Source organism: Podarcis liolepis, assembly GCF_965112155.1.
Source record: "Podarcis liolepis genome assembly, chromosome: 15".
Taxonomy (NCBI): Eukaryota; Metazoa; Chordata; class Lepidosauria; order Squamata; family Lacertidae; genus Podarcis; species Podarcis liolepis.
In genome coordinates this window covers 32,748,047-32,819,183 of record NC_139566.1, presented here as the reverse complement: position 1 = coordinate 32,819,183, position 71,137 = coordinate 32,748,047, and the positions used below count along the sequence as shown (strand labels likewise).

The window sequence follows — 71,137 nt, the reverse complement described above, 5'->3', positions numbered from 1 at the left end:
CTGCTCCAGTTGTTGGGCCTGAAATTGATCCTCTTTTCTTTGCCTGTTGTTGCTGCAGCTGTTGTTGTTGCTGATGGTGCTTGGTCTTAGCTCTTGTGACTATCTCTTCTTGTGGGCCACTCATGTCAAGGTCACTTCCCACGGGAATTTTCTCCCTTGGAAAGTTCCACTGTCAAGCTGTGGCAAACTTTACTTTATCCTCTAGAGGGAGCAAATCAAAATGGCCATAGAACAATGTTCCAAGTACAAAAAACAGGGGAGATTGTCCAGAATACAAAACAAGAGCTTAACACAGTCCAAATCAATATTGCTAGAAAGCTTGTAGCTTTAAGCTGCCACAGTTATCCAGTTTGTATTATTTCTTCTTATACTACAGAGTAGCCAGACACTGTGGGAACTTTGTATCAAGATGTCACTTTACAGGGAAAAGTCAGTTCAGTGTGCTAAAAAAAAAAAAAAAAAAAAGGCAGACCGTTTCATGCTTTCAGATGGGTGAGACGGCAGAGATTTTTAACTTCCAATAGATCATGCAATTATTAGTCCAATTCACCTCCCCTCTGCCCTGCTAGCTAGAGGGGAGATCAAAGGTCCAAATGTCCGGTTTAGCTGATTAAAGAGCTGGTTTAAACGGATGCAAGTTTAGAGCTCCGTTGCTTTCACTTTCATGCAGTCGGGGGGAGGCAGACTTCCTTTGTTTAGATCTCCCCCGTTTTTAGTCCAAATTTTAAAGTTTAGAGGGTCCCAGTTATTTTTCAAGTCTTACTCACGGGGATTCAGTCCGAATTTTCTTTTCAGGAAGGAATCGGCGCTCTCCGCTAATGGCGACGCGGCTTCACTTCGCAGGCTGGGTAGCGACTCTCAGCACCGCGCTCGCTCCCGGTGTCGCTTTCACGGTACCGGGGGGCGCAAAGGTGCCCACCGAGTCTCCTTGTTCTCAGGCTTCAGCGCCTGGGATTTTAGGGGTCCCCCGCTTGCCGTAGCAGGTAAGACCCGAACTTGCGAAGCAGTCCTTCCCCGGAGCTCGGGGCTAGGACCGCCATTAAGCGCTGGCACCGACCGGAAGTCCCCCAGGAAAACAAGTTTGAGAGCCAATGGGTTAAAGAGTCAGACTAGGACCTGGGTGACAATGACCAAATCCCCACTTAGCCATGAAACTCACTGAGTGACCTTGGGGGTCAAGTCACATACAATCTCACTGCCTAACCCAGAGTTGTTGTGAGGACAAAGTAAGGAAAGGGAGAATTGTGTACACGGCCGTGACCTCTTTGGAGGAAAGGTGGGATATATAAGTGCTATAGCAAACAAACAACAATAATAAACAACAAGCAACTGTGACCACCATGATCTTTTAAGGAAGCGTTTCCCAAACTTACAATCATCATGTACCCCTTTCTGAGTTTTCTCCCATTCTCAGATGAAGATAGTTTGGAGACTAGTTTCAATAACGCTGTTTTATCTAGACCAGAGCAAATTATGCCATGAACCTTTCGAAACGCCTTTGCACACACTGCCTTAAGGGATCCCCACCTTGGAAATGATCCCCATCTCGATCCACCAAAGAGCTTCATTCTTTGAATTTAGTATTTTACAAAGCACTTTCCCCTTTTGTAAGGCGATTTCTGCTTATAATGTGAAAATCCTGAACTTGAGATTCATGTGTGACTGAAACATCAGGTTTGTGGACTCTCTTCCTTTTCTCCTTCCTTCCTTCCTTCCTTCCTTCCTTCCTTCCTTCCTTCCTTCCTTCCTTCCCTCCCTCTCTCTTTCTCTCTCTTTCTTTCATACCTAATGGAAATAAATGTGAACAATGTATTGTAATTACTTTGATATAGGCTGTTCTCAATACTTTTCTCTTCACAGAAATCTGGAAACACATTTAATTCCCCATATGGAAAGGGGGAAAGCCCACATTTATCTTAATTTAGCCATAGACGGGTCAGCCAAATCTGTTGTCCGTATATGCAAAACAGATGTGACATATACAAACTGTTTGAGTGTCATAGGCTATGAAAGGGAATATAATAGGTATATTACACCAACATGTGTGCCTCGTTTGCAAACCTATCGTGGGCGGAATTTGAGCACCGAATGAGGCAAAACCAAAACGTTAGCCAGAATCGAAACAGATCATTGGGAGAATTGTGGCATCTGCGTTTGTGCTGGGCCGCTCCATTCCAGGCTGCAGGTGGGGAACGGCACGTTTAAATGTTTCCTCAAATTGAAAAGAAAAGATTGACGATAAATCCTCTTTCTTTGGTGACAGTATTTTTCTGTGTGTGTGTGTGTGTGTGTGTGTGCGCGCGTGCGTGCGTGCATGTGTGTCTGCATGACAGTATTTTTATGAAAGCGTCTGAATGCGGCCCCCGACAGGTTTCCATAGGGGCAATGTGGCCCTCGTCCTGGAAAAAAGAAATTCCACGCCTCTGCACAGCAGCTTGAACCAAAGAATCTTCCAGCCCCTTTTGTCTCCCTTCTCAGCAGCTTTCCAGAGACGCTGTGGCAACTGGACCCTCTTACTTCCTGCGATACAAGCGTTGTTCTCTAGAGGGCACTTGCTATTAAGCTGCTGGCTGAATTCTCAATGGCTGACAGTGCAATCCTATACATTTAGAAGTCAACACTCCTTCAGTCCTGTGGAACTTACAGGTAGGGATGGGGTAGGCAAACTAAGGCCCGGGGGCCGGATGCGGCCCAATCGCCTTCTAAATCCAGCCTGCAGACGGTCCGGGAATCAGTGTGTTTTTACATGAGTAGAATGTGTCCTTTTATTTCAAATGCATCTCTGGGTTATTTGTGGGGCCTGCCTGGTGTTTTTCCATGAGTAGAATATGTGCTTTTATTTAAAATACATCTCTGGGTTATTTGTGGGGCATAGGAATTCAATCATATATATTTTTTCAAAATATAGTCTGGCCCCCCATAAGGTCTGAGGGACAGTGGACTGGCCCATGGCTGAAAAAGTTTGCTGACCCCTGGGCAAATATATCAAATTCAGTTCCTCGCTTTTCCAACCTTATGTTCAGTTTTCTGCACTTATAGAACAGTTGGAAAATTCACCAGTATTTTTGGTGTGAAATTCTCATTACGCACACATTTCTGTATGCAATTGTCCCCGTTATGCACCTTTTCACAAAGCAAGTTCCCTAATATAATGCATTTTTGGTGATATTCTCACTACCAAATGCATCTCTTTGTCCACTTCACCTTAGCATTTGCAGTTTTGCACAGCTGCGCCACAAAATCCAGAGAAGTGTGAATTCCAAAAGATCACCGTGTTTCAGCTTGCACCTTATTTTCCAAAGTGTGGCTTAGGTAGATTTGCCTTTAAATGTTGTGTTTCATCCCCCATCCCGATATAAGTGTGTATAAAACAAGAGGCTTGTTCCTTTTCCTTGGTGGCATGTAAAATCACACTGCTTTAATGCAGCAAATGTAACACAGGCTGCCACAGCAGGTTTTGCCACCTCACCTGTAAACCAAAAGGAAGCACAAGACAGCATTGCTGATTTCTTCCCATGTTGCATTCCAGTGAGAGGCAAATGCTCCCAAACCATATATTTGCCCAATGGTCCTAGGATTGTAGGCTTTTGTGAGCAGAGCTGACAACTGGTACATAAGAACATAGGGCGTGGATGGCGCTGTTGTCTAAACCACTGAGCCTCTTGGGTTTGCTGATCGGAAGGTTGGTGGTTCGAATCCCCATGACGGAGTGAGCTCCCGTTGCTCTGTCCCAGCTCCTGCCAACCTAGCAGTTTGAAAGCACACCAGCGCAAGTAGATAAATAGGTACCGCTGTGGCGGGAAGGTAAACGGCATTTCCGTGCACTCTGGCTTCCATCACAGTGTCCCGTTGTGCCAAAAGCAGTTTAGTCCTGCTGGACACAAGACCTGGAAAGCTGTCTGTGGACAAATGCTGGCTCCCTTGGCCTGAAAGCAAGATGAGCACCGCAACCCCTTAGTCACCTTTGACTGGACTTAATCGGTCCAGGGGTCCTTGACCTTTTTTACCTACATAAGAACATAAGAGGAGTCCTGCAGGATCAGGCCAAAAGGCCAAGCGGATGCCCCACTGGGAAGCTCAGAAGGAGGATGTAAGTGCAACATCAGCTCTCCTCACTTGGAATTCCCACAACTGGTTCTCAGGAACATGGTGTCTCTTTTGCCATCGAGATAGAACACAACTGTAATGAATAGTAGCAACTGATAGTCTTGGGCTTGCAGAATTTGTCTAATCTTCTTCTACAGCCATCCTAGCTGGTGGCCATTGTGATTTCTTGGAAGAGCAAATGCCATCGATTGCTTTCATTTGTCCCAAACCTTCCAGCACTCATCTCTGTTGGGTAGCCCTGAGTTCTAGAGTTGTGAAAGAGGGAGAAACACTGAGCTAGTGTGGTGTGGTGGTTAAGAGCGGTAGACTCGTAATCTAGTGAACCGAGTTTGCGTCTCCGCTCCTCCACCTGCAGCTGCTGGGTGACCTTGGGCTAGTCCAGGGGTCTGCAACCCGCGGCTCCGGAGCCGCATGTGGCTCTTTTACACCTTTGAAGTGGCTCCGGGGCGGATACTAGCGAGGGGAGGAGGCGCATTGTGCGCCCCATCACTCCCCACTGTGGCGGGCGCTGTACTGGCTGTGACATCGCATGGGGACGGTGCGTGCGTTAGTCATGCACCGTCCCGACGTCACCTTCCCGCCCGCCCGCCCGCTACATTGTAAGGGGCATGTACGCTGGTCACTGCATTGAAAGGGGGCATGTACGCTAGTCACTGTTTTGAAGGGGAGTGAAGAACACACACACACACAAAAAGGTAACTTGTTAATTTAGCGTTTATTTCTATGAGGAGGAGTAATTCTGAGGGGTCAAACAAAGAAATAATAAAAAAGTGACAAAAAAGTTATTTTTATAATGACGAGTTTTGCGGCTCCCAGGTTTTTTTTCCTTTGGAAACGGGTCCAAGTGGCTCTTTTTGTCTTAAAGGTTACAGACCCCTGGGCTAGTCACACTTCTCTGAAGTCTCTCAGCCCCACTCACCTCACAGAGTGTTTGTTGTGGGGGAGGAAGGGAAGGGAGAATGTTAGCCGCTTTGAGACTCCTTAGGGTAGTGATAAAGCGGGATATCAAATCCAAACTCTTCCTTTGTCTATCCACCAGGCAGAATTCTATACACCTCATCATGTCCCCTCTAACTTGCATCTTCAGAGTTTGTCTGAAACCCTGGTGTGATTCAGGTGTAGCATGAACCTGGGGAAACCGAGCCACACAATTGGTGTCATGACGTGGTACAGCTCTTTCTGAATGGTTCCACTTCAAGCTGCTTGCTGGAGCATGGTGTGCCTAAATTCTCTCCCTTATAATTAAAAAGACAGCAGCAACCTTCCACCTAGAACACTAGGAAGATGGAAAGATCACTTGCAGAGGGATTGGACAGTCATGAAAAGGCCCTCGTCCATTTAAACTGTGCAGAAAATCTCATAATGATCCAATGAATACTTGCCCCCATCTTCCAGTCCCACTCAGGAATTATCATCAGAGTCTGCCTTGCTCTTGGTTTCAATTTTGGAAGGTTTGGTCTGTGAACACAAGACCTGGGAGCTTTTCTGTGACAGCACCACAGCCCTGGGTTTCTTTGCTGTTCAAATGCCACACGTTTCTTCTGGCTGAAATTAATTACACTTTTAAATTTCAGTGGGCTTTTAGTGGGTTAGCACCCCATTTTATTGCCTCTCACATACCGTGGTATCCCTGGGTACACACACCCCTGGTTGCGTATCCTTCAGGATGCGAACACGGCAAACCTGGAAGTATTTTTCTGGGTTTCGCTATGCACACATGCACAGAAGAGCTCTACCACGCCATGCGCATGTGAAGAAGAGACACCTCCGGTTGCGAATTCCCCAGGATCCGACCGGAGCTCCTGAACGGATCCCATGTGCAACAGAGGTACCACTGTATAACATCTTTGAAACTCATTAACATGAGGTTTTTGTTTTTGTTTAAAGTGCTGCTTGCTTTATTTGGGCGCCTGGTCATTTTGGGTAGTTTGCGGTGAAGCCAAACAGGACAATTTTGATGCACGTTGCCTCCATTTTTTGCTATTATAAATAGGGAGAGTCATAGAATTGCTTCTCCCATGACTCACTCCTTCTTGTGGTTGGACTATATAGAGTCATATTACAATCTCGGCTATATGTAACTGCATCCCTATGATTAGGGTTTTTTTCCCCTCCTGGATATGCCTCGAATATGGTTCTGTTATTGTTTGCGTGGTTATTTGTTATTTTGTCCATGGGTTCATGATAAATCAATTTTTTAAAAAGTTGCTTGTGTTATATTCTTCGTTCATTGGTTCTTGCATTTGTACAACTGTGCTCCAGTTAGGGTTATTTCAGCTATATAAATGGTTGTGAGATTATTGGAAGTTGTAGCTGCAACAAAAAGTTGCAGTGGTGAGCGCTTTGGATCAGGGTTCCACCCGCTTCGTTCTGTTCCTGACTTCTCTGCTCCCAAAAGCCTGTCTTTATTCTGAGCCCATTGAGTGTACCCAATCCCTGTTGGACTGCCTGGGAGCTCCTTCCTCCAACATTTTCCTCGAACATCTGGAGGGCCAAAGGTTCCCTGCACCTTCTCCACTAGAACAGGATCAGACCCAGGAGACCCAGGATTCCCTTCCCTGTGAAGAGGCTTTTTTCATTCATAAAAGTTGAAGTTCACCAGTCACAACTGAGAATATCAGGGAAATCTAGGAAGAGCCCTTTGGAGGTAAAAAAAAAAAGTGGGGTAGGAATTTTCTTAAATAAACTAACCAATGTCCTGGGCAGAATTACCGTATTTTTCACTCCGTAAGATGCACCTGACCATAAGACGCACCTAGTTTTTAGAGGAGGAAAACAAGAAAAAAAATATTCTGAATGAAACAGTGGGTGTATGATTTTTGTGGCTCATGCTGCAGTCATGGAAATGATATGTGATCTGATGGTGAATTTAGGGAGACCCAATGCAAAAATCCTGAGGATCCATGTGGATTGGTGCTTTGTAACCACGTTTTTGCGCCATTGCGGCCCCACGAAACAGTGGATGCATGAGGGGGTTTTTGGTGCAGGCTGTAGCCATGGACATGCTATGTGATCTGATGGTGAATTTGGGATGACCCAATGCAAAAATCCTGAGGATCCATGTGCTTTTACCTCCCCCCCTCCCAGGCAGCCTCCTTTATTGCTTGAGTCCCTTATCTCCCACCTGATCGCTTGCCGATCAGCTGCTCAGCGGCTTCGTTTCAACACCCCCTTCCCTCTTTCTAAAAAAAAAGAAAGCATGATCTGATTTTCGCCCCTGGGCAATTCGGCTCCAGGGACCACACATTCGCTCCATAAGATGCACAGAAATTTCCGCTTACTTTTTAGGAGGAAAAAGGTGCGTCTTATGGAGCGAAAAATACGGTAGTTGGTCTGAAGGAAGGATGGGGAACGTTTTTTCAAACCAAGGACCAGATCACCATCTTGGCAGTCCTCTGGGGGCCACATGCCAGTGGGTGGGGGGAGACCAAGGCCAAATGGGGTGAGGCGCAACAGTGGAGGAATGGCAGATAAAGATGATAGATTTTTTTGGAGCTAGCCGACATGACTGGAAGAGTCCGCGACCAGAAGGAGGAGGAGTACCAAGAGGAATGGAAGAAATTCAAAGACTACTTAGTTAAATATGTTAAGATAACTTAAATAGAATTACTTGCGAGTATCAGATTGGCCTAGGATTTAAATATGTGATGTTGTAGAATACTAGGGATAAAAGTCCAAATGAAAAGAAAGAGAGATGTTAATGGACCAAGTAAATTTTATGTGAAAATAGTTTTGGAAAACTGCTATAATGACTTATATGGAAACTCAGCCGGGGGGATTCGAAGAAGTCACCCAACAATGACAACAAAAGTGGAAATATTATAGTTAGGATACATGTTTGTTTGTTTTTTGATGGTTTTTTTGTTTGTTTATGTTTGTGGATATGTTTGTTATAAATTTGGAAAAATAAATATATTTTTTTTGAAAAAAACAAATGGATGTGAGGCAACAAATATAAATGTTAACCTTCCTTCCCCAATTAGCAACTGTCCTCCACCCAGACAAGTGAGAGACATGAGTGTGAAGCAAGGCAGGCAAGTAGCCTGGGGAAAGTTCTGCATACCTGATTGACAGCCCTGGAGGGCCGGACCCTAGACCTGAGGCTCCCCACCTCCTGAGGTTTGTGCTACAAACTGGGCTTTTAGTATTGCAGCTCCAGCCGTCTGGAATCAGGATGTGTGAAGAGCTCTGTTTTGCTTTTGTAACGTGAAATGAACACCGCTGCCGCCCCCACAAGCATGTGATTTCGAAGGGGAGGGGGAAAAAAGACAGGAGATTGAGAAAGAAGGAAGACGAAAACCTTTTATAAATGTTACTGTCTGTCATCTCTCCCCCTCCCACCCCCAGTGTAACTGCGGTATGTTTATCTACAGTTATCTACAAATATCTACAAATTATCTACACTCTTTGCAGATATGACTCTTTGGTTGAGTTGAATATTCCGGCCCCCCCTACCCCACCCCACCCTTCACTTTACACTGCAACTATCAAGAAGAGAAGAGAAAAATAACACACACACACACACCACAAATTGCATAATTGCTGAAAGGAAGAAAATAATATTAATAATAACAATAAATATACCAATGTCATGAAAGACTTGACCCAAAGCTTTGGCACTAATCCACGTAATTGGGGAGGAAACCCTTCCAATAATTTGGAAATAAGAGTGACAAAAGCAAAAGCTCTCATAGAGGGGGAAGGGGGGCTCTTTGGTGATGGGCGGGTGATACACAGAATTGTAGAATGCTAGGGTCATAAGGGACACCCCTCCCCAAGGGCTATCTAGTCCAAACTCCCTACAACGCAGGAATCACACAACATAAACCTGCAGCCTTGGCCAGCCTGACTCCCTCCATCTGTTTCAGACTACAACTCCCATCAGCAGAACTGTGCTATCTGGGGCTGATGGGAGTTGTAGTCTGAAGCCGATAGAGGCGGTCAGGGGGCAATGATTGCAATAGTCCAGGCTTCCTCAAACTCGGCCCTCCAGATGATTTGAGACTACAATTCCCATCATCCCTGACCACTGGTCCTGCTAGCTAGGGATCATTGGAGTTGTAGGCCAAAAACATCTGGAGGGCAGAGGTTGAAGAAGTCTGCAATAGTCCATCAGCCATCTTCTTAAGGGCAGTGCTTGACAACATGGTTTAGTCCAGCCCTTGAAAGAATGCACAATTACCACTACACTTTCTTTAAAGGATCCCTTTTTGCTCAACACATTGCAATTGAACCAGACTTTCTTGCAGCAGGAAAATAATAATATATAATTAACTAGAACACATCTGCTTTCGTCCGTGACTCTTCCAAAAGCTGCTAAAGCCTTCCAAAAGCAGAGTTCTCACTGCAGTAGTAACACTGTATATCCGGGGAAAGAGGGAGGAGGCAGGAGAAGCTCCCTGGAAGGAGATCAAGGAGCAACTTGCAGGATCTGGGTTGCAGAGGCACAAAGTCGCACTCAGAGCTTGGGTATGTTTAGGCTAGAGGTGGGTCATGATTGCTGTTGTGCATATGAGATAGATTTGCCAAGTTGAAGATAGATAAGCCTGTATCAGGGATGATCAGAGCACCAGGGAGAACAGTGTTAGAAAAATCTGCTTGACATGCAGAAGGTCCCAGGTTCAGTCCCCGGCATGTCCGGGTAGGGCTGGGAGAGAACCCTGCCTGATACCCTGGATAGACACTGCCAGCTGGGAGTAGACAATATTGAACTCTGAACTCCAGAGAACTGTTGCCTGAGTCCCTTCCAGGAAGCCCACACTTAAGGCATTAATTGTCCCCATCCTGTTGCCCCTGTCCCCCCCCCCAACCACTGGTAAACTAAGTGATAGACATCCACTGATAATAGGTGATTTATTTAGCTGTGCTAGCAAAGCATTTCCGGGGAAGGCATAGCTCAGTGGTAGAGCCTGGGGTACAGAAACCTCCATTCCCTTCATCTCCAGGCAGAGAAGCCCTGGAAAGCTGCTGCCAGCCTGTGCAGGCAATACTGAGTCCAATAGACTAAGGGTCCAACTTGGAATATAGTGGTGTCTTATGTTGCCAAGAGCTGTGAATGGATCTTCTTGCAATGACCCCCCCCCAAACCCCTTTAAAGCCCATCTATGTCAGATGAACCACCTCCGCTTCTTACATCAAGTTTAAAGAGTACACCTAAGAAAGTAGGTGGTGCTGTGGGGACACGGGTGGCGCTGTGGTCTAAACCACAGAGCCTAGGACTCGCCGATCAGAAGGCTGGCGGTTCAAATCCCCGTGACGGGGTGAGCTCCCGTTGCTCGGTCCCTGCTCCTGCCAACCTAGCAGTTCAAAAGCACGTCAAAGTGCAAGTAGATAAATAGGTACCGCTCCGGTGGGAAGGTAAACAGCATTTCCATGCGCTGCTCTGGTTCGCCAGAAGCGGCTTAGTCATGCTGGCCACATGACCCGGAAGCTGTCTGTGGACAAACACTGGCTCCCTCGGCCTATAGAGCGAGATGAGCGTGCAACGCCAGAGTCGTCTGCGACTGGACCTAACAGTCAGGGGTCCCTTTACCTTTACCTTTAAGAAAGTAATAAGCAAAGGCTGGTGTCCATTGGGGCTGATAGGGGAAAGGGCAGGGAGGCCAACAGTAGGTGGCGCCAGAGCCGGCAGTGGGAGGAGCCAACTCATTCTGGTTTTGTCCTTACCGAGCTAGGGGACTTGATGCAAGGCAGCTTCTAGGAAGGTCAGAGAGTCCGACTGTTCCTTCAAAGAAGAGCAGGTGCATGGGACAACAGACCACTGCTAAAATTTGAAAGCCAAAACTCCGCACACTTTGATTAAAGCCAGTGGCGTAGCGTGGGGGCCGGCCGCACCGGGTGCAACATCTGGGGGGCGCGCGCTCGCACTCGCAGCTCTCTGCCCCTACCTGGCTCACTCACTCTCTCTCACTGCAGTGCTGGCTGTGCGAATCCGATCCGAGCCGCTGGGTCGCCGCCCACTGTGGAGGGGGTGGGTGCCAGGCGTGCGGTGCGGAGAGAGAGCGAGGGACTATCTGGGGGAGGGACAGTGCAGCGGCCGCCCAGCGCAGCGCTGAGCGCGGGAGAGAACCACACCAGACCAGACCAGGCAGCAGCAAGAAGAAGCTGGCAGCGGCGGCAGGTTAGGGGTTAGGGGGCGCAAATTACTTGCCTTGCCCCGGGTGCTGACAACCCACGCTACGCCGCTGATTAAAGCACACTTTGTCAGATAAAGTGGAATGGAAGCAGTGATCTCCAGCCCACCGAAGCAATAAATGTATTCGCCTTTAAGGCATTGCAAGTCTTGGTTCCGTTTGTGCTGCAATGAATCCTGTCCTCCTCCGGAAGGGTCAGTAACGCCGTGGCAGAGGGAGGGGGGCATGCGGGGCGGACAGGTTCAACTCCTGGCAACTCCAGGTAGGACCAAGGGAGACTTCTTCTGCCTGATGCTCCAGAGAGCCACTGCCAGTCAGTGTAGGACCAATAGCCTGACTCGGTAGAAAGGCAATTTCGTATAACTGGGGCGAGAGCTGAACCAGAGATGCAGTGGTGCAAGGCATGCTATTCCTGCAAAGGGTTGCAGGATCAATCTCCAGCATCTCTAGGTTAGAGCTGGGAATGGTTCCTCTCTGAATCCCTGGGGGGCAGCTGCCAGTCAGCGCAGACAGCACTAAGCGTGATGAGCCAGTAAGGCAGCAAGGGAGAGAATCTCCTGTGCATGCAGAAAGTCCCAGGTTGAATGCCAGGTTCTCCCCAGGTAGGGCTGGGACAGAGCCCTGGCTGAATCCCTGGAGAGCCTCTGCCAGCCAGTGCAGACAATATTGAGCTGGATAGACTAATGGCCTGGCTCCTTATAAGGCATCTTCTTGTTAGGGTTAGGGACCTAATTCAGTGGTTGAGTATCCGCCTTGCATGCAGAGCATCTCAGGCCCAATCCGAATTGGTGGAGAGCTGCTGCCAGCCAGTGTGGACCACCAACCTGGTTCCTTCCAGGCGTTTTGCACCACACTACCTGCCAGCATGCCAGACAAGAAATAAATAAAATAAATATAACGGCCAGCGTGCAAGGACCTCCTGTTAGGGTCCAGAAATGGTTCCAACCATCATTTTTGGCCGGGGGCGTTTGGAACAGGACAGGACAGCTGCTTCAGAACAGGCTGGTACCATCAAGGTCTACTAGTCAGGGTGGCTATGATCTGCCTCTGCTGTTGGAGACTCGAAAGTGGGGAGAGCCCTGTTGCACCCAGGTCCTTCTCTGGGGCTTCCAAGGGGGTTCTGGTTGGCCTCACAAAGAGGATGATGACTTGGTTGGCCACTGGCCTGATCCCATCAGAGCTCTTTGTACCTGAACCCACTAGAGGGACCTTCTCGGTCATTCTTAAGGTCAGACACAGCTCCGGTCAAGTTGGCGGAGGTTCCTTTGTTGTTGCAGCTGCGTGGGGAGACGGAAACTTCCTTTCCCTGCTCTCTGCTATGTGATGGGGGGGATGGGACCCGACAGCAGCCCATGAACCCAAGTGTTATGTTTTGATTCTGCTCAAAGTCTTCACTACAGCTTCCTTGTCTAAAAATTGCCTTTGGGGAAAGAAGCACAACCTGGGCTATTCAGTCGTGAGTACCACTTTAGGGGTGCGGGGGTCAGTTATTTACGTTTATAGCCTGCCTTTCCTCCCAAACTAGCCCACACGCTGCAAGAAGATCAGACGTGTGCATGTGCCCACACACACACACTTGTGTAACTTCTCTGGTTCGTCTGACAAGTGTGTCAAAATAAAATATCTAGACAACCCAGCGATAGCCTCTGGTGTTGAGCAGTAGGGGGTTAGCCCCATACCTCAGGACAAGCCTGACCACCACTGCACACAAATGGTAACAAAGTAGATGTTGGCATTTGTGTGATTTAGTCCAACTCCCTCTCTCTCTCTCTCTCTCTCTCTCTCTCTCTCTGTCCCCCAGCAAAAATGGAGGTGTTGTCTATAAAGCTTACACCCATTTGCATGAGTGCAATACCCAGCTTACACGATCCATGATGCAGCCGGCACATGTACCTGCTCTCTGCCATTGAAAGAAAGCTCTTGAGCTAGGTCCATCTATGCCACTTATCTTCAGCTAATGGGTGGGGACCCACTATTGGGTGCCAGCCTGATCCCATGTGGGTCACAACAGGAGCACAACCACCAAATGCACATTTGGGTTAAAAGTGGGTCCTGGATCAGAAAAGGTTGGTGATACCTGATCTAGGCAATTAGTATTGCCTAGGACTCGGACAGATGTATGGAAGTGGGAGCTGGACCATAAAGAAGGCTGATTGCCGAAGAATTGATGCTTTTGAATTATGGTGCTGGAGGAGACTCTTGGGAGTCCCATGGACTGCAAGAAGATCAAACCTATCCATTCTGAAGGAAATCAGCCCTGAGTGCTAGAAGAAGAAGAAGAAGAAGAAGAAGAAGAAGAAGAAGAAGAAGAAGAAGAAGAAGAAGAAGAAGAAGAAGAAGAATAGTAGTAGTAGTAGTAGTAGTAGTAGTAGTAGAAGTTTGGATTTGATATCCCGCCTTTCACTCCCTTTAAGGAGTCTCAAAACGGCTAACATTCTCCTTTCCCTTCCTCCCCCACAACAAACACTCTGTGAGGTGAGTGGGGCTGAGAGACTTCAAAGAAGTGTGACTGGCCCAAGGTCAGCCAGCAGCTGCATGTGGAGGAGCGGAGACACGAACCCGGTTCCCCAGATTACAAGACTACCGCTTTTAACCACTACACCACACTGGAAGGACAGATCGTGAAGCTGAGGCTCCAGTACTTTGGCCACCTCATGAGAAGAGAAGACTCCCTGGAAAAGACCCTGATGTTGGGAAAGATGGAGGGCACAAGGAGAAGGGGACCGCAGAGGACGAGATGGTGGGACAGTGTTATTGAAGCTACCAGCATGAGTTTGACCAAACTGCGGGAGGCAGTGGAAGACAGGAGTGCCTGGCGTGCTCTGGTCCATGGGGTCACAAAGAGTCTGACATGACTAAACAACTAAACAAACAAAACAAGCTTCCTTATACTGAGTCATCAGGTCCATCTAGCTTAGTATTGTCTACACTGACTGGCAGGGGCTCTCTGAGGTTTCAAGCAGAGGACGTACCCAGCTTTACTTGGAGATGCCGAGGACCTTTTCTATGCAAAGACAGATGCTCTGCCACTGAGCCAAAAACCTTAAACTGCAGACAACTTCTAAGGATACTCCCACGCGGACAAAATCAGAACCAGTATCTACTGCAATTTCACACCACCTTGATGCATAATCATCAGTCTCAGCAGTGCCCTAAGCCTGGCAAAAACACTGTGTACATAATTCAAAAATAGCTGCAGTTCTGAAAGTCTTTCTCAACATAGCACCCCTTTTGCGTAGGCATCACAATTCAAGAAGGACACTGACAAACTGGAACGTGTCCAGAGGAGGGCAACCAAAATGGTCAAAGGCCTGGAAACGATGCCTTATGAGGAACGGCTAAGGGAGCTGGGCATGTTTAGCCTGGAGAAGAGGAGGTTAAGGGGTGATATGATAGCCATGCTCAAATATATAAAAGGATGTCACATAGAGGAGGGAGAAAGGTTGTTTTCTGCTGCTCCAGAGAAGCGGACACGGAGCAATGGATCCAAACTACAAGAAAGAAGATTCCACCTAAACATTAGGAAGAACTTCCTGACAGTAAGAGCTGTTTGACAGTGGAATTTGCTGCCAAGGAGTGTGGTGGAGTCTCCTGCTTTGGAGGTCTTTAAGCAGAGGCTTGACAACCATATGTCAGGAGTGCTCTGGTGGTGTTTCCTGCTTGGCAGGGGGTTGGACTCGATGGCCCTTGTGGTCTCTTCCAACTCTATGATTCTATGATTCTATGATTCTATGTAATGATTCTGATGGACCTTACAGAAGAAACCCACCTTTGCATACACTGGAAACCCTGTGAGTACATATCACAGAAGTGCTTCTGGTGGTCTCAGCTGTGCCACTCCAAGGGCTCCCTGGGCTGTATCCAATGCCGGTCCAAATCAGAGAAGGCCCACTGGAATCAATGGGCCCAAGCTAGCCATGCCCATTGATTTCAGCGAGTTTAGTCTCACAAGGACTAGCGCTGGATACAAACCTATGTATGGTTTGGGACTATGGTTGAATGGGTTGAGATGCATTCTGTTCTCACAGTGTCCGACCAGATGCCCATGGGAAACTCCCAAGCAGGATCCGAGCAGAAGAGAGCTCTCCCCTCCTGAGGTCTCCAACAAATGGTACCATGAGCATTCAGGGCCCGTGCAACAGATGACAAATAGAGGCCACTCTTGGTGTTGAAACCAGACACATGCCAGAAGAGCAAGCACTTTAAAACTGCCATGCCAGCTGCAAGGGCCCTGATCCAGCTACATTTTTGCCCTAGTGGTAGCCAGCACAATGAGTCCCACTAGTGCAGCGGTTCTCAACCTGTGGGTCCCCAGATGTTGTTGGACTACAAATCCCATCATCCCTGGCCACGCTGGCTAGGCATGATGGGAGTTGTAGTCCAACAACATCTGGGGACCCACTAGTGAAATGGGACTTTCCCCATCCTTTCCTGCCCTTGTACGCCCGCCCCGCCCCCCAATCAAATCTGCTCGGGAGGATTGGGAGAATACCCCAGAGCACGATGTGAAGGGACGAGAGGGGAGGTTGCTCCATCCAGCAAAAGTCATTGTACTGACGGAACGGTCATCTTAGTGTGACACTGAATTCCACCCAAGGTCCACAGATGCTCAACTCACCTGTAGGACATGCAGGCCTGCTGCACACCAGTACTCTGCCTGCAACAGAAAGGTCCTGGGCCATGACCAACTATTTGCCCATGTATCCCAGCATTGTCTACACCAGGCATGGCCAAACTCGGCCCTCCAGCTGTTTTGGGACTACAGCTCCCATCATCCCTAGCTAACAGGACCAGTGGTCAGGGATGATGGGAATTGTAGTCCCAAAACAGCTGGAGGGCCAGGTTTGGCCATGCCTGGTCTAGACTGACCAGCAGCAGCTCACCAGGGTCTCGGAGGTAGAGGCTTTCCCCATAATCTGCCCTCTGGTCTGAGATGCAACCTGGGTGCCTTCTGCACTGAATCATGGTCCTTCCCCACTGTTACACTGACTAATGGATTTGCACCTGCCTTCCCCAGTGCCCTCCAGATGTCCTGGACTAATTCTCCTGTCCGTGCCAAGGCTGATGGGAGTTGTAGTCCAAATCACTTAGAGCACACCAGGTTGGGGAAGTCTGCCATCTACCTAGATCAGCTGACAGATAAAGCTTGTCACCTACCTTAGAGCGGTAAGGTAGGCAAGCTAAAATTCAGGCAAAAATAAAAACTGAGCTGTTCTGATGCTCACGCTTTAGGTCCACAGCCGTGTCAGCACGATCACCTGACCTACCTGCACAGTGGCAGTGCTGTAAGTAGTACTCAGCAAGCACTCTGAGCAGGTAAACAACTGCATAAACACTAAAAGGTTATGATGATGACAGCAGCGAGGGCAACAGAACAACATATGGCTTCATTTATAAAGCAAAGGAAGGAAAGTGCAGCTGCCAATCACTGTGTCGGGGGGGGGGCGGGACGGGACGAGAATGGTGGTGCCCTCCAAGCAGGGCGGCAGGGGGTGCAAAATGCTCCGAGTAAAGTCCCAACCTCCATCCATCCATCCATCCATCCATCACGCATGTCAAGAGACTGATCATTTCCTCCTCTGGGACGAGGAAGGAAACCAAGTCATGAAGGACGATTCCAACGTTGAAAGAAGGGATGAGTAGAAAGCGTGTGCAAGAGACAAAGGACCCCCTCATGGAAACAGGAAGGGTTGTTTTTTTTTTGCGGGGAGGCGAGACAAGGGGATGTTCTTTCGACAAGATAGTGCTCTCTGAAAACTGAGCTGTTCAAACCCATGCAGATAGCCAGTCATATAAGCTAGAGGACCTTGTGTCTCAAAGGTTATCTTGGTCCATAGTCATAGCTGGTGGGAGCTCCCGCGGTGGAATACATGTTGGCTGCAGCGGCAGCTGCTGCAGCGGCAGCCGCCGAATTCATGTGGTGGTGATGGTGGTGGTAGCTGTGTCCCCGGATGCTGGGCAAAGGGTAAGGGGCTGGCCTGCTCTTTGCCCCCAGGTAATGGTCGTAGGCAGAGACCGGGTGCTTGTAGGGGTGGTGGTGGAGGGGCTCCGAAGTGGACGGCTCCAGCCGCAGTTCGTGGTGTGGGGGGCTGGGCCGGCTCCCTGCCGGGCTGGTGAGGGGGACCAGACCCCCTCCACCGGGCACAGGGAGCGCCGGGCTCAACACTCGGGACATGAGCTGCTGGTGGGCAGGATCTGCGTGGAGTGGCGTCCCGCCGGCTGCGTCCCTCTCGTATTCCCGACGACTCTCCGCCACATCTGCAGGGGGCGCCAAAGAGGAAGGGGGGGGAGAAAAGCACAAGAGTCAGTTGGCTGGCAGGGGGCTTGGAAACTCCAGGTGCCCATCTAACCTCTAGAGAGGGGACCCGTCACTCCAGAGTGAAGCCAGGTAACTCAAACCGATACAGTTTTAGCCTTTGTAGTGCAAACATGCGCCACTGCAGATAAGAACATAACCTACTGGATCAGGCCAGCAGCCCATCCAGTCTGGCGTCCTGTTCTCACAGTGGCCAACCAGATGGGAAACCAGCAAGCAGGATTCAAGCACAAGATGCCTGTGGTTACCAGCAAGTGGTAGAGAAAGGGTGGACAATATGGCGGAGGCACCCAATTCTGACCTTTTGTCAAGCAACGTCATTAGAAAATAAGGTATATGGCTGCCCCAGGTGCTTTGGCTTCTAGGCCGTTTTGACACCAGAAGAAGAGTCCTGCCAGATCAAGCTGAACATAGAACAAGCTGACCACATGTAGAACATAGCCATCCTGGTGAGCAGCCATTGATTTGTTTAATATCCTTAAGAATGTAAGAGCAGTTCTGGTGGATCAGGCCAGTGTGGCCCATCTAGTCCAGAATCCTGTTCTCGCAGTGGCCAACCAGATGTTCACCGGAAACCCACAAGCGAGACTTTCCCCAGCCTCCTGTGGTTTCTAGCAACTGGTATTTGGAAGTACATTGCCTCCAGCTGCGAAGGTGGAGCATAACCTCCATCACCCCTGACTTGGAAGGAAGAGACATTACATGCGAAGGAGTCTCCTACATATTCCCACTTTGATCTCTCCTCGCTTGCTTAGAGGGGACACATAAACAGGCCATGTCAGCCAGGGAGAGACTACATCGAATGGCAGCAGCCCCCTCACTGGGCAGTAGGACCTCTGCAAGCACCTAACAATGCCAACCTATGGTCCCACTCCTTTTCTTGGAGCTGTGGGCCCAGACACTCAAAGCACTCCAAGTCACCCCAGAGACATGCCCTGTCCCCAGTGCAAAATGGGGTGCGGTGGAGAGATTGAGAATAAGATGCGCTTTTACAAACAGAAGCGGTTTGCTACTGGTCATGGTTTGTTGGAGGAAAACAAACCACTATTGAAGGAAGGTGGGAAGCTACTTCACACTGAGCAGCACCAATTGGTTCATCTAGCCCAGTACTGTCTACACTGACTGACAGCAGCTTTCCAGGGTTTCAGGCAGGGGAATTCCCAATTCTACCTGGAGCCTTCTGCCTGTAACGCAGGTGGGCTCCCACTGGGAGCCGTGGGACCTTCCTGGTTCGGACACAGTGCTAAACCAGAGATTGTGACCACCTGTTTTGTAGAGGCTTGGGGGAGAGGAGGGTTCTGAACCAAGGAGTGCAGTTATTATTTCTGGATGATTAAAGGAGAAGATTGAGATTTTGATTGATTGCTTTGCATGTTCTACTAAGCTCTTCGTGAAGTTTTAGAAATAGCTTCTGCACACCTACACCTACTGAGACGCTGCTCTGTTCCGTGCGACCACGTTTCTTAAACAAAAGGACAGCCCTTTTTTTGTGTGTGTGCGTACGTTGTTGTTTTTTCTTAGCTCAATGATCTTAAGTTAACAGAAGGGAGAGGAGGAATGCCAGGGATAGCAGCTCCCACCCCCCACCCCGCTCAAATGAAGTGTTTAACATTGTGTTCAGCAGAAATCTGTGCTCCTGGGACAAGGCATTCTGACTGTGATAAATAGAGCTGAGTTGAGTGACAAGTTTGCACACGCTTGAAATTTTTGCAATTGTATAACACTAAACAAATAGAGACTTCTCTTTATTTTAATAGGCCTGGAGTGTGCTGGGGGGAGGGAGGAAAGGCCCCCACCCCCAAGATTCTCTGCGCAACTGTTTACTCTGGGTAATGGAAAAGGAATCAAATAGAGGTGCCTAATGGGTTTGCTAGGGGGGTCCTGCAAGAGGCTAAATACACCTACTGGCGGTTGTGTTTTCTTGCTCCTTCTCTTTTGGTTTAAAGAACAAGAAGAGGAGCATGGAAAATGCTCTGCTCAGGTGATTGTTGAGGAGAGTGAAAGCCTCAGAGGTTAAAGAGAAGCCAAACAAAACAAATCGCTAACTAATTTTAAGTTTCATCATCATAGGCAGGCAATCTGGAAGTAAAACAAATAATCTATCCTCTGGTTTATGTTGTTTCCCTGGGATTTATGTTTATCGTTATAATTATTTTTGAACATTTCAAAACTGAAGTGTGTGTGCATGCTAATAGACTATACAATTTTATATAATGCATCTAAGGACAGGTAAAGGTAAGTCGTGGCCAACTCTGGGGTTGCGGCGCTCATCTCGCTTTATTGGCCGAGGGTGCCGGCATACAGCTTCCGGGTCATGGGGCCAGCATGACTAAGCCGTTTCTGGCGAACCAGAGCAGCACACGGAAACGCTGTTTACCTTCCCGCTGGAGCGGTACCTATTTATCTACTTGCACTTTGACGTGCTTTCGAACTGCTAGGTTGGCAGGAGCAGGGACCGAGCAACGGGAGCTCACCCCATCGCAGGGATTCGAACCGCTGACCTTCTGATCAGCAAGTCCTAGGCTCTGTGGTCTAACCCACAGCGCCACCCGCGTCCCTATATCTAAGGACAGAGGCAGCCGCAAAGAAGCTTTTACCCTAATTAAAGAAATGGGGCAAAAGAGTCTGGGGTGCAGCGGTAAATGGAAAAACTGGTGCAGCTTTTGAAAAGTAATGGCAAAACAGAAAAGGGAAAAAAATCCTTAAGGCTGCAATCCTGTGCACTCTTACTGGGGAGTAAGCCCCACTAAGTGTAAAGGTAAAGTTACCTCTGACCGTTAGGTCCAGTCGTGGACGACTCTGGGGTTGCGGCGCTCATCTCGCTCTATAGGCCAAGGGAGCCAACGTTTGTCCACAGGCAGTTTTACCGGGTCATGTGGCCAGCATGACTAAGCCGCTTCTGGCGAACCAGAGCAGCGCATGGAAACGCCGTTTACCTTCCCGCCGGAGCGGTACCTATTTATCTACTTGCACTTGATGTGCTTTCGAACTGCTAGGTTGGCAGGAGCAGGGACCGGGCAACGGGAGCTCACCCCATTGCAGGGCCACAGCACCATCCGCGTCCCTTCCATCAAGTATAATGGGACTTAATTCTGAGTAAAATATGCATAGAATCAGGTTGCACAGCTGCAAGCTGTAGATACTTACTTGGAAGTAGGTCCCATTGAACACAGAAGGACTTACTTGTGGGTACACACACATAGGATTGGTCTGCAAATTTAAGACATAAAATTGGAGGGGCCAAAATTCAATAGATGCCAATAAATGTTCTTATCTTTATATATCAGATGCAGGACAGTATGTGTTTATGTATACGGACAGACAGACATATGTTTTCACCTGCCTCCAATGAAGTGGACTCTAGCCCATGAAAGTGAATGCCATAACGACTTTAACATGCCATGAGTCTCCTTGCCATTAATCTGAGTAGCTTATGCACTTCTATGCATACTTATCTGATAACATTCCATTGAATTCAATGGGCTTTATTTGGAGTATACATGTATAGTCTGCACTGGAACAGAGTCTGCCTTTGGGCAACATCCTTCAATTTCACAATTAAATATGTGTTTATACTTTACCGTTAAATATCTATATTGTTAGATGTTAAATTTTGTTTAGGTTTGGTTTCGCTGTGTTTGTCATTTGATGACATAATATTAACTTTTTTGCTTTGTATTCGAGAATATATATGACACGTTGTTAAAATATGTGATTTGGTTCAATCAAACTTCAGATTCTAGTTTTTGAATTAACAATTGTTTCTTCGGGCATCATTGTGGGTTTATGAAAATAATGATGGCATTGCACTAATCCTTTACATAAAACTGTTGACATTATTTTGTTTGTCAACTACACAGGGAACATTTATCAATGGGTGGTTACATGCATCTAATAAATAATAATATCAAACCAACAAATTTGTTCTATGCACATTTTTTTAAAAAAATACTAATTAGTAGCCAAAATCAAATCCACCCAAATTCAGATAGTTGCACTGTATCCTGTACATGCCTACTCAGAAGTAAGCTTTATCAGGTTCAATGGGATTTGCCCCCAGGTAAATGAAAATCCCAGACTTCTGAACTGCCGTTCCTTGGATTGCCCTGTTAAGGCCTTACACGGTGCAAATAACACAGTCGCAATTGGCTCCAGATTAAAGTATTCATCATTCCTGATATAAATATTTAAAAAACCACAATACCCCACCCTCTGGACTCTGTCTGAAATTGATAGGATCGTTGACATTATTTATTATATCATAAGAAAACCTCAAAGCAGTTTACGATGATATCTATGTATAATGAAAATGCACAACAAATTTAAAATTAGAGACCAACTATCATCCAGCTAACTATCATGGAATTAAGATGTGCTCTTAATTGTCTGCATAAGTCTAAGGTGGAATAGCAAAAAAGTTATTTGCAGGCATTTGAAGGTGCCTGCAGAGTCTCTGTTTGCAGGGCATTCCATAGTTCTGTACTTAAAGGGAACTCTGAAATGTTTTGCTCAGGCACACAGGGACAATATATCAACCACTAGAATCTCGGGGCAGTATGGGTTATGTGTTCGGGTGCCTTCCCAGACCTCCCTCTTTAAATTGCAATTCAGCAGGTCTTTGAGTCATTCTCCCCAAAGGCTCGAACTAAATGCACGAAGCCCTCCATGCAATTGGCAACTCTGTGGCTGGCTTTTAAAGTGTAAATCGCAGAGGCTGGAGTGAGGGAGGACGATTTGGAATGGGACTCGAGAAGGCAGGTGGAGGGAGGGTGTGATCCAGATTCATTCACCTCCTGCTCGAGAGCCTGGTTCCCCTTTCCAGCATTTTTTGATAGTGGTCTCTCATCCCTGCAGAGCAGAAGAATTCTGTGCACCTAATACAGAAAGTTTTGCTTGTGGAAACCTGTTTTTCTCAGGCGCATTGAGGCCACTGGATAGAAACTACTGGATGGAGGAAGAGGCAGTGAGCCCCACTTGCTTAAATAGGATAAACAGCCTATTGTGAAGTTTGCCACCTGAGCAAGTAAGTGCTTGGGGTGGTTTCTGCAGCCGTGGGCATTAGCAGCAAAACCCCAGAAGAATAACCAGATCAGCCAGCAGAAGGGAAATAAAGAAGTAGAAGCTTCCTCCTGCTGAAGCTCTGCTAGTAACTCAGACGCTTTCTCTTTTGTGAGCAAGATGTTTTTCTTGTAAGACTATAAACCAGACTGGCAAATCTCCAGGCACTGTGCCTCGACTAGTCAGCGGATCTGGCTGTTAATCACATTTAATTTAAGGCTCCTTTGCATCACACCACTTAAAGCCAAGCGCACACTTAGAGCTTCGTGTGGAGGGTGGAATCCCTAACTCTTACTACGGCCGTCCCTTGTTCCAACGAAGTGACTTGCGGCGCTTGAACGACTCTTCCCACATTTACCCATTATTGGCCCTACCATTAGGAAGAGTGAGATATCCTCTTTTTCCATGGGGAGAAGGGTCACAGCTCAGAGGAAGAGCATATGCTTTGCCTGCAGAAGGTCCCAGGTTTAATCCCCAACCTCTCCAGGTACATTTGCCTCTGCTGTGGGCAGTTGGGAATATGGGGAAGGGCCAAAGCTCAGTGATGGAGCCAGTGGCGTCGCAATGGGAGTGGGGGGTAGGGCGGTGTGCTCCGGGTGCCATGTCTGCAGGGGTCAGCAATGTCTAGGCAACACAATGACCATGTGCATACGCTATAGACAATCTTTATAGAATTCCTTCAAACCATAACAAGTACAAAATGAAATCTTTAGTCTCAAAGTCTCTTAAAAACTTTAAATGAAGCGAGGTACCAGGCTTTGTACGATGAAAGACAAGCTGTGAATTCTACGAAACAGTAGTCAATATCCAGAATCTCTCATCGTACAAAGTCTGGTACCTCGCTTCATTGAAAGATTTTCAGAGACTTTGAGACTAAAGATTTCATTTTGTACTTCTTGTGGTTTGAAGGAATTCTATAAAGATTGTCTACTGCGTATGTACATGGTCATCGTGTTGCCTAGACATTGCTGACGTTCTCTTTGAAACACAGATGTCTGCGGGGGTGACAAGAAGGCACCCCTTGGCTGCGCGAGCATCCATCGCGCCACCGCCCATGTGGAGAATCCTCCGTTTGCAGCTGCAGCTGTGAGCAGAGGATCCCGGCACCATCCATATGGCGCTGGAGTGGTGCCACCGGCAAACCGCTAAGTACAGCACATGTGCTACGGCACTACATACACCGCATGCGTCATATGTAGCAACGCCGCACATATGCCCTATGTAGTGATGCCCTGCCCCGGGTGTCACGATGCCTTAGTTCGCCCCTGGATGGAGCAGGCACTTTGCTTGCAGAAGGTCCCAGTTAAAAAAGGATCTCAGGTAGCAAATGATGGGAAAGATCTCTATGCCTGAAACCTCAAAGAGCCACTGCCAGTGAGAGCAGACAGTCTAGGGCTAGATGAACAAATAGTCTGACCTGTCCCAGACTCAATCCATGGCATCTCCAGGTAGGGCTGGGAGAGACCCACTGCCAGGCAGTGTAGTAATTCTGAGCTCGATGGACCAATGGTTTGGCTCATTATAAGGCAGCTTCCTGTGAGGTGGATGCTTCAGGGAGCAGATGCCAGGGGTCAGGGAGCAGTGAGGAGGTGTTGGAGGACACTGTTGTGTGTGCCAAGCATGGCAAGTCCTGCATCTGCTAAGTTAATGTGCTGCCTTCTGTTGCGGTAGACCAGTGTTTCCCAACCGGTGTTCCGCGGCACACTACTGTGCCGTGAGACATTGGCTGGTGTGCCGTGGGAGGGAGGCGGGCGAGTCGGGCGGTGAGAGGCGGCGGCGGCGAGGATCCGCATCGAGCCGGGGGCGGCTCCGTGGTGGTGGTGCCGAGCGGCGGGGCAGCGCGCGCAAAAGGGAGGAGCGCGAGACAGCGGAGGAGGAGGAGGCCGGCATGTCCGGGGAGCAGCAGCAACAACAGCAGCAGCAACTCCCGGCGACGGCTCCTCAAGCCCCGCCGCCCCCTCCTCCGCCCGCTATCGCCGCCACCACCACAACAGCCGCCGCCGCCTCAGTTGCCGCCGTCCCTCAGTCCCTCGCTCTGCTGCCTCCTCCCACCCCCAAAGCTTGGAGGTTCCCCGGCAAGGGGGAGGGAATAAACTTTCACTTTTGTGCGTCCCTCCCGGCGTGACGCTGCGCGCTGACGTCACGGGGCGGGGCTTTAATGGTGGTGTGCCGCGAGATTTTTTTTCAGTAAACAGGTGTGCCGTTGCCCAAAAAAGTTTGGGAAACACTGCGGTAGACAATGTCCTGTTGCCTGCATTGAAGATTCAGCTTTCAGTCTATAAAGTGGAATTGGGGAGGTGGGTTTGATATTGTCCTTCACATCAGGCAACAAATTTCCTTGGCCTAACCTTGCATGGTGCTGGAGAGAGAACCTGATAGAGAATCATAGAACTGTAGAGTTGACCGGGACCCTGAGGTTCATCTCATCCAACCTTCTGCAAGGCAGGAATCTGAGCTAAAGCATCCAGGACAGATGACCATCCAACCTCTGTGGCTCCTGGGATGTTCTCCCAGATGTCCTGGGATTGCATCTTATCATGACCACTCCACTGGAATTTGTCCAAAGCCTTGCTGCATTCAGACTAAAGGTCTGTCTAGTCCAGTCTTTTTTTTCTTTCTCAGTGAGCCAGCCAGATTCACCCAAGAACCCCACAATCAGAACATGAGGGCATTCACCCTCTCCTGCAGTTGTTCCCCAGTGGCTAGTATACTTGGAGGCAGTGATGTGTATATCCGCCATGGCTAGTAGCAATTGATAATCTCGGCCTCTTCTATGAATACCGGTTGCTGGGAATCATTCAAAAGCAAGGAGAAGGCTACTGTACTCATTTCCCGCTTGCTGGCTTCCCATGGTGCATCTGTTTAGCCACTGCAATAACTAAATGGGGGGCTAATCCAAGCAGGGGCTGCTCTTACATTAGGAGGAACATGGGAAACTGTTTGCTATCAGAACATTGGTCCACCTAGCTCAGTACTGTCTACATGAACCTGCAGTGGGCCATTGGGATTTCAGGCCAGGGATATTCCCAGATCTACCTGGTTGGATCTTCTGCATGCAAAGCTGTCAGCCTACTACTGAGCTATGGACCTTCTCTGTTCTTAGGTTGAGTTTTTAAAATCTACCATAACAAGCCACAGCTGCCCTGAATGCAGGAGGTTTTCTACCATTGTGACGAAGACTCACCTTTCTCGGTCCCATTCTGGTGCACAGGGGAAGATACTGGATTTCTAGATCTGGCAAAAGCACTCATGAGAGGCAGGGCTCCGGGCCGGTGATTCCTGGGCCTAATGTGGGAAAAGAGTGGACAGAGTTTAGACTTTTCAAAGGAATAATGGGCTCTGAATAATGAATACACACAGCAAGATGTTATGTGGATAATCCAGCCAGCCAGCCAGCCAAGCAACCAACCAACCCAATTCTCCAAGACACAATCTAAATAAGGCTTCCCAAATCTCAGCACCCCCAACTTGAAGTTGAAGTTGAGGTAGCGCTCCAAATGGACTCCAGCTCCATCTTCCCTTGCTCTCTTACCAGGGACATGTTTGAATCCAAACCTAGGATGAACCAGGACCTTAGCAGAGGAAGGGAAGAAAAACATCCTTACCAGTCTTCTGGATCACAGTCCCGGAATCCTTTTGCAAAAGGGTTGCTGGCAATCTTTAGCTGGGTTATCTGAAGAGAGAGGTTCAAGGAAAGGAAAGACGTCAAGAGCCATTAAGGAACAACAATGTCACACTAACCAAGAGGGTGGAATCCCCAGGCCCTCAAGAGGACATGTTGCTCTGTTTTATCCTATATCAATTGTTCCAAAGCATGCCACACCATAAAGTCAGAGATGAGGAACATGTTGGACTCCAGTCTCCATCAGCCCAATCTAGCATGGTCAATGATGGAAGTTGTAGTCCATACCAGCATCCTCAGTAGGACCATAGGCTCCCCACTTCTGTTTTACATTGAATATGCAAGGAATTGACCCGGGGAACCTTCTGTATTGTCAGGGGTTCAGGAGCAGAGGCAAGGGCAAGGGAGGAAACAGAGAGCAAGGGGGAGGAGGCAGAAGAAAAGATGAGTGATGACGACGACCCGAGATCTCCGAGTCTTTCCAGTGAATCAGAAGATTCACAGAAAGGAGCACCAGTGGCCAGGGCAAGGGGGGAGCCTAGGGGGACACCCCAGGAAGATAGAGCCAGAGGGGACTCAGAGGGGAGCAGTTGGAAATCGGGACCAGCGTCACCGCCAGAGAGCAGGGAAGAGGAAGGGCGCCAGGGATCAAGCGCTGGCAGCTCACAACAGGAGGGAGGGCACGAGTCAGGAGTGGCCACACCTCCATCGGGGAGCGAAGAAACGGTCAGACGGAAAGTGGAAGGTTGGGCGCGCGCGCCAAGTTCAAATGCACAGGAAAGTGACGCAGTAGGCAGCCCGGAGAGGGAGCCAGGTCCTAAAGCCCGGCGCAAGGAGACAGGAGGGTCCGGGGGGTTGGCGTCAGAGGAATCCCGGAGGGAAGAGACCCCGGGGGGCAGAGGGACCCAGAGGAGAACAGTCAGGCGGAAAAGGTGGAGCAGGGCTAGGATATTAAGTTGGTGCACACGGGGCGGAGACTCAGACGGAGCTTCGCCGATCTAACCATAAGACGTAGAGTTGCACGCAGCAGCTTGAGAATGGAAACTGTAACTCAATAAAGACTTTTACTTAATGATCGCTGGCTAGCGTGATCCTCTGTGAGCTAGGATCGGGGAGCAACTCTGACATGTATGCAAAGCTATTTATGAACCACTGTCAGCTCCCTCAGTGAAACTGGCTGAATGTTGGGTGCAAAACCCAGTCAAAGAACTAACTCTCAGAAAGTACATAGGGTTTGTTTATTTGCAGCTCCCTTTATTCTGAGCACATTTTGATCATAGCATGGTTTTCCTTCTTCACTCCTAAATAAAAGATTTTTGTACCTTTTAAGAGAGAGCACTGAATAGGATCCACCCCAGTCTGGTATGCACAGGGCACATTAAGCACTTGAAATCCACATTGGGTTTCATGCCAGAGAGTTGAGCACATATGCATCTTGCTCCAACTAATGGGATTTAAACACTTTTAGTTATGGCTGTGTTGTTGCAGCCTAGAGATGTACAGCACACCAAGTACAGCATGTCTGTGGTGTGTGTGTGTGTGTGTGTGTGTGTGTGTGTGTGTCTGTCTGTCTGTCTGTCTGTCTGTCCTGGATTGGGACATGAATGTACAGTGCTGGATTACCCAATAAGCAGTCTATGCATGTGATATGGGCACCAGCAAAGCAGGAACACAGGAAAAAATGAGTTGGGTTTTTTAAAAAAAAGAATTTGACATGAGGTAGAAGAAGGAAGGAAGGAAGGAAGGAAGGAAGGAAGGAAGGAAGGAAGGAAGGAAGAACAACCGCAGCAGAAATATGGAGTATCACACAAACACAGATCAAAATAATGCAAGGGAATCAGATTCTGTCATGTGTTGCAATAAATCCTTGTTTTCTTATTGTAATATATTATTCTGAGCTACACGTACTTGATTCATTTTTCTTTCGTGTGTGTGTCATAATTAAGTTCGCTTTTGAATGTGAACCGAATCACATTTCTCCCCCATGCCTAATATTGGGTCCCCTTTTTGGTCCTGGCACCAGGGATGTTTCAAAAATGGTTACAGGCAAATCCTCTCTCTCCCTCTATGCCTTGGAAGTTCAACCACATGGCTGCTCCCAAATGCAAAATTGTATTCTGTGCTAACGCTAATTTGGGGCACCAGGGAAAGGCAGACCCACCCCCACCCCCCAACATACATTGATCTGTCTGAAGAAATGCAAATAAACTCGAAAGAAGACGTCACTTCATGTGCCCTCCCACCACCTCCCTCCTCTGCCAAACCATCCCATCACCACAAGAGCAATCATGTATTTGTTTCATTCACCAGGGAGAAAGACAGGGCATTCTCTCCCCCCCCTTCCACCCACCCCCATATTTAAGCGAATCCAAGGATAAAGTATGTGATTGTGAGTTTCCGGAATGGGTTGAAAAACAAACTTTAAGCCCCTCAGTGACAGTTCCAGCCTTAGAGGTCAAACTGATAGAAAGCAGAAGAGAAGGAGCAGCTGTCCCAAGCCATCAGATAAATGCCAGTCGGGAGGTGGGGGGCAGAGAAGTCTCTTAAAGGCACCGCACTTGGCTCCCATGAAGGTTATTTTCAGATGTTGTCAGAACAGCAATTGTGGAACCTCTGCCCCTCTGCCCCCCCCCCGCCTGCTTCACTTCTGATCTTATTCTTTTTCGGGGGGAAATGAAAATTTACAGGCCCAGAGTTCCATATTCTTTAGCAGTATGAGTAATACTACTCTTGTTTCTGAGAATCGAGTCATAAACAAAAAGACTATCAGCAGCAATACAGGTTTACACACACACAGGCAAATTGTTGCATTTGCAGATCAGATTGGACCCACGGATTCAGAGGGACTTCCAGCTGTGTGGTCCTGTACACGCCTGCTCAGAAGTAAGATTCTCCAAGTTCTGTGAGGCTTGCCCCCAAGGTTCATACGTATGGGATTGCAGCACAACAGAGCAATCCTCTGCATGTTTGCTCAGAAGTAAGCCCCACTGTGTTCAGTAGGGCTTGCTCCCAGGCAAGCATGCTTTAGGATTGTCAGCAAAGTGTTGATGTGCCGGATTCATGGTGACACTGTGTGTCATCAGTTGTAACCTTGTGTGATGCTGCAGTGACAAAAAGTAGATATTCAGCCCAATTGTCTTGATACTGTTTTGCAGATCCTGATTTCTCTACAGAGAAACACTTCCATCTAGGAAAATGGATGAAGCTTGAGTTTCTCCTCCTAACTAAGCAACACAGGCAGCTAATCCATTAATGGTTGGAATGGGATGACCATTTAAAATGGATTCTCAGATTCAAGGTACCTTTGGGGTGGTTAATGTGTTCATTGGCTGATTATCAGTTAAACCAACGGCTTATGGACCACATCAATATTTATTTTGGCAAGGAAGTGGGTATTTATATAAAAAACAAATCTGTCACACAAGAAACCCCAGAATCGATATTCTAGTCTGTACTTCAGAAAGGCAACTCATGTTTTACGCCATATTGAGTTCTATGGTCCAGCAGAGCAAGTCCAGATAAAACAGAGACCTCCCCCAAGAGGAGTTTTTCGGCTTAGCAATTTTTATGTACTGTATTTGTACCACCTTGGTGGTGAGTTTCCTGCAATACCTCAGACAGTGCTTGAGGCTTAGGTTTATACAAGCCGTGATGTCTCACTGATGTTCAGGACATTTTTGTGGGAGGTTTTCTTTAAGGCAAAACATGGAACCCTTGCCAGCTTCTTGGGGGGGGGGAGATAATACTTCAAGGCCTCCCAGGGTGATCAAATTCCTTCAGAAACCAAGGGACGGGCTTAGCAGATGAACTGCTGCAGCAGAAAGAGGAGGAGGGCAACTCCCTAGGCAGTCTACGCAACTTGCTTTGAGACTCAAAAAGCTGAATGCAGATTATTCAGCCAGAGGACTCTGTCAGGCCTGTAGAAAGAGTTTAGTAGAACAAAAAGCAATGGGCTGGCTCTGACAGTCCATTACTGATCCTTCTCTCAGTAGCTCTGGTGATGGGCTTGTCTGCACTACAAACACAATCCAGTTTCGAACCTGTTCTCATCTATCATGGTTCCCCTCACTGCAAGGGGACGCTGTGAATTAGGGCATTATGAAGCTGCTGCAAATTCTCTACAAGTGCTCCTCATCTTTCTGTACACAGTCTCATAGGTAGTCAAGGTAAAGGGACCCCTGACCATTAGGTCCAGTCGTGACCGACTCTGGGGTTGTGGCGCTCATCTTGCTTTATTGGCCAAGGGAGCCAGCGTACAGCTTTCGGGTCATGTGGCCAACAATACTAAGCCACCTCTGGCGAACCAGAGCAGCGCACGGAAACACCGTTTACCTTCCCGCCAGAGCGGTACCTATTTATCTACTTGCACTTTGACGTGCTTTCGAACTGCTAGGTTGGCAGGAGCAGGGACCGAGCAACGGGAGCTCACCCCGTCACGGGGATTCGAACTGCCGACCTTCTGATCGGCAAGTCCTAGGCTTTGTGGTTTAACCTACAGCGCCACCCGCGTCCCATAGTCTCATAGGTAGAAAGACTCAATAGTAGTACTTTGATAAACCCAAATTCAAGTTTCTTTCCAGCCTAGTTACACAGTGGTGTAAGCTGTTTCCTGTTGTTGTGATTTTAAGATTATGAACTCAGGAGCTGTAATGTCAAGAAAGAGACTTGGGGTCTTACCTAGTGTTAATCCTACTCAGAGTTGACCCATTGCAAATAATAGGCATGGCTATGGCCAACTTATATCCATTGATTTTCATGAGTCTAATCTGAGAACAGTTGGGTACAACTCACAGTCTGTGCAATTAGCTTGGAGTTGGTGGTGGGGCTATAAAGTATTGCCATTTTGGAAGGCACCCCAAGGGGCATCTAGTCCACCCCCTGCAACACAGGAATCACAGCTAAAGAATCCCTGGCAGATAGCCATCCAACCTCTGTTTAAAAACCGATAGTGAAGGATAGTCCACAACCGTTCAAGGCCATCAGTTCCGCTGCCAAACAGCTCTTATCAGAAAGTTATTCCTAATGTTTAGACACAATCTCTTGCCATTTGAATACATTGGTTCAGGTCCTACCCTCCGGAACAGCAGACAACAAGCTTGCTTGCTTTGTGTTTAAGAAAGGTTATCAGTGATCCTAACAATATTTACAGTTCCTTCCAGTAGCACCTTAGAGACCAACTAAGTTTGTAATTGGTATGAGCATGCACACCAATAACAAACTTAGTTGGTCTCTAAGGTGCTACTGGAAGGAATTTTGGTATTTTGCTTTGACTCCGGCAGACCAACACGGCTACCTACCTGTAACTAGAAATATTTACAGTGTGTGCAACAGAAACAACATCTAAGCGAGCACGCTGGGGAGATGTCTGAACTGGTTGGGTCCAAGCGCTATGTTGTTACTGGTTTGTGGATGGAAGTTATTAACAGCTGTTCTTACTAAATCACTGCTAAGTTGGACTAGTGTGCTTCTAAGTTGAAATCCAGCAATTCACAGTTGCCATATTTCCCAAAGACCCCCATTCAAAGCCATGGGATTATCTAGGGAGCATGACACATACGTGAAACATGTAAGACAAATATGCATCCATAGCTATATTAGCAGTGACTAAAAAAACAGAGATATCAAAGTCTTAAAGCCATCGGAGCAGCAGAAGAAGCTGGAACGTTTTGCTTTAGGACTTTAATCTGTTTTGTTAACAAATTATGGTTTTAGGGATTTAGCTGCATCTTTCCATGATACAGAGCAAACAAGTGCTGTTTTACGCTTTACGAATTGTAGTTTTACCACTGCAATATTTTGGATTTGGACTTTCTCGTCTTAATTTGCTTTAGGATCAAGCCAAGGGAGGTAAGTGTTCCAGGTGTGCTAGACGGGTCACTTTTGCTTCACAAATCTATTTAGGGCCATATTTTCATAGCTACTGCTTACTGAGTCACTTCAACAAGATCTATGTCAAAAACACAACTGCCTTTGAAGTGGGGGTAGGAATATACATTTTGCTTTTAATCCACATTGCTAATCTGCAAATCGCCTCTTTTCCTTGGCCTTTGACACCTGAGATGCCTTTTTGTTTTTTAAAGGGTCCACCCTATTTTTGTGAATGTGTTGAATAGAATTTTTTTTAATTGTTGCATTTTAAATTGTTGTAACCAGCCCTGGGACCCGAGTGCAGGGCAGATGACAAACAAAATATATATAGCAACAACAACAATTTCCAATTGGTTTATAGACTGTGGGTTGGATCCAGACAACATATGAGGAAATTCCATTCACGGAACCCTGCTGCTGGATAGAAAGGTGGGGGCTCTTTTTCTGATTCATCCCAAATCTTCCTCCTGCAACACCCTAGTTCTTACAAAATAAAAGGGGGGGAGAGGGAAACCAACCCCTTTTAACTCCTGTCATAGGGCTTATTTGTAGCATAGCTGCCCCTGTTCCTCCTTCTGAATACAGTGGTACCTCGGGTTAAGTACTTAATTTGTTCCGGAGGTCCGTACTTAGCTAATGGGGCCTCCTGCTGCTGCCGCGCCGCCGGAACATGATTTCTGTTCTCATCCTGAAGCAAAGTTCTTAACCTGAGGTACTATTACTGGGTTAGCAGAGTCTGTAAACTTGAAGCGTCTGTAACCTGAAGCGTATGTAACCCGAGGTACCACTGTATGTCTTTCTCAAGCAATACTTATGCTGTGGTTTGAAAGTCATTTCCTCTCTCTAGGGATCCCTTGGAATTTTAGTTTTTTGGGGGAGGGGGCACAGATTTCTTACAAAATACATAGCCCTTCCACTAAACCAATTGTTGAAGTCTTTAGGGGGGGTCGCTGTTAGTGCTCCCCCATGGCTCAGATGCCGAGTTTGGATCAAGGGTCAGCAAACTTTTTCAGCAGGGGGCCGGTCCACTATCCCTCAGACCTTGCGGGGGGCCAGACTATATGGGGGGGGGGAATAAACGAATCCCTACGCCCCACAAATAACCCAGAGATGCATTTTAAAGAAAAGCACACATTCTACTAATATAAAAACACTCTGATTCCCAGACCATCTGCGGGCCGGATTTAGGAGGCAATTGGGCTGGATCCGGCCCCCGGGCCTTAGTTTGCCTACCCATGGTTTGGATCTACGAGGAGCCGTGCATTCAGCACCGAGCGGCCAATTTTATGCAACTCCCGTCTCGATGAGGTCAGACAGGACCCCCTCTGTGTTGAGTTTCCAGTGCCTCCTGAAGATTTTTTTTCATTCTAGCACCCATTTGTGATCGTATGGTTGTAACCGCTGTCCATTTTCATTGTGTTTCATCCCTTGTATGCTGCTTAGAGATTACTGTAGCTAAACAATATAAAAACCTTCTAAACAAATCAATAAGAAACTGCCATCCAACTAAGTTATAACTCAGAGCAGACCCACTGAAATGGATAAACTTGAGTTAGTCATGTGCATTAATTTCAATGCATCCACTTTGAGCAGGATACAACTCAATAATAATAGGAAGCCTAGTAAATATTAATAGGAAGCTGGTAAAAATTGGTTGTGTAGACATTTTTTCCCCTTCTGTCTTGCATTTTCCTTCTCTAGAGGCAATTCACACTCGACAGAAACCACAAACAAAGCTCCCTTGAAGTTTGGCAGACTATATGGGACTGGCAGAGATGACCGGCAGAATCCGAGACCAGGGAAGAGAGACAGCGGAAGAAGACTGGAAGAAATTTAAGGACTATCTTAGGAAACATTGTAAAATTATTGAATGTTAGAATGTTAGAATGACGTGGGTTTAGAAATTATGTGGTTTCTAGCCGTAATGATTAAGTAAAAAGAAAAGAAAGTCTAAAAATGTAAATGGTTAACAAGGGAGAGGATTTGCTGAATTAATAATTGGAAATTGGAATACAGAAAGGCGAGGTATGAGGAAGTCGGGGAAGTAAGTTACAAGAAAATAAGGGATTGAAATTATACTTGTTTTTGTTTCTTTCTTTGTTTGTTTGTATTATTGTCTTGTTTGTTATTATATAATTTGTGAAACTTCAATAAAAATCTTTTTTTTAAAAAAAATGAAGTTTGGCAGTTCTGAGTGTGGAGGGCCCAGAGGCACAGAAATCTTTTTAAATGGCAGAGTGACAAGTTATATAATCTTTACCCACTTTACCTGGGAGTAAGCCCCACTGAATTCAAGGAGACTTACCTCTGAGTGTGAACAAGACTGAGTGTATGGGGGGGGGGCTCATTTAATTTCACTGCACACAGGTGGTGTAGTGACAATAAAGGTTTTTTAGTAGTAGTAGTAGTAGTAGTAGTAGTAGTAGTAGTAGTAGTATGCATGTGTGTATATATAGCATGGCACTGTTAACACCTCTTCATTTTATGGTGATAAGGAGTGATATGATAGCCATGTTCAAATATATAAAAGGATGTCACATAGAGGAGGGAGAAAGGTTGTTTTCTGCTGCTCCAGAGAAGCGGGCACGGAGCAATGGATCCAAACTACAAGAAAGAAGATTCCACCTAAACATTAGGAAGAACTTCCTGACAGTAAGAGCTGTTTGACAGTGGAATTTGCTGCCAAGGAGTGTGGTGGAGTCTCCTACTTTGGAGGTCTTTAAGCAGAGGCTTGACATCCATATGTCAGGAGTGCTCTGATGGTGTTTCCTGCTTGGCAGGGGGTTGGACTCGATGGCCCTTGTGGTCTCTTCCAACTCTATGATTCTATGATTCTATGATTCTATGATTGAATAATAATTTCTGAATTATTTTAACTGCCTTGGATGAAGAGCTTGTTATACTCAAAATGTGCTGGGCATAATATCTGCTTAGAGGCCTGTTTTGTATATACATTAAAATAGTAACAGTAATAGTAGCAATAGTAATAGTAGGAGGAGAAACTGGAGAGCACTTGCAAATGTAATTTCCTTTAGTGCCTTTTTAGGTTTGCCTCCTTGGGGTTTTTTTGGGGGGAGGGGGGAGATTGGTTTTGGAGCCCAACTTATGCAATGCATTTCATACATTTCTTCCGAAGGAGTCTGCAAGCAATTTTTGCATCTCAACCAGTTTGATCCCATCTGCGTAGTCTCATCACATCTGAGCTGATTTAACTGGGGACACATCACCTTAAAGCACTTTATGGATAGTTGTTTTGTGGCTGGTAGGATTTTTTTTAAAAAAAACAATATCAGTTGATTGACTGCTCTTAACAATCTCTCTCTCTCTCTCTCTCTCTCTCTCTCTCTCTCTCTCTCTCTCTCTCCTGCCTTCTCTTTTCCGGCTCTCCATCCATCATGTGGCTCGAAGAGAAGGTTGGGAAAGGTGCTTTTTCTTTTCTTTCTTTCTTTTGCTGATAAATGAAGTACCGGACGGAAGGTTTGTGTCTCAATAATGAACTCCAGATACTCACCCGATGGTTCTGGTAGGCGGTCACTGCGGTGAAGCGGGTCTCCTCGAAGACAAAAGTCTTATAGTTCTCTTCCGCGTATTTCTCGCTGTCTTTCCTAGGATCCACGTAGACCACGTGGAAGCGGGGCTGGTATCTGTGCATGGAGTTCAAAATGATCTGGATGATAAAACGAGCAAGGGAGATCGTAACTGAGTCATTCTACAACAGCAAGATGGAAAGCAGAGAGGCAAAGGAAGGTCCCATGCAGGAAACTGACAGCGGTGCCAATCGGGGGCAAGGCTTTGGGGCAGACGTCTGGGCCCCTGCTTGATAGGAAATCCCCCCCCCCCCGAGCACAGCAGAGTTGGCTTCTTACCATATTTTGAAGTATGTGAAGCAATTCACATTCCCATCTGAAAAGTCCATACCTCCCTCCCCCCAATAAGACCATTAAATACAGAGTTTCAAATTACCTAGTTGAAGTATACCATGTCACAGAGGGGGCAGACTGGGGGTGAGGGGGGTCAATCTGTGCACCCCTAACTTTGAGGAGACATCTGGACCGCAGAAGGACTCAACAAGGTCTACTGGTGTGCAATGTAAATCATTTGGGTGGATTTATTTATGAAATCACTGTGCCCCCCCCCCAAAAAAAAGGGAAAAAAAGAAATCTGGAGCAAAATATCAATGCCCACTGCTGAGAAAACTGCACTGGCTGCCAGTTAGCTACTGGGTTAAGTTCAAGGTGATGATGCTGGTGTACAAAGCGCTATACAATTAGGAACCAGGATACCTAAACATTATTTGTTCATTGTGTCAACGGATGCCAATATTCCACATTTTTTCCAAGGAGCTCCAGGTGGCACCCATGATTCTCCAACTCCTCATTTAACTCCCACAACAACCCTATGAGGTAGGCTAGGCTGAGAAGCAGTGATTAGACCATAGGTACTACACACCTGTGCTAGCTACTCTCTCTCTCTCTCTCTCTCTCTCTCTCTCTCTCTCACACACACACACACACACACACCAGGCCTTTTGACCACACAGCCTCTTTATTTGAGTCAGTAAATCCCAATGATTTTGATTTGAAACATTTCATTAATCTGGCTTGGAGGGTGTGCAATCTCTTCTAGCTTAGTTTTTTTATGGGTGCCACTAAAGAAGGAAGCAACCCCATCAAAAAGTTATGCATTCTGAAGTCCAGGACACTTTGAACCATGCTTCTGCCTGCCGTAATTTCGGAGGGCCTGGGCTCTCAAATAAATACATTCAGGTTTGCAAGTTGTTCTCGTGCAAATTAAATAAGGCAACCTGCTTGGGCACCAAAATGTCTTCAAGTAAAATATGCAACAAACAAGCAGTTTAAAAAGCATGACAATGGTGTGTTTTGGGTTTTTTAAAAAAGCAAGCAGTGTAAACAATAAAATCAGAAGTTCAGTTCAGCGGGAGACTTGTGAAACTGCAGTGTCTCTAGGGGCCAGCAGAATGCCAATGCTGATGGGGCTTCTCAAATTTCATCAGGGAGGGGTTTCTACAACACTGGTGTCAGCAGTAGAAAAGCCCACCTCTGTGTTACCATGAGCTGATAACCAACTGGGTTCTATTAGCTGATTGTAGTGCACTTGCTGAGGAGCAGAAGGTAAAATGTGTTGGGGGGGGCGTTTCTGGTCCAGAGTCATTTAGGGCTTTGTATGCAAGGAGCAGGGACATGGGTGGCACTGTGGGTTAAACCACAGAGCCTAGGACTTGTCGATCAGAAGGTCGGCGGTTTGAATCCCTGCGACGGGGTGAGCTCCCGTTGCTCGGTCCCTGCTCCTGCCAACCTAGCAGTTTGAAAGCACATCAAAGTGCAAGTAGATAAATAGGTACCGCTCCAGTGGGAAGGTAAACAGCGTTTCCGTGTGCTACTCTGGTTCGCCAGAAGTGGCTTAGTCATGCTGGCCACATGACCCGGAAGCTGTACGCCAGCTCCCTTGGCCAATAAAGTGAGATGAGCGCATCAATCCCAGAGTCGGTCACGACTGGACCTAATGGTCAGGAGTCCCTTTACCTTTATGCAAGGAGCAGAATCTTAAAATTGGCTCAATGGCCTTATAGGCAGCTGTTGCAGATCCCCTTGTACTGGCAGGATCTGTGCCAGATACAGAGCACCACTTAGCACCCAACTGCAAGAACCATCCCACACCCAAGACTCATTCCATTATTATATTGTTCAATGTTTCCCAGTTAGCTTCGCCCTCTCCAAGACAACACTTACATGTCCATTGTCATCCAATAAATTGTTAGTGAGCTTGAGTTTATCAAAGGAGACAATCTGTTTCATCCACTGGGCTCCCCTAGCCGGGGAATCTGGGTGATAATGGACTCTCCCTGGAGTTGCAGGGTCTGCCTTGCCAGCCACCAGCCAGGAGGAACTGTGAAATGCATATCTGTATGGGGAGAAAAGCCAGCAGTGGGTTAGCCGCCATGCTAAGTTTTACATTTGTGAATCTACGTTGCCAACAGCGAATTCAACACTTGTAAAAACATCGATTTTGATACATCAAATAAGCACCCTGTTCTTCAGATAGGTTAAATAAACAACCAATTTAAAGAACGGGGTTGTTTATTTACTCTGTCGAAATCAGCATCACCCTGTCTCAATGGACTTCAAAAATATTTAGGTGTTTTTCATTAGCGCAGCAATAGTGTACCATTTTTAACAGTATGATTAGAAAGTGAGGCAGTGTGGTGCAATGGTGTTAGACCCTACTAGGCAAGACCCTGGTTCAAGTCCCCACTCTGCCGTGAAGCTCCCTGGGTGACCTTGAGCCTCTCTCTCTCTCTCAATGTAACCTACCTCAAAGGGTTGTTGTGAGGATAAGATGGAGAGCAGGGAGGAAAACCACACGCACTGCCTTGAGCCTTGTGGGGGACAAGAAGAACTTCAAGGTAATAGGTAAGTATTGCATTTGGGCAAAGGTCACATCTACTGTAGTCAGGTTTAATTTATGATAGCGTTTATAAACTGCCAATATATCTATCTATCTATATCTATCTGCTAATATATAATATATAATACAGTGGTGCCCCGCAAGACGAATGCCTCGCAAGACGGAAAACTCGCTAGACGAAAGAGTTTTCCGTTTTGGAGGTGCTTCGCAAAACGAATTTCCTATGGGCTTGCTTCGCAAGACGAAAATGTCTTGCAAGTTCCTGCTGGTTTTTCCCCCCCTTCCCCCCCTTTTTCTAAGCCACTAAGCCACTTATCAGCTGATCCAATCAGCAGATAAGCCGCTAAAAGCCGCTAATAGCGCTAATCCGCTAATCTGTCAATGGGCTTGCTCGTCCGCTAGACGAAGAGAATCACAGAACGGATTCTTTTCGTCTTGCGAGGCACCACTGTATATAATAAATATAATATATAATATATAATATATAATATATAATATATAATATATAATATATAATATATAATATATAATATATAATATATAATATATAATATATAATATATAATATATAATATATAATATATAATATATAATATATAATATATAATATATAATATATAATATATAATGGTGGTGGTGTACAAGAAATTATAAAATAGGGAAATGTTCCCTGATACCAAGATGAGGTATGGAATGCAGATAGAGAGAATTTATAAGAATAATGATCTGTTGTGACCTTGACGGAAGCGTGCAATAGACGAGCCTTCTTGTGTTTTGGATCATTTTCCTCTCCCCCCCCTTTCCCCCCCTCCTTCTTCTTTCCTTTTTCTTTTTTCTTTCCCATAATGGCTTATGTTCTATGCCATGTACTCTGATATTTTTTGTAGTTTTTTTTAGCTTTTTCCATTATTATTATTATTATTATTATTGATTTTTCTTTTGTAATTTTGGTTGTTTATCTGTATTTGTTTAAAGCAAAATAAATGTATTAAATTATAAAGAAATTATAAAATGGTAAAATCAAGAACAAATGGTCAGCACTGACAAAGCACTTGGTGAAACAAAAAATTTTTGAGCAGGTGACAAAATATCAGCTTTGTAGGTATATTTGATTTCAACAGTAATAGGCAGAAGGAACACCATCCCATCCAGAGCTGAAAGCCCCAAAATGGGGCGCTCTGTTGGGGGGCAGGACTGAGATGGTCCAAGATCCACCAGATCCCAAGCTGGTATCCCAGCCAGTGCCAGCCAGTACTGGGCTCCATGCAAGAGTAATTGCTGCGCCAACGCAGAGCTAGCACACAGATCAGGCCCGATCTGTGGCTGGGCAGTAGACATGGAGACCCCTTTCCCATGTTTCAGAGCTCTGGCGGCAGCAGTGGGTAACTTGGACTGCTCTGCCTACCCCACAAGGAAACTAAGCAAATATGTGGTAATTGTGGGACAGTCAAGTATTGCATCTGTATAGGGCTGTAGCTTTAATCTAGGGAGCCCTTGGCAAAGGAACTTGGAAGCGAGACAAAGAGACCTACCACAGCCAGAGGCCGGGCAACATCTGAGCCACTGCTCAGCCAAAAAAATTGTTCTCATTGCCAGCACGTCGCCTTGAAAGATGCAAAATGATGGTAACTAGAGGGTGCCGCTGACCATGGGCAGAGAGTTCCTTTCACCACAGAGTAACCAAAAGCAGTGCGTGGACATCTAGGATGAGAGAAAAGAGCTCCAAAGTCAGAGTGGATGTCTTCCAGAAAGGGCCTTTCATTTCTGAACTTTAACATGTGGGTGTGTGAAGTGTCAGGCTTTGCTTTCCCTTCTGTGCGATGGGAACAACTTCACTTTCTGCTCTTGTAGCTTCTCAACCGCTAGCTTGCAAAGAAGCTGTAATATTTTAGTATGCTGTCCATAAGTTGGTGGGAACAGCTGATCAGGTGCTTAGGAAGTTAAGAACATTGGAAGAGTCCTGCTGGTTCAAGCTAAAGGTATCTCCAGTCACCTAGGCCACTGAGTCAGTAGGGTCCAATGGAGATATGGTAGGAATATAACAACAGCCCTGCTAGGTAAAGGTAAAGGGACCCCTGAGCATTAGAGGTCCAGTCGTGGCCGACTCTGGGGTTGCGGCGCTCATCTCGCTTTATTGGCCGAGGGAGCCAGCGTACAGCTTCCGGGTCATGTGGCCAACATTACAAAGCCACTTCTGGCGAACCAGAGCAGCGCACGGAAACACCTAGCAGTTTGAAAGCACCCCTAAGTGCAAGTAGATAAATAGGTACCGCTTTATAGCGGGAAGGTAAACTGCGTTTCTGTGTGCTGCGCTGGTGCTGGCTCGCCAGAGCAGCTTCGTCATGCTGGCCACGTGACCCGGAAGTGTCTCCAGACAGCGCTGGCCTCTTAAGTGAGATGGGCACACAACCCTGGAGTCGGACACGACTGGCCCATACGGGCAGGGGTACCTTTACCTTTACCTTTTACTCAGAAGTAAGGCCCATTGAGTTCAGTGGAAACTTCGCTCAAATCAATGCAGTCTCAAAGCAGGTTTCCAGCAAAACCTGCCACCGATTTATTCTTTCTGCATGTTTTTATCTTCCCCAAAGTCCACATTGATTCAAGAGAGTGCCAAGAGAGTGCCATTCTCTTTTTGTGATTGTTTATTTAAAAGTCTGCTTTGGCTCAGAGGGAGAATCTTCTCGCCTCGGAGTTGAGCAGAACCATCACTTGCCAAAAAAAAATGGAGGGGAAGGAGAGGGTGGGAGGGAGAGAAAAAAGAGAGATATCCTCAATTAGATGTTCTATATCCCGTTGCCTTTGACAAGCAAACATTTCTGAAATGCCCTGGGAAGCTGGAGATCTGTCTAAATATTTACATCTTTGGCATCGGGATTTCATAGGAGCAGGTTTTTTTGTTTTTCTGCCAGGCGCCTTGGACCTGGAGCAAAACGCATAAATGCTCCTTTCACTGGGTCTTTGAAAACCCTAGGCATGGGGGGGGGGAGTCAAAGCCTATAACAGGGGGAGGATGGGTGTGAAGGTGGGGAATATAGGAAGCTGGCTTATACTGAGTCAGAACATCAGTCTTGGCAGTGGTTCTCCTGAGTTATTATTTACAGTATTTGTCTTTTTAATTTCCTCCAAGGATCTGGCATATGTGGTTATCTCCCTCCTTCCTTAATCTTCACAACAGCCCTGTGAGGTAGATTAGCCTGAGAGGCAGAGATTACCCAGTCGGCTTCATAACCAAGTGGGTGGCGCTGTGGGTTAAACCACAGAGCCTAGGACTTGCCGATCAGAAGGTCGGCAGTTCGAATCCCCGCGACGGGGTGAGCTCCCGTTGCTCGGTCCCTGCTCCTGCCAACCTAGCAGTTCGAAAGCACAACAAAGCGGGAAGATAAACGGTGTTTCCGTGTGCTGCTCTGGTTCGCCAGAAGTGGCTTAGTCATGCTGGCCACATGACCCAGAAGCTGTACGCCGGCTCCCTTGGGCAATAAAGCGAGATGAGCGCCGCAACCCCAGAGTTGGCCATGACTGGACCTAATGGTCAGGGGTCCCTTTACCTTTACCTCCCGGTCCTAGTCTAACACTCTAACCACCATGCCACACTGGCATGGACAGGGAGTCTCTCTAAGCCCTATCTAGAGATAATGAGGATGGAACTGGGACCTCCTGGCTGCAAAGCACTGAGCTGTTCCCCAAGCAGCTCCCCAGAGGAAGAGGAAGTGGGAGGGGGGAGGATGCATCCTTGCACTGGGGAACAGATAGAGCATAGGTAGGCAAACTAAGGCTGGGGGCCGGATCTGGCCCAAACGCCTTCTAAATCCGGCCTGTGGACGGTCCAGGAATCAGCGTGTTTTTACATGAGTAGAATGTGTCCTTTTATTTAATGCATCTCTGGGTTATTTGTGGGGCCTGCCTGGTGTTTTTACATGAGTAGAATGTGTGCTTTTATTTAAAATGTATCTCTGGGTTATTTGTGGGGCATAGGAATTCGTTCATTCCCCCTCCCCCCCAAAAAAATATAGTCTGGCCCCCCGCAAGGTCTGAGGGACAGTGGACCAGCCCCTGCTGAAAAAGTTTGCTGACCCCTGAGACAGAGGCTCTTGTTGCCTAAAATGCGCCTCCCCAGTTTCCCCCACTTCACATTCTTATATGTCCCTTCTACTGCTCTCGTCAACATGTCTATGTCAGCGGTGCACTTAGATCACTTTAGACATTGTCTTATGAGGACACACCTCTTTCGATGGCAAGTAGTCAGTGTAGGTGCCTTGCAGATGTTGTTGCACTCCTGCCCCCAGCAGCCCAAGCCAGTATGGCCAGTTGTCAGAGATGATGGGAAATGTAGTCCAAAAAATATGCAGGACACCATGTTGGCGATGTGTTTTTAATGGGATTGTTATTTTGTGAGTTTTAATTATGGGTTTTTGTTTTTTTTATTGCTTATGTAATTGGTTCTTATGAACTGCTGAGAAGCCTAGCTTGACTTTAAGTGGATTATTATTATCATTATTATTATCTGACTCAGAAGACCAGGTGCTTACAAGGGTGCTAGTTTCGGGACACCAGGATTAAACTGTGCAGAGCTGGAAGATGGAGAGCGACTAAAAATGTACCATATATATACATTATCTATTAATAAATAATAAAATGATAATGATGGTGGTTTTCTTCCTTTGAAATGTGGGACACCAGATTCTGATAGATGGGGCCCTGCTCCAAAGACCTGCGTTCTATGGGCTTACTCCTCAGAGCCTACAGGATCGCAGACTCTACACCCAATTCCCTTTCAGCTGGCTGTTGCTTCCTTCCTGACTGATGTACGCAGCAATTGCAATGGAGGACTGCAGGATCCTAAACGCAGCAGAACCTACAGAATAAACACGCATAGGAGTGTTGTAGCAGACAACAGATTGCGGCCAATTAAATTATCCCGAGTTTGGGGGTGGATGGATCGGGCGGAGGGGGGTGGGTTGGTTCTCAGTCAACCCGATGATCCCACCCACCATTCCTAAGGGCCTGCAAGCCAGAAATCGACTTCCACCGACCGAACCCGTTTGGAAGGATGGCCGTGAGGCGGATTCTTTTACCGAGTACAAAATTGGAGATAATCGCTGACAAATTGCCGAGGCCTCGGAGCGAAAACACGATAAAAGAGGCAGTAAAATTGGGATGTAATCGCCATCCGGGCTTGGCATTCCTGCGCGTTGGAATGGCAGGGCTCAAAGCTGCCGGTTCTGCCGAGCCAAGGGATCCCGTGGGGAGTGTTTTCCCCTCTCTCCCCTCCCGCGCGACTTATCCCTCATCTGAGCCACCGCTCCCCACATTCCCACGGCATTGGCACGCAAGAAAGTGTTTGCACGTCGGAATCCGCCCAGGCGTGTCAGTGTCGCTGAAACGATATGCTCGAGCGGAGCGGCAGTCCAAAAGAGCGGTGGGGTGTGTGTGTGTGTTTCAGCTTTCAATGTTGCAATTATAAGCGTGAATTATCTTGGAAGTAAAGCCCAAGTAATATAAATGGGACTTGCTCGTGAGTAAAGATGGGTAGGGCCGGGCTGTGGTAGGCTTTGGGACACTTTAGCTGGGAAGAGTAAGCCTGCATCGGGCTGCACGACGGAAAAGTTACTTTCCCGTCTCCAGGGAAGGGCAAGAATTCTAGAACATGATGCATAGAGAGATTCTGAATTTACAACTTTTGAGCTCCCTCGTGGGTTGGTTTATATAAGGGAATAAAGCCATACAAATGAGAATCCATTAGATAAATAAATAAACTGTCCTGATCTGGGATTTACGAGTGATTATATCGAACTCAGTTTTGGGATTTTTTTTAAAAAAAGGTTTTTGTTTGTTTTGTTTGTTTTGCATTGGTTCCTAATATTTTCAATCGCCCCTTAGACTTTGATTTTAAGAGAACGTGAAAACACGACATCCTACAGCTTGAACACTAGCAAACCCCAAAAGAACCACTGGCGACTCCAGCCCCACAACTCTGCCCCCAAATGACCTTGCAACACCATCCTCACCACCATATCCATTTAGAAGCGAGTCCTAACTGAATTCAACGGGGCTCACTCCAAAGTCGGCGGAGTTTGGGAGTCTGGGGTTTATTTATATACTTGTAAACCGCTTAGTGCAAAGCGCTGAACAAGTGCTCCCTAGTCTCCCAGAGCTGCGCGGGACTCCAAAGTTTGCTGAGCGCCGATTTGGGCTCCCTTAATGAGAATCTTTGCTTCCAACCCGGGAAGATGGGCGGAAAGAAGTACTTGCCGGTATCGCTTGTCGTCCACCGGTACGAAGTCCATCAAGAGCATGTAGTCTGCCATAGGGTCCATCCCAAAAATCTTCACCTGGAAGGTGGGGAACATCCTCCTGGATTAGGGAAGGAAAGGACAGCGCAGGTGATGAGCCAGTTACAGAAAAACGTTTTTTTTCTGATCCTGCCTGCACCCGGTGGATGGCGAGGTACGTGGGAAAACAAAACAAACCAACAAATTGACCCGACTGGGCGCTGCCCTAACGATCCACGGATTAGAAGCGGCTGCGCTGGAGCTGTCTCATAGCGAGTCAGATCATCGGGCCACCTAGCTCAGCATCATCCCTACACCGACTGACAGCTGCTCTCCGGGATTTTAGACCTGCGGCGGGGTCTCTCCTCCACCTGGAGAGGCCTGCAAAGCGGATGGTCTACCAAGGAGCCTTGCTGTAGCGCACACGCTGTGCGAGCGGTTGTTGGATCCTTTTGTTTGAAGGCCCAGCTACCTGGAGAGCCGCTGCCTGTCAAACATACAGTGGTACCTCGGGTTAAGTACTTAATTCGTTCCGGAGGTCCGTACTTAACCTGAAACTGTTCTTAACCTGAAGCACCACTTTAGCTAATGGGGCCTCCCGCTGCTGCTGCTGCGCGGCCGGAGCACGATTTCTCTTCTCATCCTGAAGCAAAGTTCTTAACCTGAAGCACTATTTCTGGGTTAGCAGAGTCGTATGTAACCTGAAGCGTATATAACCCGAGGTTCCACTGTACTAAGCAGTTCTGGGGTAAATGGACAGCTAGCCTTTTCCTGGCGTGACTCTGCGAGGCAGCTTCAACTGCGCTCCTCACCCTGGCGTTTGGAAGGTGGTTACGCACGACCCAGGCAGCAAATGTAAGTCTCAGTGGAACCGGGGAGAAAACCTTTCAGCCCGTGTAAGACAAAACTAATTGCGCCTGCAATACCTAATTATACCTAATTGCAAATTCAAGTGTATCCCTATCGTGTTGTATGACTTCCTTGATATTGTTTGTGGGCTGGAACTGGTCTGGGACCGAAATAACAAATTCATTCAGTCTTTGAAGCCCGTCCCTTCTCTCGGAAAGAAAGTGGCGTTAGTGGCGGGCCTAGAGATGAGTTTAAATCCAAGCGCCTGTGCTGTGACAAAGGTTTGGGTAAGCGTCGCCAGCCTGTCAGGGTAATGTTGGTTAGTTAGGCTGGCAATGCCCTAGGAACAGGTTAGGAGGATCAGAAGAAAGATTCGTCAGAAGAGGCAGTTTCCGAGCGCTTAAAACCCGTGGGACTTTGGGTAGCATTATAAAATGCTCTCCTCGGTTGGTTACGCACCATACATCTGAAGCAGATTACATCACACACACACACACACGAGAAATCTTGGGAACGATAGTTTACCCGCCACAGGGCTTCGAGTCACAGCACCCTTAAGCTACAGTTCCCATGGTCCTTTGCGGAGCGGGGGAGCTGTGCGCTTTAAACGCGTGGCGTGTGTGCGCGCAGCCCTTGTCTGGCTGTCGTAAACATGCTACTGGAAGCGCATGGAGAGCGTGCGCAGCTTAGTAGGCCAGTGAGTGCTCTGCTTCAATCTCCGGTTTAAAGGGGCAGGGGTAGATTTCACAGAGTTGCAGGCAGAGTTGGAAGGGACCACGTGGGTCATCTAGTCCCTCCCCCTGCAACGCAGGAATGTTTCGACCGACGTGGGGCTCAAACCCACGATGGCCCCAAGATGGAGTCTTATGCTCTACTGCAGGAAAAGGGATGGTAGGAAGGAGCACCCGTCGGGTTTTTTGGAGAGCCGAAGCAGGGCGTGTAGACCAGGCTTCCTCAACCTCGGTCCTCCAGATGTTTTTGGCCCACAATTCCCATGATCCCTAGCTAGCAGGACCAGTGGTCAGGGATGATGGGAAATGTAGTCTCAAAAACATCTGGAGGGCGAGGTTGAGGAAGCCTGGTGTAGACTACAGTGGTACCTCGGGGTAAGAACTTAATTCGTTCTGGAGGTCCGTTCTTAACCTGAAACTGTTCTTAACCTGAAGCACCACTGTAGCTAATGGAGCCTCCCGCTGCTGCCGCGCTGCCGGAGCACGATTTCTGTTCTCATCCTGAAGCAATGTTCTTAACCCGAGGTACTATTTCTGGGTTAGCGGAGTCTGTAACCTGAAGCGTCTGTAACACGAGGTACCACTGTATAGAGCGCGAGGTGAACCAAAGGCCTTCCTATGTTGTTCCTTAATGCACAACATAGAGAGAAGTTGTTTGTTAGAAGTGGATAAACTGGAAATGAAAGGAAGCCGCGTTGGATCATTTTTTATTTTTTTTGGCAGTGGGGAGTAAGGTTGCTGTAGGACCAACAACTATTGCATCCAAAGATGATGGAGAGCAAAGTTCCGAGTCCCCCACGCCACTTCTTCACAGAAGAGCTCTGGGAGATCCAGAACCTTGCTCACAACTATGTTTTGGTTGGCCCTACGGAAAGGTATTCCCCACCCCACAGACCAATGCACTGCTCTCACGCTCGCTCTCGTCTCCATTCAGAGTTGGGACCCCACGGGTCATCTAGTCCAACCCCCCGCAATGCAGGCAATTCCTCACATCCAATCTGAAACCATACGGGGGGCGGAGCCCAGCTTAGCTTTGCAAATGTGCCAATTGTGTGTTTCATTGTTTCTTCTCACCCCGTCCCCTTGTTACAGCTTCGTGGTATTTTAGGGGCACCGGAAATGTAGATGCTGGTCACAGAGAAGAATAGCGCAACGGTGCCAAAAAGGACACTTAAATCCCTTTGACTTCAGTGTGGTTTTCTTCGGAAGAGGGAGTGGCAAACATCTGCTTAAACTTATAAATCCAAATATTTTCGCTTCTAGCAGGGCTGGATTTTTTCCTCTCTCTCTGAGCTTTGGATGTCTCCCCTCCCTCCCCCCCCCCCAAAAAAATACAATTCTAGGGGCCAAAAGAGGAAAGTGAAAGCAGCCTGAGGAACTCTTAATAGGCCGACCTTCGCCCACGTGGGTACCCCCCTCCTCCTCTACTTCTTCCGAGGGCGCACGCTGCTCCCGAGATTCAGCAGCTTCGGATCAGGTCCCACATGCACAAGTCCCGCTCCCAGGGCCCAGGCTACCCCGCCTTAGGCTGTTGGTGGCGGCTTCTCCGCGGTGCAATGAATTCAAAACCCTTGCAGGCAGAAATCCAGCAGGAGAAGGATTCTGCCTCGCTTTTCATCCAGCATGCTTCTCTTCTAAGTGCGGGGAGCTTCTTCGCCCCCTCAAGTTGCACTCAGGGTAGACCCATTAATATGAACACACCCAAGTTAGTCGAGAACGTCAGTTTTAATGGGTCTACTCTGCATAGGGCGAACGTCGGACAACATAAGACCCTTGAACATTGGGAAGGGATGTGGACCGGCCAGGTGAAACAGCGCCGCTTGAGCCTGCTGCAAAGCGGTTGGTTCTCCGCCCACGTTTCCCCCCGGGGGCTGTCTGGAGCTTGCACAAATATGCGCGGCATCCTGGCTTGGGAAGGATTCCCCCTCCCATCTCCAGGATGAGCGCCCCAGCTTGCAGAAGGGTGCCGGCGTGATTCTGTTGCACCAAAAGCAAGCGAAGAGCCGCCCAGCGGGACGTTAAAGGCCAACAGATTTACTGTGGAAGAAGTTCCGGTGGATTGGCGCATTCCCGGGGCAGGAAAAGCGTTTGCGCTCCATAAGAAGGCGATCCTGTTCCAGTTTGCCCGAGTGTGACATACATACGCGAACAGGAAGCTGCCTCCCATGGACTCACACTCATTGGTCCATCTGCCTCAGTACTGTCTACACTGACTGGCAGCCGTTCTCCAGGGTTGGAGATGCTCTGAGACTCAGCTACAGCCTTTCCCACGAAGCCCCTTTATAAGCTCCACGAACGGTGCTAACTTCGCCGAAAATCGCTCTGTAAGACGCTTCTTCTTCCCTCCCTCAGTTGTTAGGGCATATCGTCTCCGAGGTTTTCTGGTACTCCGTGCTGAGCAGGATGCAGGACTCGGAAATTAGCAGCATCGCATAGGGCATTAATTCTTACTGGGGGCGAAATGCCCCAGCGCAACCCATGGCTCTGGCAGCAGCCCCAAACCTTTGCACCCAGCGAAAGTGTGCAGAGGACACTAGGCGTAAAAGCTGTGGGAATGTCAAGGAAGGTAGGAGAGGATATATTGTTTTGATATTATCCCTCCTCACTCACGCTAGTGAGTAAACAGCAGCGCACATTGCCTTTGCAACTTATTGGAAGCAAGTTGATGATTCATTAGAACCGTTTAATGAATGAAGCAAACAGGTCTGGCTTGTCCAGTCTGGATTGTTCCTGGTAAGTTTCCCCTTTATCTCCCTCTTAGAATAATAACAACACAACACAGTCTTCTTTAAAAGCAGGAATAAAGTTTTATTCACATTCAGTCCACAGCAGGAACCTGAAGGCAGGCTTTATCATGTGGTTACAGTGAAAAGAAAAAAGGGACGCGGGTGGCACTGTGGGTTAAACCACAGAGCCTAGCACTTGCCAATCAGAAGGTTGGCAGTTCGAATCCCCGCGACAGGGTGAGCTCCCATTGTTCAGTCCCAGCTCCTGCCAACCTAGCAGTTCGAAAGCATGTCAAAGTGCAAGTAGATAAATAGGTACTGCTCCAGTGGGAAGGTAAACGGCGTTTCTGTGCGCTGCTCTGGTTCGCCAGAAGCGGCTTAGTCATGCTGGCCACATGACCGGGAAGCTGTACACCGACTCCCTTGGCCAATAAAGCGAGATGAGCGCCACAACCCCAGAGTCGGTCACGACTGGACCTAATGGTCAGGGGTCCCTTTACCTTTATAGTGAAAAGAAGTCTGAGCTGCATCTCAGTCTTTCTGCTTGTGGGCTCCATCCTATGTGAAGGTTGAGCCATGCGCTGGCTAAGAGCCAGGAGAGCAAGAGTCCAAGACTAAGAGTAAATTCTGACTTCTAATGGCTCTTAAATGCAGGTATCCTCAAAGCGAGTGGCCATAGGACTGTGGTTCAGGGTCTGCTTCGCATGCACAAGGTCCCACGTTCAATCCTGGCTGCATCTGAAACCACAGCTGCCAGTCATTGTTGACAACGCTGAGCTAGATGGAGGAATGGTCTGAATCCCTATAGAGCAGTTTCCTCCTTGTCTATGCCTAGCTTGGCTCAGAAGAGCTTGAGGAGATCAGCCGAGGAAGGGCCCAGCATCCCAAGACTGGAGGCAGGTTCCCCAGGTGAGCCACTTTCCCAGGCGACCAAACTTTTCCCAGCTGAGGGGGCGGGATGTGATTTGGACATACACGTTTCTCAGAAGCTCAGCTTGGAGCTTAGACTGAGTACACCCCACAAGTTTGAAGCGCAAGGCTCTCCCGCCCCCACAACAAAAGAATAATGCCAGCTGCAGTTTGTTAAGGGTGCTGGGAACTGTAGCTCTAAAGGTAAAGGGACCCCTGACCATTAGGTCCAGTCGTGGTTGACTCTGGGGTTGCGGTGCTCATCTCACTTTATTGGCCAAGGGAGCTGACTTACAGCTTCCGGGTCATGTGGCCAGCATGACTAAGCCGCTTCTGGCAAACCAGAGCAGCGCACGGAAACGCCGTTTACCTTCCCGCTGGAGTGGTACCTAATTTATCTACTTGTACTTTGATGCGCTTTCCAACTGCTAGCTTGGCAGAAGCAGGGATCGAGCAACGGGAGCTCACCCCATGGGGGGGATTCGAACCGCCGACCTTCTGATCGACAAGTCCTAGGCTCTGTGGTTTAACCCACAGTGCCACCCGCGTCCTTATAACTGTAGCGCTGTGTGGCGCCAATTACAGTTCCCAGGATCTTTTGGAAGGATGTGTTTTAAAATGCATGGTGTGCGTATAAGCAGCCTCAGGCTTTCTGAGCCAGTGTGGCCTAGTGGTTAGAGTGTGGACTCTTATCTGGAAGACCAGGGTTCAAATCCCCACTGGGCCATGAAGCTCGCTTGGTGACCTTGGGCCAGTCACGTGCTCTCAGCCTAACCTACCTCACAGGGCTATTGCGGAGTTTAAATAAGGAGGGAGAGAAGCAGGTGGGTCACCTTGAGCTCCCTGGAGAAAAAAGTGGGGTATAAATTAAAAATAAATCCTTAGGCGCCTTGCACGCAATCCAGGCAGAGTCCAAGGCCGGCGGGAGCCTTTTCTGAAAGCACCAGCCGGCTTCAGCTCACACAGCTAAGCGCGCAGCGTTCAACTCTCTAGATCGCCCCCCCACCCCATTGGGAAATAAAGCCCACCTTGAAATCGGTCAGGACCCCCCAGCTAAAATGTTTAACTGCTAAGCTGATGGGAGGACAAGGTAGGTGTCAACTCCGAGCAAACTTGTTTGGGAGCAAATCCCACCCGAAATAAATTGGGTGTCTAAGAAAACGGAGAGGGTGGGGCTTCTGAAATCAAATGAGCAGGAGGCCCCACTCCGAAAAATATATAATGAATTGTATATCAGAGCAGCTTTCTGGGGATGGCTGAGTTAGCTCAGTGGGTAGAGCAAGAGGCTCTTAATCTCAGAGTCGTTGGTTCGAGCCTCGCCTTGGACAAAATGGGGTTGGACTAGATGACCCGCGTGGTCCCTTGCAGCTCTACAATCCTAAAATTCTGTACTTAAACAATCTCGAAACGCTAAGGCTTCGTCTCTAAGGACAACACCTATTGCAGTAGAGTGGTATTTACTCCCAAGTAAGTATGCAGAGGCTCGATCTGCAAGGGGTCGGAAAGATAAAAGTTGGATAAGGATGGCCACAATCCGTCCCATCAACAGCGCAGTCGAATATATATCTACTCAGCCCTGTTGAGTTCGTTGGGTCTTACTCCCCGTTGTATAGAACTGTAGCCTCAGTACGTAGCTCCTCTTAGAGAATATGTCACAGTGCGGGAGTTATGCGGCACCAGTAAACTTAGCAGCCTGTGGTAAAGAGACCCGCTTAGCTGTCCGTTTCTCTTGCTTCTAATCAGAGATGTCAGGGGCGATTCCCTGACACACAAACACACTCAAAAAAAAGTTGTACCATCATATGAAGAAGATATCTGAGCAGGTTTGTTAAACTGGGTCCGTTTCAGGGAACACTGGTATGTTCTGAAAAATAAGGACGGCGCTTGGAAAGTGCAGAATAGCACTTGCTTGGCACAACGTCGTCTAATCTCTCTTCCTCCCTGCCGCAGAGCAGAATGACTTGCTCGTGAAATAGGCCGGCTACGTCGTCTAATCTCCCCCTCCCCAAAACAAGTCGGGCTGAATGGCTAACGAAACAGCCGCCTGAAAGCGACCTTAAAAGCATGGGTTGGTTTACTGCGGCATAAACTTCTGCGAGAACCCAGTCCGCAAGACGCAGGGAGATGGGTTGTATATTTAAATTACTTATTGGATTTGTATACCGCCTTCTCTGCCAAGGCACCCAAGGCGGTTTACAATTTAAATACTAAAACAAATGGATTATCTTAAACGAAGGCGGACAAGAGTCCTCTCCTGCCAGCTGCGTACTGCTGGTCTGTGGCCTCCCTGGTGCGTAGGTTCCCTTGCTCCTGCCTTCCCTCGGGGCACGCAGATCTTCAGCAGCTCCCCAGGCAAGGGGAGTTCAACGGGCGTTTACTCCCAGGCAAAGAGGCGCAGGGGTGCAGGCTCTCTTGCTCGCTGCAACAGAAGACTGGCCACCCCGTCCGGGAGCTGCTTCGCTTTCCAGGGGGAAGAAGCACGGGCTCCGTTGGAAAAGGAGAGGCAGAGAAGGAGAGAGAGGGAGGGAGAAATCTGCATTGCGGATTGGGACAGCTGTCCTTTCTGTTCCCGACGTTTCACGAGCCTTCCCCCTAACATTTCTCTGCCCGCCCCCCGTCTGTGCTTGGGAGAGAGAGATTCTCTGGACGGCTCCGAACCAAACGTGCTCTTTGTAGAAAACGTGTGGGCATCTCTGCTTAACGGTGCCTGCTTGTCCCGTCTGGTGGGGACTGGGACGACTTCGGAGTCGTTCGGGGGAAAACCAAACCACACACCCCCAGACCCGGAGCGCAATATTGTGTCAGGCCCTGAGCTGATAGTTTAACAGGAGGTGAACCCTATTAACCTCCCGCCCCGGTGTTTTTTCGCGTTTGGCCTTAAATGAAGCTTGAAAAACAAACACGTTAATTTGAGAAACTCCAGCTTGAAACACCACCGGTTTTAAGTAGTCGTTAAAATAAACCGGACCACTCGCCCTTACCAGGGACTAGAAGCCTGTCTTTAAAAAAATTAGATCGGTTTGTTTTGCCCCCTTTTAACCTTTCCCTTTCCCCACCTCTGGTAGAGGCGTTCAGAATTTTAAAACGGTTTGGGCTAAAATGTAAGGACAGTATACATGTGAGAGAGTTTAAAATACAGGCAGGAACGATATCCAGTAACTTTTCCCACCACTTTCGCCGAACATTTTTGCCTTTACTCGGAACTGAGTCCAAGTAAGTTAAACGGGACTTACTCCCCAGTAAATGTTTAGGAATTAAGCCTTAATTCTTCCCTCGTTGTTCCACTTAAAAATAATCCAGCAGATTCTCAAACGCACAAGCACGATTTTTAGAAAACCTCCCTAGGGAATCTTGCTTCGTAATCAACTCTACTAAAATCAGTCAAGACGAAGAAGCAAAGAAAACCGCTTTGGAGTGACCCACCTCCAAAGGAGCTAGGGAAGACAAGGGGTTCGCGGATAATAGAATCGTGGATTATTTTTCTACAATTTAGATGGGCGAAATCAAGTTCTAGAGCAGCACGGATCAGCGCAGAACTACGTCGAGCAAACTCGCCCTGGCCGGACCTAAGCGTTTAGGGGATTTGCAATTGTAATTCTATCTAAAATTGACGTTTAAAAATTTGACAACCCGCTATTTTACACCCCCCCCAAATAAATAGGAGTCCGGAAGGGGTTAACGGTTCGATTCACAAGCTCAGGACTTCGTTAACATACGAAATGCGTGGATTTCAGATCTGCAGACCCTAACACAGACCCTAAAACCGCTTACAGACAGGGGGTTTTTTATTTTTAAAAATTAAGCTGTGTATCAGTGTTGCTAATAAATAAACACGTTCACTGGGACGTGACCCCCGTTGAAATCAACGGCGCTGACCTTTTCTTAAAAAAGGAAATCCGTTTCAGATAGAGGGCTTCTTGGGGAAACCACGACCGCGGCTTTCAAATCCAAAAACCACGCCCCACAAAACCCCCAACTCACTTACGGAGGCCCGCGCACACAGCAGGGCCCAGGAATGTGGGCAAAGAACTCTGAAACCAAACCGAAATCAATGCGAAGAGCATTTTCCCCCATTGAAACAATCGCCGAGGTTTTAGGAAGTCGCCCATTCCCCCGCTCCATTATTTCAGCCCTACCAATTCAGAACAAAAGCAGCCATTGACTTAGAAGCTGCCGGATGGTATAAACCCTAATTCTCGCGAATCTGAGAGAGAAACTGGGGCATCAGTTTCCTTTTCCCGCAAGTCTTTGTTTTTTTTAAATCAAACCAAGAAGCTCGCCCATGGAGAGATTCCTTTCAAATCCAGAATCTCTGCTTTCCTAAATGAACGTTTTCCACATTGTACTTTTTACTGCAATCCTCGCAGGCATGTTTATTCAGAGACAAATCGCATCGAGTCCAGTGGGACTCAATCCCAAGTGACTGCGTATAGCCTTTTAGATTTAGGGTGGCAATGTCACGCTTTGCTCGCTCACTTTTCTGCGGGGCGTCCACATGAGGTAGTGACTATCTCATAGCCAGTCTGTATTTTCCCCGTGTCCCTTCGGTTAGCTCCAAAGGGACTGGAAAGGAAATTGTGTGTGTCTGTGTCTGTCTGTCTGTCTGTCTGTCTGTCTGTCTGTCTGTCTGTCTCTCTCTCTCTCTCTCTCTCTCTGTGTGTGTGTATGTGCTGTTTAAACGCAACAACTGTGTACTTTTACGTTTTCGTACAGCGAGGTTTACTTCTGAGCAAACACTCAAAGCGACAGGAACAACGCTAAGCAACTTCTGTTGTGCCTGGGGGAGGAAATTCATGTTTATGTATTAGTTAAAAGGGTTCTTCTAACACGATCAACAATTATAAACTGTGCCATCCAGGTAGAACTTTGGGGGTCACCGTAGGACTGTGAAGTCCAGAGTCAAATATTATTTAAACTTAACTACTGCCAAGTAAAGTAAGTAAACAGAGTGTTCTTTTGTGGAAGTTTAAAAGGGGGTGGGTATTCTCTTTCTGACACCGCTACATAACTTCTAGACCAGTTCCTAAAAAATCGCCTCCCAGGAAAGGAAAAATCCTTGATCTAAAAAGGCTGGGCAAGATCCAGGGAAAGCCAAGTTCCTTGGAAATCGCCTAGATTCCCCTGGGAGAGATCAAGTTGCGTACACACCATACATTTAAAGCACACCCCCCCACACACACAAAAGTAATCAAGGAAACTGTAGTTTGTTAAGGGTACTGGGGATTCTAAGGTGTAAATGACGGTTCCCAGGATTGGGAAGGTGTTTTTATTAAATGTATGACATTCTGATAAGAAAAGAGGGGGAGATCAATGCAGTTTAAAAGAGCATGGATCGTGCCCATTGCCTACCAGCAGGTGTTCTGCATCGCTCCTTGCTGCAGAGGTGTAAATGGAAAGGGAAAGAGAGCGGGGGCGACTGGAAAAAGAAAATTATGACCGGGTTGGCTAATAATTCCTACCGAGCATTCTCGGCAGGAGACGGTGCTGGACTTGGCAGTCTTTGTTCCCTTCTGCTCACGGTTTGCTACCAGCAAACATGTGCAGGCGTTTCTGCTTCCCGAGGAACAGTCGGGGGGAGAGCGAGCGAGAAAGAAAGAAAGAAAGAAAGAAAGAAAGAAAGAAAGAAAGAAAGAAAGAAAGAAAGAAAGAGAAAATAAATTCCCCCAAAGCGCCAGACCCAAATGGGACTCCAGCGCACACCGGGCCTCTTCTCTGCAATGGAGTCTTTCCTTTCCAGAACCAAAGCGGCTCCTCTCGGAAAAGGTTATGGGGCTGACAAGCCAGATCTGGAGCTCCTTGCTCTAACAAAATAAAAGTGAGCCCGTGTGCTGCGATTGGAAGACCAACGATATTTGCCACGCTGGTTGGGATCAGATTCAAGGCCCCAGCTAGCCCTCCCCCTCTCTCCGCATACTTGCCATAAAAAGAAGTTAGGGACTGTGATTCTTCAACCAATTCCCCTTTGAAACCAGCGGCCGTATACCCACAGAGGATGTCACCCTAAAGACTCTTAGCTAGTGAGGAACTGAACTTTGCTGGGTCTTACTTCCGAGGAACTAAGCGCAGGCTTGAACTTTCTCCTGACGCGGAAGCGGAGGTCTGTTTATAGCGCCTTGGGCGGCGTTCATTGCCTCGGCAGAAACCGCTCCATAGTCGGGGCCCCAACGGAGCAACAACTCCTAATAATTTCAACTTAACTGAATTGTGGGTTGTTTCTGTAACAAAACGGGAGCATAGTATATGACAACTCCTGCTGGGACAGGAAAGTTGAGGGTGGCTATGTGTGTGCAAGTTAATTTATGCGGCCCTCTGAAGTAGGTGTTTCATTTAGTATATACCCAAAATTTAAAATGCAAAAAAATAATAATTAAAAAATCCCCATCATTTTATAAATGAATGTTTAAATTATGCTGAACTAAGGCTTTAACGAAACGTAATACTTTAAAAAAAACCAACCTATTTTTGTTTTTATTGTGTATGTATATATACTATATATATATATGTACTATATAGAAAGAGAGTTTGAGAGGCCTGCTAGGGCGAATCCTGAATTTATTTTACTTCCCTTCCGAAGGCATGAATAGAAAGAGATGACTAAACAAGCGAAATCCCATCATTTCCCCCGCTCAAAATAAAGTACTAACAAAGCTCCGTATTGATATAACCCCCTCCCTGCATTTTTTCATATATATTTTAAGCAATGTAAACACACGTTTGCCTCTCCGCGCTTCCCCACACATTTATAAGAGGCTTTCTCTGTTCTGCGCTCCCAACTCTTCTTTTCCACACTGAGACAAAACGCAGAGCTTCCCCTTAAAGAAACACAAGTGACTGAAAGCAGATTACCCTGAAAGAGTGAAGTTTTTAAATATATATTTTCTTCCAGAAACAGGCCTATAAAATGTTTCCAATCTATCTATCCCCCGAAGGGAATTTGAATTCATTCCTTAGGAACTTTAAAAAAAGCATTAAAACGGCATTGAAATTCTGAACTTTAATTTTCTGCACTGTGGTGGGACGGTAGAAAGAAAGAAAGAAAGAAAGAAAGAAAGAAAGAAAGAAAGAAAGAAAGAAAGAAAGAAGAAAGAAAGAAGAAAGAAAGAACCGTATGTTGCGAAACCCGCATTTTACGCGACTCAACAGAGACTAGAACCCAAACTCCGGACAATGAAAAGAAACGACGCGTAATTAAGATTTTAAGCAGATTTTGCGCCAACTAAAATATTAAGATATATAATTTTAAAGCGTGCAGCGTATCCCTGTGGAAGTTAAAATCTCCGCTCGACTGCCTGAATCTCAACTTTTAATTCTGATTTTTGGACATTTTTTTCCAAAATAGGGAATGAACCCTGGTGGTCACGCGTTGACCCGTTGACCCGTTTACACGTTACAACCCGCAAACCAAGTCAGGCCAGGCGGGCTGCTTCTACCTGATCGAAGGGTTTTAGGGATCGAGCTTGTCTTTTCCGCCGAATCAAAGGGAGACCGCTGACGCCCCCACCCGAAACAATTTATTTAGGTGAAAATGAGTCCTCGTTAAATCAGCCGGAATGACAAGTACACGTTGTTGCGTTCAGGATCAAAGTGGATCAGCCAGTTTTGAGTACAATTACGTTTAATTAATTTGTGGGCTACCACCTTGCGGGAAGCTATTTTAAAGTTATAATGGGCAGCAAATTATCGGAAGGAAATGACGAGGAGGGTAGGGTGGGGCGGGGCGGTAAAGGGAGCGCAGGCTGCGATCCTAGGCGCGCGCACACACACTTTGGAGCAATTCTCATTCAACTCAGTAGGACTTCTTTCTGAGTAAACGTGTACAGGATCTATTAAACCATTACAGCACTACTTTTTAAAAATACACATTGTGCATATATGTAAAGGTTGGGGCTCAAGCAAGAGTTTTGGAAGGATGAGGGTTGATTAAGACTGGTAATGAACTAATGATTTAATCATCGCATTATGATAATAATGATCCTCCACACCTATTTTTCAAATCAAAAAGGTTTCCACCAGCGTTAGCCTGTACTACTGTGAACTGTAAAGGGGATTTTTTTATAATAAAAAATCAAACAAATCAGCAACATTTTGGGTCAGATAAGCGGAGGTGTCGCTACATGAAATCCGGAGTCAAACTGAAGGATCCTGGATCACATAGTCTTACTTAGAAGTAAGCACCGCTGAAGGAGGAGAGGCGGGCACGAGCGAAAGTGGTTGGGATCGGGGCGTTTAGGGACGAATTCGTTCCTTAGTAACTCCTGCACTTAAACGAAGCCACAGCAGGAAGAACGTAAGGAAAACAATGAAGGGGAGGGTGAAAAAAATGCCACAAGCAAGAAAGGGGGGGGGTACCTAGTGGTATTCACGGCAGGAACGAAGAATAAACTCCAGGAAGTCGATTAAAAGTCCCAACGCGCTCAAAGGGCTTTTACTATCCAAGGCGAGCACAGAATCGCAGCCTCAACGCCGCAATCCTCAGCGTGCCTTCTGCTCAGAAGAAAGCCCAACATAGCTTGCAAGTTTCTGCAGGCATAGGATCGCAGCCCTCCCTCCTTCCCAATCCCCCCAGACATCCCCAAAGCGCCCAACTGTGGCAGGATCGTGTGATAATAATAATAATAATAATAATAATAATAATAATAATAATAATAATAATAATAATAATAATTAATAATAATAATAATAATCGCCTTAAAATAAATAAATAAAAAAACGCCTGGTATGTTTCCCATTCGTCTGCACTGCCTGCCCATCGGGGCAGAAAGCACCTGAGAAGGGGTCTTTTGGGGAAGAAGTTTGGGGGTGAGGAGAAACGGCGGACCCCACTTTCTGGGAAGGAAGCACCTAGCGCCCCACGGAGTCCCATGCTAGCCTTGCTCAGAGTAGCCCCATTGAAGTCAACGGACCTGACTCCCTTAGGCCCGTCCATTTCAAAAAGCACCACGAAGGGAAGCCTCGCCCGATCTCCTCTGAGCAAGACTTTACTCCAGCCTAGGAAGCCTGGAGAGGCCGGGAATCGCAGAATTGGAAGGGACCTTCCAGGGTCATCCAGTCCAACCCCCCCCCCCCGCGCAAAACAAGAAAGGGGAGGAAGGCGCAAAGGGGCTCTGACCTGCCGGCCTTGGTGACGATCATCTCGGTGCCCAGCTGGTTGAACTCGTCCCACAGCGCCTTCATCTCCAGCTGCACGTTGACGTTGGCCACTTTGGGGTTCTTCTTGACCGGCGCCTTGGCCGAGGCCGGCGCCGATCCCCCTCCGCCGCCTCCCCCTCCGCCGCTCTCGGGGGTGTCGGAGCCCGGCGGCTGCGGCGGCGGCGGAGGAGGGTTGGCCCCGGAGCCGCCTGGGAAGGCGTAGCCGAGCTGCTGCGGTTGCTGTTGCTGCTGCTGCTGGCTGGCGTGGTGGTGCTGCGGCGCCGGTGGCGGCTGAGGCGGCGGGTGTTGTTGCTGCTGCTGCTGCTGCTGCGCCGAGCAGGGCTCGTAGTGCGGCGGCTCATGCTGGCCGTACGGGTCCCCCGGCGACGGCGAGAGGTGGTGGTAGCCGGCCGCGGCCGCCGCCGACGCGTTGAGGCTGCTCAGGCTGTTGGCCGTGAAAGCGGCGACGTCGCAAAAATGGGACAGCTGCGTCAGCCAAGGGCTGGAGATGGCTGATATCATGCCGGAGGAAGGAGAAGAAGAAGAAGAAAAGAGAGAGAAAGGAAGGAGGGAGGAGAGAGAGAGAGAGAGAGAGAGAGAACAGCGGGCGGTCAGGTCGGTTGCTCGCTCGCTCGCTTCCCGGAGCTGCTCGCCCTCCTGAGGTAAACTGGGCCGCGGCGCCACAGCCGCCTCAATTTATAGCGCCCCGCCGCTGAGGGAGAAAGAGAATGGAGGCCCCTCTCTCTCTCTCGGTTGACTTGGCCTCTTCTCTTCTCTCGCTCTCTCTCTCTCTCACCTCCCCCCCCCCTTAAAAAAAAAAAGGCGCTCGGCCAAGTTCGCCTCAGCGCCGGCTAGCTCGCTCCTCCGCTCTCGGTGGCGCGCCTGCGCGCGCACCACAAACTTTACAGCTTATCCCCGCGGCTGCTTCTCCCTCATAAACGCGCCGGGGGCTCTCCGAGGAAGGCCACCGCCTCGGCTCCGGCGAGACGCCGAGAGAAGTGAACGCCGAGAGAGAGAGAGAAAGAGGCCCAGAAAAAAAGCCCCTCGCGCTCTGAAGGAACGAGTTCCTTTTCTCTGGCGTTTTCTCGCTTCCCCGGCGGCGCGAGAGAGCGAGCGAGCGCTACTGACAAGAACTCCCTCAGACTGCCTCTCTCTTTTTTTCTCTCGCGCTGTGGCGCTCCTGACTGACTGACTGACTGACAGACGGACTGAGTCATTCCCCCGGGGACTGGGGGGGGGGGGAGAGCGCGGCGGTGGAGAGGCCTGGGCGCGCGCGCCACGCTCTCCTATCTCCTCCTCGCGCCCAGCCCAGCAGGGGACGTCCCTCCTCCCACCGCCAAACTCTTTCTCTCTCCCCCCCCCCTCGCGCTTGGGCTTTTGGCCTCGCCCCCGAAAAGGGAGAGGGCGAGTCAGCCAGCCCGGCCGTCAGTCAGCCAGCGAGCGCTGGCGGCTGGCTGCCCGGGCAGGGCTCGGCACCTCCGCCCCCCACCCACCCTCTTCCTTTTCGTCCCCCTCATCTTTTAAACGCCCCGCTTTGCTTCCATTTTCTCCTGGCTTGGCTGTGAGACGGCCTCTTTTCCCTCTCTCTTTCTCTCAGTAGAGGGCCTCCCTCTTTTCGCTGCCACCAAACCGGTTCTTACTTTCCTTCCCCCCCCAACCCTTCTTCTTTAATGGCGATAAAGGGGAGCCCCTGCAGGTAACGCGCGCGCGCGCGCTTTTCCTTGCCTCGGGAGCCGCGGAGTGATTGACAAGCGGGGAGAGAGAGCGCGCGCGCGCTTGGAGGGGGTGGGCTTTTCCTGGAGCTCTCCCTTAGCTCGCTCTCCCAGCTTTGATGCAAGCAAAATTTTACATGCAATCTCTTTAAAACCAAAACAAAACAACAACCCCCCACTTGCATCGCCTCTCATCCACCCCCACCCCCACCCCCACCTCCTATTATACTGCAAATTAATTATCTGCATATTATAGACGTGCAAACTCATCCAGCACCACTGCAGCTTTCCTACCCATTCAAACAGGCTCATTTTTAACCCAGGACCTCTGAAGCTTCAGCAAGCGCCGGTCAAACAAATCTCTTAAGCCGTATACTGGAAGCAAAAGCGAGGGGCCTTATTTGAGCTCTTAACTCTATTTAAATGACCAGGAGGATTTGGACAGGAATCCCCTCTCCACCCCGAAATTGTCCGAATTAGGCCCCCGATCTATACAGCGTTGAGTGAGGTTTACTGTCCTATATATGAGGTTGCAGTACTAATCCGGATTGCGGGCTCGCTAATATGTGAACACAGTATTGGAGAGGGTAGGGGGATAAATTCACTGTTGCTAACCCAGAGTCAGATCACTGATCTCTCTAGTTCAATATTGTCCCCAATGGCAGGCAGCGGTTCTCCAGGGTTTTAGAAAAGGAACATTCCCAGCTCTACCTGAGATGCCCGGGACCTTCTGCATGCAAGGCAAATGTCCTACAACTGAGCTATGACGTTCCCCCCAATGCTCTGCACGCTGGAAGGAATGAAATGGTATTGGTTTCAAGAAGAGGTATTATTATTATTATTAGATTAGTTTGGGAAGTTATTATTATTATTAGATAGCCGTGGGAAGTGCATTTCCTTGGAAGTCAAGTTCCAAGGAAACCACAGAATTATTCTGATTCCTCTGTTCGGATTTAAAAATAAAATTAAGATTAAAGTGATTCCTGCGGAGAATACTCGCTGAAACCAGACTGAGTGGGCATATTTTCCTACACGACTCTTTAGATATCCTATTCAATGGAGTTTACTTCCTCTCAAAAAAATGTTCCTGTAAGAGAACTGGGTTACTAAGAAATTTGGGGAAAGTTGGCAGGACTCTACTGCCGAGGTTAAATCTCGCTATATAATGAAATAGCGAATATACAATATAAGTTTTATTGTTGTTTAAGATTCAATTCAAGTAAGTATAACCTTTAAAAAGCAACTTTAAAAAAAGTTATTATGGCTTATTTTAAGATGTAGTGTGGAAGCCTGTCATATTATTCTGAGCTACTCTTGGACGCCTCCTCAAGCCAGAAGGTTTCATACTGGAGAGAGAGCGAGCCATGGAAGTGAACGGGAACCGCGCAGTACCACAACTCTCCCATTCACTTCCGTGGGATTCCTATAGGTGACCTTTCCGCGAAGTTTAATTAATTGAAGTTTATTTGTATCCTGCATTGCCACCAGCTAGTTCTTCCAGGCGGTTTAGAAACACGCGCTAAATCCATATTGCGTCCTGTGTTATTCGCTTGCTGTTTAGCACGGTGTTCTTGCTGCGCTGTAATACAGCATATAGCCTTTATTGCTCTGGTCGTCTGGATGAGCCCCCAGTCTCTCTTCCCCCCCATGGAATATTTGAAACAGAGAATCCTCTCCGCCACTCTCCAATTAAACGCCTTTATTGATTTCAGCTACTCTGTGGCCTTGTTGTAGAAAATCGCCTCCTGACTTTGAACCAGCCGGGGTTTTTTAAAGTTCTAAAACCATTGTTTTATACTTTCTATAAGCGCCATATGACTTCCTATACCATAACACTGCTATTTTATTTTCTTTCTAATTATTTGTATTTCTTCCAAGCTCTATAATCTCGTGAATTAATTCCTCCCCACCAAGGCTAACGCCCCGTTGCGCGTTGAAATGAACCGGGCTATCGCAGTGGAATCTAGCACAAGTTCATTTCTGTGTGTTTATTTATAGTAAACTTTTTAAAAAACTTAAATGGAACAGGCTTCCAAGTTAAGTGATTAAGATCTCTGTATATAAAATACAACCCAGTGTTTACCATATTTACCGGGAAGCAAGACTCAAACGTGTTTTATGTCAGCTCCACAGAACGTTAGCGTGATCCTGTGTGTATAATCTGCACCGTATATGGGAACCATCCGGTCAAAACCTGTAGTTCCATTCATTTATTCCGAAGTTTCAGCCATTTATTTTTCAGTAAGGGTTAAGACAAGACTTCACCTCTTCCCACTCAAAGGAACGGGACTTTAAAAAGTCCTGTGGTTAGATTTGCATTCCCTTGACTTTCCTTATGTAGAAGGGAACTATTATAGTTCCTTGTAAATTTAATAATAAGAATAGAATTTAATAATAAGAATAGAATAGACTTATATGTCCCAAACACTCAACTTTCTCTTGTTCTTACAGGCAAATTAGAGAGAGCTTCTCCCCCCCTCCCCCCAAACATACACGTGGTCCCTTCCTGACTGCGCTGCAATCGCTGCTAATAACTCCATAGCTCAGGGCTACTTTGCTAATTGACAGCGAAGCAGCACATTACAAGCATGTGCCTAACCTAGATTTACTATCGATTTGAGAGCCTGTGGTTTGTTTGTTTTTTCCGTGGGCGGTGGCTCCAGTTGCTAACGTTATATGTGCCACCCAAATGCCACAGATGCTTTTACTCGGAAGCCAACCCCACTGTGTTCAATGGGGCTGACGCCCAGGTAGGCTTCTGTTTCGGGACTCCAGCCTCGGTTACTTTTAGAGGAGAGTCGCTTTCCAAAGAAAAGACGCCGGGCGGGCGAGCAAACCAGAAGAGGTTGTGGTTTAGTTCCTAGATCGGTTAAACAAAAGTATGGACTATTTTATTTTTTTAAGAACCCCAAACAAAACTGCAATGTTTGCTGCTCACAGACCCATCCGCTCACACGGTGAGTTTAATGCTAAGTGACTTGGTAATGCTGCACAACATTCATCATAATAGTAATTATTATTATTGTCGTTAATTATTATGAATTATAATGGGTCCTCCAAGTAGAACCCATTGAAACTAATGGGCATGACTAGCAGGTTCATTAGCTCCTTTGGGTCTACTCTGAGTATATCTCCGCTGGCTACAGCCCGGAGCTGGAGGATCCGGGGGCGCTTTTTGCTGCGGATCTCCATTGGGGAGGTTATATATGAGGAAGGGTCGTACGTGGCTAAGCCGCAAACGGCATGCTCTGTAGGCAGGTTGCTCCCCGGTTCAGACCCCTTAGGATCGGGGAAAATCTGCGCCCTAGACCCCCGGAGACCCAGTGCCAGTAAGAAGAGTTTAGAGGGACCGCTGGTCTTAACTCGGCAGCAGGCAGCTCCCTAAGTCCAGAAGCCCCCAAAACCCGCGTTATTCCTCGGTGACAAAGCGCCACGGAAAATAATATACGCGAAACAAGTCACATTTTCATTGCACGGAAGTTCCTTGGAGCAAGGGAGCCGGCGCAGGGCAAGCGGAGGCGTGTCTACTCGGAAGTAAGCCCAGACACCTTGAATTTCCAGGTGTCGGCGTGCGCGCCGCAGAGGGACTGGCGTGCTGGGTTTTGCTTTGTTTGAGGCTGTTGTCAAAAGGTTTCCTTGCTGCAATACAGCCCCTTGGGCCGTCTCCGGGTCTCCGTGCGCGGCAGAGCTGGCTTACTCTAACCGGGAGAAGAGTATCCGAGCAAACTGTGCGAGTGTCTGTGGGCGAGATCCCCGGAGCTCCCTTCGCCCTTGACCTCTGGGTGCTGGCTGCGCTAAGCAGTGGCTGAGAGGCGCCACATATTTTTCCAGACATCCCCTCTACCCTCCCCACCAACTGATTTATTTAAAAGCAAATTTCTCGAGTCTCTTTGCCGCTTACCTTCCATGTCCCGGGTAACGGCGCTAAAATGCATCCTCCTCCGGGCGGCGGCAGCGGCGGCGGCAGCGGAGGGGCTGTAAGGTCTGCGCAGGCCCCCACCGACGGCGGCGGCGGCGCTGGGCTCGGAGTCCAGCGCAGCGACTGCAACCTCCTCCTCGTCGTCGTTGTCGTCGTCTTCTTCGTCGCCGCCTCCTTTTCCCTCGCGCTCAGCGGCTGAAATCAGAGAGGCGATACTGAACGCGTTGGCCTTGGGGGATAGGGGGCTCGCGTCGTCCATAGGAGGGCAGAGAACCGCCGAGCCCGCGTGGAAACGGCTCGCCCGTCGGGGAGATCAGCGCGCCAGGGCCAGCTGCGCTGGGACGCGCGCGGCGCGCATGGCAGGGGCCCGGCGGCGGCCCGGCGGCAGAAACTGCTGCGGGAAGAAAAGGAGCCGAAGGAAGTTTCCGAAGCGGCTCCCCCACCCCTCTCTCCTCTGCCCTGGCCCTTCCCTCCCCCTTCCCCCCCTTTCCAGCAACCCATCGCCGTTCCCTCCTCCCAGCTGGCGGAAAGTGGCTCCGCGCGCCTTGGCCCAACCCGAAATCTCCCTCCTCCTCCTCCTCCTCTGCCACCTCGTCCCCCCTCCCGCTTGCCTCCCCCCCCTAGCACCTCGGATCGGCAGACGGCCTAGCCACGTTTACTCGGAAGTAAGCGCCGCGCCTGCTCAGGCAGGTTTACCTCCAGGTAAAGCGCTTAGGATCGGGTGGGAGTTTTATGTTCTTGCTTTCTCCACACATTTCTCCCGCATTCCTTCTTTTTCCCCAGCAATGAATAGTTCAGGTAAATGCTCCTGGTTTTTTTCCGGTTTCCCCTGGATTTATTGCGTTTATTTACACCACTCTCCTCCCTCCCCGGAGCGCACCTTCCTTCCTTGCAAGGCTGAGGGCGCAGCTCCCTTCCCTGTCGCAGAGGATTCCTCTCGCTCGCTCTGCGCACCTTCCCGTGGGTGGCGGTGCCACACGGACTTGTAAGGATGGCCTTCTGCCCCGCCGCTAATTTCGCATCCTCCGCTCTCCGCTTCCTTTGCGGAAACGCTACCAGCGACAAACTAGCAAAGAAGAGAGCTATAAATTGGAGAGGATTGCGGCGGGGAGCAGTAGAGCGGGTAGACTGCGTCTCCTTCATTTTTCCAGTTCTCTTGCCGCGGCCAACAGAATAATAATAGCAGAAACTTTGTGGGGAGTGTCTACCCAGGTGTGGAAGGACACCCCAGAATCACCACCAATTATTACGTATATAGGAGGAAGCAGCGCAACCCCCTCCCAGAGTGAGTCCAGCCTAGAAGCGAAACAGTCCGCTCTGCAGTTGCCCGAATCAAAGAAGGGGTCTTCTCGCCCCGCAAGACCTTGAGAATGAACAATCCCTTCTTCAGTCCGGTCTGTGGGCCGGCACTGAAAACGGTTTCTCCAGAGGTGCGTGTGGACAGATTAGTTCTACTGCGTTTTACTGCTTCGACCTATAAACAGGCCGCACTATTAGCGGTGACCCCACCACACACAACGACAGACACACACACACACGCCCCAATACACCAATCCCATGGGCTACTGTAGCCTCAGAAGTGCGTGCGCTTAGATCTCCCTCACTCCCAACAAAGCGCTCGTCGGGTTGTGCGAAGCCGCGTTTCACTGCAAAACTGAACGTTGCGTAAGACAGCAATTACAGCTCTATGGCAATTATGGTGCGCAGCCTTGATTCGCACCCCAAACCTCTCCTCCCCTCGCGCCGGAGATGTCATCACCGACCCATAATGTCTGGCTCGAGGCTTGGGGACGAGACACGTACCAGCTTAGTTGGCGAAGGATTGCCAGGGGTGGGTTTTATTTTTTTGCGGGGGGGGGAATGCCGCCCCAGATCCAAACACCCCCTGCTTAAAAACTTAAAACACTTTCTCGGGGTGGGATAAGCTTCGTAGAGACCTAGGCAGAGACAACTCTTTCCGATCCAGACTCAGACGTCCAGAGAGGCACGGGCCACTTTCGGTTTTTGAGGCCTCTAGCCATAATAATCTTTTTTTAAAAAAAATGACGACGGGGTGTGGGAGGAAGAAAACATGTCCAAAAAGTGGATGGTTTGTTTAATCAGCTGATCTGAGAGGACACATTCACCGCGGTCTAATCTTGAGCCATTCCAACCGTTTTATTGTATTAATATATAGGAACACTTTAAACTATCTAATATGACAAAGTTCTATATTGGTCAACAACAAAGTCTTTGATCAAATCCCTTATCTGAATATATTTGAAGCTCTGAGCCGAAAGGATGTGTCATTTTTGGGTTTCTTAAGCAAAAAAAATAAATTGCAAAAAGTTATCAAATGCTCCCAAAATTTAAAAAAGTGTCAAAATTTGAGATTAAGGTTAAGAGCAAATGGGTCCCCCTTCCTAAAGCAAAATTACTCTAGGAATGAAATATGAACCGAGTATGAATCGGGCTTTCAATCCCATAATAGTCCCAAACTCTTCTGCGTTAGTATGATTTTATACCAACAGTAACTGCGGAGTATTTATCCCTACCGTTGCATAGTATTCACAGTAATCCTCTTACAATTAGTAGGGTAGTACAATACATTCTATTAAGAACGTTTACTTGCAGCTGGAGAATGCTTTAAGTGAGAAACCATAATAAAAAGAATTAGCACTTCTTAAACAATTTTTCCATCTGGATCGGGAACGCTCTCTTGATGCAAAACGGTGATAAACCAGGATGGATACGGAAGAAGGAAGGAATTTTACATGAAGTATCCCTTTGGGACCAAAGCTACAGTAAAAAGAATTATGGATCTTTTGTGCAATGCTGAATTCGGAGGAAGAAAGAAAACGCTTTCTGGGTTCCAAACAATATAAAAGTCATAACTGTTTTGTGAAATGGCAAAACATTCCCAGGTGCTATATCTCTCGGGAGTCCGAAAGCCCGCGCGCCTTTTCTGGATAAAGAGATACATAATTTCTGGAGGTATAAAAAGGATTTTGTCCGGGTTCACACAAGTCTCCAGTCCTTGTCACGTGAGAGAGAGAGAGAGAAAAGGGAATGACTTTAGAGTTGAGCAATCAGCATTGGTTTCGAGGACACCCCGCCGCCGAAAAGACCCCCACCCACTCAAATCTTCGTGCCACGGGAGCCTTCGCTCGGCTGCGCACGTCTCGGATCCCTTCCAGGGGCCTGCGATCCTAACCGCACATCCTTGGAAGTAAGCCCCATTGAGTCCAATAGGACTCCCGAGCGAGCTAGGCACAGAAATACACACAAATACATCTGCTTAACTGGCCAGGTCACCTGCAAAGGCTGCCTTGAAGCGCCGTCCCCCTTTTCTCTGCTGCAACGTTAGAAGGCCAGACGCGGAGAACAGGATCGCTTTCCGCGGCTGCTCCCGGCATAGCACTCCTGCAACCCGATCTCTCCTCCCGCTACAGACGAGCTCTTCCAAGTCCGAAGTGGTGGGGGGGGGGCTGGATAAGCAGACTTTGCCTCCCCCACTGCATTATACCCAAGACCCTTCTCCACATGAGAACCCACGGAAAAACTAAAAAATAAAGCCAGGCTAGGGCTACTGGGATCTCGATGGGTAAGGCAGACACACCATCGCCGCAGGGTCAGGGAGCGTATTGCGTGTTTTGCATAGAGGCTGTCTGCAATTAACCACCATTATCACCATCATTAAAGGGAGAACCGCCAAGTGAAACCTCTGAATTGGCATCAATCAGGAAGTTCGACCGCATCACTCCTGGACTGAATCGCGACAAGGGCTTGGTGTTACGTTACACGTGCGAACCGGCTTCTCCGTGTTCCGAGAGACGCCTGTGTTATCAGCCACAACTGTCTGTAAACCGCCAGCGGGAATCACGGGATCTGTGTTCTGCTTCTGATCTCAATGTTTACAACTTTCTCCCCCCACGCCCGGAAAAAAGCACCACTCTCATATGTACATATATTTGTAAAACAGAATAAAACTCCATCCATCTGCTGAAGTGGACTGCAACCTACGGAAGCTTATGCCATCATAAATCGACGAAGTTTTCGAAGTGCCGCAAGGGTGTTCCCTAATAAGGAGCAAAAATATATATTTATGCAGCACATTTTTTACAAAAAAAATACGCTTAATATTATGCAAGAGGACTTACAGTATTTGACATAAGCAGTCCTAGCCAAGTCAATGGGATCCCTATGGAGCCCGTAAGAAGTGTGCGGGATGTTATCACGCAATGGATCCCTCGATGACCACGATCGCAAGGATAGCCCTCCGTGTTTTCCAACTAAAGTCCCACTTTTGAGTAAGCCGTAGAACATTGTTCCAGGTCACTGGGGGTAGGAAGAGAGGCTAGCTGCCGTACTTTCAACCGGTCCCGTTGATTTATTTGCTGGACCTGGGTGTGAATTGTGCGGAAGGACCCCCAGGACTGGACGTGTAAGCCGCCTTGAGCTCCGGGATGGAGGAAAAGACGGTTTGTTATAAATAGAATAAACAAACGAATAAAATTGTGTGTTTTTTTGGAAGAAGGAAAAAAACTTCAACCACGATTCCGTACTTTATAAAGCCCCTTCTATATCAGTGGGGCATATTTATGCGTAACTGTCCCATTGGAATAATAATAATAATCCTTGGCCTTTTGACTGGAAAGTGCGTTTACAAGATAGTTTCAGAACAGGTGATGATCGGATAATGCCTTCAGAAAATAAGAGCTCAAAATAAAACGGATTTATTTGTCTTTCTTTCCTTCTTTTTTTTAAAAAATACAAATCGTGCCTGGGTGTCTATAATTTTACAATGATTCTTCCCCCCCCATCCAATGAATAAACAGCACTTTTTACAACACTTTGCCCAGATTTCTTTAAAAGAAAAGTTTGAAATCCCTATTTTAGGTCTCCCTACCATGAATGACAAAACTCACAACTCTCATCAGTGGCGTAGTGTGGGGGGTGCAGGGGGGGGCCCGGCCGGACCGGGCGCAACATCTGGGGGGTTAGGGTTAGGGGGCGCAAATCCACGGGCTAGGGGGCGCAAATTACTTGCCTTGCCCCGGGTGCTGACAACCCACGCTACGCCACTGACTCTCATGATTAATCCACCGCTTGAAGAAACAAACCACCAAAACCCACTATTTGATCTTCCTATAATCAATTTCAAATCCCCAGTATCATTCTGTTGCTATGGCTGATTTTTATGACTCATAATAATAGCAGTGTGTCATTTAAATTGTGTTCATGCTGACCTCATTTGATATCAACAAAAATAATATTGCAGTAATAATAATTTAATAATGAACAGGACTGGGGGAGCGGAGGTGAAAAACTTAGTGTTCAGCTAAGTCCTACTTAGAAAAGACCCACGGGAATTAATGGACCTAAGGAAGTCCTGTCCATTAACTTCAACAGGTCTACTCTGAGTAGGACTAGCATACAATACCGCCCACTGAACCTGACAAATTGATCCTTAGCAATAACCCCTTAGAGTTTGTCCACAAGACTTACAACCTTACATACATGTCTTCATGTATGTAAGGTTCAGTGGCACTTACAACAATTCTATAGGCACTGACCTTGAACTCAACTAGACTCAACTAGACTTATGTAAGATATATGAGGTGGTGATGTCTGGGGCTTTTTAAAGGGACCCCTAGAAGTTGGCTTTTGAAAGTGAATCCAAAAAAAAGCTGCATTTTCAGAAGGTGGACAATCAGACTATGAAAGGTTGCTGAGTCTCTTCTCTGTTTCTTCTCCTCAGTGGTAATTTGCATTGTGCAATGTGTGTCTCCCAACCACCCAATGTCTGCTGCTCTGCCTGCAGAAGACCTGGAGGAAATAGGTCACTATGCTTTTATTCCCATTTTACAGATGAGGAACTAAAGTTGAGAAAGCCCGATTTTTCCTTGCCGAGTCCCATCCCACCGTCCACTGCTATTTATCTCTCCTGCACTCGATGGCTGTCAATTCACAACCATTCAGTCCTATGTATCAGAAGGAGGTCCTACTGCATTCAACAGAGCCTAATTAAAATGAATGTGCCTTAGGACTGCTGCCTGAAGCTATGACCTGACTGTGCTGTGTATGGCCTCACAACACATGCAAGAAATTCCTTCTTGTTGAAACCATTAAATGAGCGGTGTGCACTAGTGAAAGAGCTCGGAGGGAGCAGCTAGAGTGACAAGTAGCAATCATGTGAGAGAGCTCTGCTTGGGAGGAACACTGAATGCCACCTGGCTCCATCAGGCATGGATCGCTGGAGGGCAGTTGTGACTGACACCCTGGTAGGATGAGAGGCAAGGACATCAGCTGTGCCATGACATTGCGACATTGCTCTGTGCACCCACAGTGTGGAGCCCAAGTTGGCACTACTGACACCCC

The 71,137-nt window shown here is 47.9% G+C and overlaps 1 protein-coding gene across 3 annotated transcripts; it reads right to left on the bottom strand.

Moving 5' to 3' along the window:
* Positions 1-16,608: 16,608 nt before the first annotated feature.
* On the bottom strand, positions 16,609-66,349 carry TBX1 (T-box transcription factor 1). Of its 3 annotated transcripts, XM_083479045.1 has the most exons (10): positions 65,474-66,349; positions 64,760-64,972; positions 59,127-59,658; positions 44,783-44,884; positions 37,855-38,026; positions 35,616-35,771; positions 26,220-26,287; positions 25,799-25,899; positions 20,704-20,766; positions 16,609-17,498 (listed from the first exon to the last, which is right to left on the bottom strand). In XM_083479045.1, the coding sequence occupies exons 2-10, from the start codon at positions 64,791-64,793 to the stop codon at positions 17,062-17,064; spliced, it is 1,665 nt and encodes a 554-aa protein (XP_083335171.1). In that variant the 5' UTR covers positions 64,794-64,972; positions 65,474-66,349; the 3' UTR covers positions 16,609-17,061. The 3 variants fall into 3 exon arrangements, with proteins under 3 accessions (XP_083335171.1, XP_083335169.1, XP_083335170.1); XM_083479043.1 differs by lacking the exon at positions 65,474-66,349 and having other exon boundaries at positions 64,760-65,112; XM_083479044.1 differs by lacking the exons at positions 20,704-20,766; positions 65,474-66,349 and having other exon boundaries at positions 64,760-65,109.
* Between the last annotated feature and the right edge of the window lie 4,788 nt (positions 66,350-71,137).

Bases quoted from the DNA above. Each gene is read 5' to 3' on its own strand.
- TBX1 (XM_083479043.1), bottom strand. From the start codon at position 65,036: ATGGACGACGCGAGCCCCCTATCCCCCAAGGCCAACGCGTTCAGTATC. The intron at 38,027-44,782 runs GCAAGTACTTCT...CTCCCCATACAG, and splicing joins GTGGACGACAAGCGATACCG to ATATGCATTTCACAGTTCCT. The intron at 35,772-37,854 runs GTAAGTGTTGTC...TTTATCATCCAG, and splicing joins TATTGGATGACAATGGACAT to ATCATTTTGAACTCCATGCA.